Source organism: Mytilus edulis, chromosome 1 (genome assembly GCF_963676685.1).
Source record: "Mytilus edulis chromosome 1, xbMytEdul2.2, whole genome shotgun sequence".
NCBI lineage: Eukaryota > Metazoa > Mollusca > Bivalvia > Mytilida > Mytilidae > Mytilus > Mytilus edulis.
In genome coordinates, this window is record NC_092344.1 from 50,983,719 (window position 1) to 51,055,807 (window position 72,089).

Below are 72,089 nucleotides of genomic sequence, written 5' to 3' on the forward strand. Positions count from 1 at the left end.
AAACAATTTCTGTTGGTTTTATTTATATAGTAAGTCGAATTTTCTGCTTCAAACTGTTTGTTTGCTGTAAAAGCTTTCACGAAGACCTTCATGATGTCTTTATATCGATTTTTCTTTGCCCCTTATTCAAAATTGTATGTCCTTGTCATTTTCTTTTTTGGCCAACCATGACTCGGTCAATGCCTCTGACTATCTTAAATGTTGCTAAATAACTTTTAACCGTGTGTCAATCAGTAAAGTTAAGCTGTTTAGCAGTTTGGTCAAATTTGTATTGCACTTTTAACTTCGACTTTGATTATATCAATTTTAAGTCATGTATGTACAAAGTAACACTTGAAAGTGACAAACAAGTGAAAAACAAAAATGCCTATACATATGGTTGCATAGTATGATCTACATAAACTCCTCTGATTACACCATACCCAAATTATCCGTGTTGTCAACACAATATTTTCCTTCTATACGTTCGAGCCAAGATTAAGTATAATCAACCTTTTTGTAAAGCATAACGACCTCGTGGTCTTAGCAGAGTTATATCGGCCGTGAGCAGTAAAAATTATTGATATTTGTTAGAGATATCATAATTTGTTTGGCTATACCTTGCCATGTTTAAATCTACATAAGTATCTTTACCTTTTTCAGCGTTTACATCTACACATTCCTCTTAACCTTTTTCAGCGTTTACATGTACAAAAGTCTCTAAAACCTTTTCAACGTTTTGTATTTTTTGATAATCGTATTAGCAGTAACAGTCTGGTACTTTGCACTCATTGGGTTGATAACCCTGCTAAAACAAGCATGGGTTGTAGTTATTCACCCATACGCAAACAAGATCGGAGTAGCATACTGATGTCACCCATAAATAATATCTAACATAAGTGTAAGTTTAAATAGTGTTGGTATATGTGTGAAAAGAAAAATAACAATAACTCCAATAAAAACTGTTACATTCTTAACTTAGGACTGGTAATTTCTTATATAGAAATGGTGGTTATAACCTGGTTTTGAGCTACATTGTTTTGTGTAGCTAAACCTCTCGCTTATATTGAAAATAATGTGTGAACAAAACAAACAGTCATAAAAGGTAAATAAAGACAACAATAATATACTGCTTTTCTGAATATCAAAAGATAGGGATACAGCAGTCAAATCTTTGTGGAAATCTATAAAACTAAATAATTATGTCAAAAGAGAAAAATAAAATGGCATATAGACAAAACACATCAACAAACATGGAGTTGTAGTGATACACCCATATGAAGACAATATCGGAGTAACAAACTGATGTCACCCGTAAATAATATCGAACATCAGTGTAAGTTTAAATAGTGTTGATATATGGGTGAAAAGCAAAACAAAAATAACTCCTATAAAATTGTCACATTCTAGACTTGTCACTGGCAATTTCTTATAAAGAAAATGGTGGATATAACCTGGTTTTGAGCTACACTGTTTTGTGTAAATTAACCTCTCACTAATATTGAAAATAATTTGTGAACAAAACAAACAGACATAACAGGTAAATAAAGACAACAGTAATATACTGCTTTTGTGTATATCAAAAGATAAGGATACAGCAGTCAAATCTTTGTAAAAATCTTAATTGCTATAAAATTTATTAAATATATCAAGAGAGGAAAACAAAATGGCATGTAGACAAAACACATTAAAAACAAATGGAAGACTAGAGTACAAAAATTGACTATAGCACAAGGACACAATGACCAGATAAACAGGAACCGAGCCTTGTGAAAAGTGAATAATCAAAAATGAACTTAACGGTAAAGGTAATATTTTGCGCAGAAAAAACTTAAGCACATTAAGAAAACCAACAACGTCAGTCCCTAGAATAAATTCTCAAGACCGTCTATTATTTGTAAAGCTGATACGGAATATTTATCAACGAGGTCTTGGTATCTTCTGATGAATCTTTTAGAAAATGGTCTTAACATTATTTGCCATGACACTAGTTCATCAACTTTCTTCTCATACACTTTAGTTTTATAAAGTCTGGGTAGTAGCAGTGCGCTTTTTAAAAAGATGAGTTTGTAAATATTTATTTCTTATGCTGAATAAAAAATATTGTATTGCAACAAAAGTGAGGGAAATAGATAATGTCAAAACTAAAATCATCTCGTTTGTATTGGTATTGGTATTGAAAAGATCGTGTATGCCAAATTCGAGAAATAAAGTCTAAAAACAATAGTCGGAGTAAGCCGTGTCTGTTGCTTCTTGTATTTCTAGTTCTGGAGAATATATTGATGGAACCTAACCAGAGAAGTTTGGATTGCTAACACCTTCAATATATCTGAGAATGAAATTAATGATCTGGCTTTTTATGTCTTCTTGATTTTGACAAGTTTCTGAACGAACTCGAACTCCTTTGGAAAAGAATCGACAAGAAGAGGAGCACATGCTTTTTTCTTTAAAAGAAAGGCATCTATTCGTGAACATTTATTTTGTAAAAACAAATACAGGAAACAGATATAAACTCTATTGCAAAAATTTCAAAACATTTACACAAAAACACATCCGTCATCATTTAATTTGGAATATCGATTTACAATGTCCCTATAATGCATTTTGTAAGCTTAACGTAAGCTTACAAAGCTGTATTCTGATCTGAAAATGCATGTAAAGACTGTAAAAAAAATCAAAAATAGCATCCGGGAATACTGATGATGTTTTCACGAAGCTAGTCATGGTTTTTATATAATAATAAATATTTTCCCAATTTCTTTTCGTTGTTGAATATTATTTTCGAAGAAGGACTGACGGAGAAGAACACTTTTGTTAATATGAGATGTACAGTGAAGGAGAACAATGTAGTTTATGTTTTCATGATGTATTGCTTTATATGATGAATTCGTTTTTGTTCTGTTTTTATTTTGTTATTGTTTTTGGTAGATCCTAGAGGTTTGTTTAGACATGTATTTGCTGCTATAGTATACACGGAAGTATTAAAAGCTTGCAACTTGTATTGGTACTTGTTGGTTGTTGATGATTTCTATTCATTTTACAATATTTTTCTATATAACACCACAAAATAAATTTTAATCAAAAAGTATCAACACTTATGCAAAAAAAGAGTTAGTATACGAGCAATTATTTGTCCCCGAAAAAAGTTCTGAAATATTCAAATAAAACCTGACAAAAATCAAACACTCGACTATATAAAACAACAGACAGAATGGAAAATGATTTTTCATAATCCTGACATGGTACAGTCCTTGGATGGTGTAAACTTCCCGTTAACACCATACTCGATTACACCATTCACAATATAGCTTTACACAATACACATTGAAACCATACATTATGTGCCTTTACATCATACACGTTACACATTTGCACCATACACCTTACACATCAAACCAAAATGAAATTTAATTTCAAAGAAAGCGTGCGACTACAAAATTATTAATTTATTTTAAAAAAAGATTGATCACAATAGTTTTAATTTGAAAATGTGTAAAATTTTTTAAAAAAAAAAGAGAACACTTCTTACCAATATTTTGCATAGTTACACCATACACCAAAGCACCATACACGTTCTATCATTGCTTCATATGCTGTACATCATTACAGTGTTGGGAAAAGTTACACAATCCAAGGGCTGTACAGTCATTTCACGGACGTAAATTGTTGTTGAACCTAATTATTATACTTGCTTGGTAGTTTTTCTTTTATAGTTTGTTTTATTGTTTATTTGTACGAATACTATACTAAAATAATTGGTTAACGTGTCACTTATTGGGATCTAGCTGCCAAAAATGTTAATAAACACTCACAGAATAACAAAAATTATTTAAAAAAAAACATACAGTAAATATGAAAAAGATTACAACAAAAAGTTATACCCAACGCCAACACTTATAATCTATAACGCAATAACATACTGCTGTAATTCTTCTTTGCTTTATCCGTAATGTCTTTTATTACCTCTCAGACAATATCCAGGAGAGGATTTTTCAATTCCATTGAACTATGCGTGCATGCTACTTTGTGTTCGTTGTATAACTGTTCTAGGAAAATATACCTAATATGCCCCAAATCGGGGAGCCTTCTTGTTATATAATCTCTTATACACTAGGTTAGAATATCTTCTCCTATTGAACTCTGGACATTTACATAGTAGCTTCTCTGTTTTGTCTGCTCAATGAATATAAAACGATTGCTAGGTCAAAGCAAAATGTTATCCGTCACTGGTCAAGTCAATGTTAAACAACAGGGACAGACACTTCACTGTAAAGCATATTTTGATATGTAGTATTTGTTGCTGCTGCAATATGTTAAACATAAAGACGATCAAACCTCTCAAAGTGACATTTTGTCCATATAATTAAAAACAAAAAAATGGTACAATTGGGTCCTAAAAGAACGTAGTAACGAACCATCTTGTCAAAATGTCAGCGCTTTTCAGTTTTACCTAAAAAAAATGATAAATTCGAGCACAAAAGGCTAAGTTTATGATGTTTGTATGCATTGGTTCAAAAATTGGAAGAACATTATTTTTCACCGGTCACTCGTTTCATATGACTTTAAAGTAATACGAACAGTTTATACATAATTATGACGATATAAATGATAATGTCAACCAGAGTTGGGGTAATTGTAATTGTAATCGTTAATCAGCTGTAATTGATTACAATTTTTCAAGTAATCATTGTAATCATTAATCAGCCAAAAATATGATTACATGTAATTTAATTTAATCAATTACTTTTCAAAATACCCTGTAATCCTGAATACTTTATGATTACATTCTGATTACAATGAAAAAAATCTTAAACTGTGTTTATGGTCAATAAAGGAAACTTTTTGTTATTCTTATTCAATTTATATTGAACATGTTAAGATAGTTTGGTTTCTTTTTTTTTTTATAAAACATGACAATTGGTTTGTATACTTCAGTAAAAAATAAACTGTTACAGTATTGAAAAGTCATCAATAGCTTAAGAAGAGTCATATAATACAATTATAGGTTTCTGGTCTTAGTAAAAGATATTGTACATATATTCACAATTTAAAGATGTACATATATATATATTTGATAATAACTGTTATATTCAAGTTATACTTTTCTTTAACCCTTTAATTATAATCTTTTGTTAATGTTGTGATTTTTGTCAACTTTGAATTGACAGGTAGGAAACCAATTAAGGTTTGTTTTTATTGCAATTACCAACTGAGTATAGCTGTAGGACAACATATATGGTAAAAGATAAATCAGACATGTGATAATTTATCCAATTAGCACAAAATTAATTAAAAGTTTGACAAATATCTTGTTTAAAATAAGCAAATTTTTGTATGTATTTGGACTGGACATGTAAAATGCAATGATTTTTAGCACTTGTATTTTGTTTACAATTTGATTAAACTGGTAACTTTATTTCATCCATATTTTATCTCCCATAAACTGCACCTTGAAACAAATATAAATTAAAGTCTATAATATGTCAGAAGACAAACAGCAACCGCTTTTTATAAAGCTATATTCAATTGAAGTCAAAATAATTCAGAGATTAATGATGATAATGTGCAATGGGTCATAACCAGTGACACAATGTTCATGTATGTATGAAGTGAACTTTTGAGGTTTATTAAATAGATGAAGTTTGAAGTTATCATTTTATAATATAGCAAACACAATACTTTCTAAAAAATGATATAGTTAAATATTAAACGTTTATTCATTCACATCATGCAAAATGGTTGTTTTTTTCAATTCATTGTAATCAGATGTAATCATGATTACTTTGCCAATGTAATCATTAATTTAATCAGACACTTTCAGAAATGATGTAATCATTAATTTAATTTAATCGTACAAATGACAAAGTAATTGTAATTTAATCAATTACATTGAAAGTAATCGGACCCATCTCTGATGTCAACACATGAATGCTGACTTCGTAAACATAGAAAGAAAATTAGACACAAGATAGAAAACTTAAGATCGATTAACCCGAAAGAATACTGGAAGATTTTGAACGGTGGTAAAAGGGGAAACAATCCATGTGTACCTATTAATATTTTGTTTGATTATTTTAAGAACTTAAATTTAGGAAATTCTGAAGATGAAGAGATTGTTTTAGAAAATCAGAACAATGTAAATGATTTAAATGTTATATTAAATTCACCTATTACAGAAGAGGAAATTGAAAAATCTTTGAGAAAGTTAAAAATAATAAATCCTCTGGTGATGATATGATTGTAAATGAATATTTAAAACACTCTTTTAGTGTTATGTCACAGGTGTTTGTGAAACTTTTTAATATTATATTTGACAGTGGAACTATCCCTGAAAATTGGCTTTCTGGAAATATTATACCTTTATTTAAGAATAAAGGTAACAAACATGATCCTAGCAATTTTAGACCTATAACAGTTATAAGCTGCTTTGGGAAATTATTTACTTCTATTTTGAATTCACGTTTGAATAAATTTTCTGATGATTTTTGTTTACTATGTCAGAATCAAGCTGGTTTCAGAGAAGGTTATTCTACTACAGATAATTTATTTGTTATCTACATGCTTATTAGTATCATGAAAAATAAGAAAAAGAAACTATTCTGTGCATTCGTAGATTTTGCTAAAGCCTTTGATACTGTTTGGAGAAAGGGTCTCTGGCATAAATTACTTGTGAATGATATTAACGGTAAAATGTATAATGTAATTTTTAATATGTACACTGGTATTAAATCTCGTATTATGTATAATGGTGAAATGTCAGAATACTTTTCATGCAATATCGGTGTAAGACAGGGTGAAAATATGTCTCCTTTTTTATTTTCATTGTATTTGAACGACCTTCAACAGTTTATTGAAGAAAAAAATGTATGTGGTTTAAATTGTATTACTGATGAAATAGAGAATGAGTTTGATATCTACTTAAAACTGTTTGTGTTATTATACGCAGATGATACAGTGTTATTTTCGGATAATGCATCCGATCTGCAGTTGCAATTAGATATATTCTTTGAATATTGCAGTACCTGGAAATTAAAAGTTAACACAAGTAAAACTAAGATTATAATTTTTTCTGGTGGTAGATTACCCCAAAATATTAACTTTATATATGACGGAAATGCATTGGAGATAGTCAATGAATTGACATATCTTGGGTTGAATTTTTCAAGAACAGGTAGCTTTATGAGTGCTAAGAAGATTTTAGTTAGAAAAGCAAATAAAGCAATGTATGAAGTATTGAAAAAGGGGAGGTTGCCCAACTTGTCAGTGAAATCACAATATGATCTTTTTGATAAAATTGTGAAGCCAATTCTCCTGTATGGGTGTGAGATTTGGGGTTTCAGTAATACTGATATTATAGAAAAAGTGCACCTAAAATTTTGTAAATTATTATTAAACCTTAAGAAGTCGACACCCAATTTTATGATTTATGGTGAACTTGGTATTTATCCCATGTCTTTATATATACAGCTGCGTATGGTTAATTTTTGGTCAAAAATGGTTAATGGGGATGATAACAGGATTGCTAAAATACTATACAAATACGTGTTCTTGAAAAATTCGGACAACCAATTTAGGTCAGATTGGTTGAAATGCATTAAAGATATATTAGATAAATGTGGATACAGCAATATATGGTTGTCACAAGGAAATTTTAATTCTAAGTGGTTGGGTATTAGTTTAAAACAAAAGTTATTTGATCAGTTTCAACAGAAATGGAGAGCTGATATTGACTGTTCGCCAAAAGGTTTGGCCTACAAATTGTATAAACAAAATTTTGAATTTGAGGAATATCTGAATATTTTAAATGATAAAGATAGAATAACATATTGTAGATTTCGTACGGGTAACCATAAGTTACCCATCGAAACTGGTAGATGGAATAAGATTGAGCGAAACCTTAGATATTGTAACTTATGTCATTGTAACGAGATTGGTGATGAATTTCATTACACTTTGCAGTGTAGTTCTTTGGCAAATTTTCGAGCACAATATTTGGATACTTTTTTCTTGCACAGATGTAACATACTAAAATTTGAAAAACTATTTCAGTTAAAAATTAAAAATAAGTTGAAAAAGCTGTGCAAATTTATCAGGGTTATAACTTTTCAAGTGAGTCTTCCTGGTTAATCACCACTCTTCTTTACTATACTGTTTATCATGTATTATTTGATATTTTCATCTCATCTTGTCATGTGTGTTTGTGTTATGTTATATGACTTTTGATGAACTTCTTTGTACCATTGTATCTTAATGGTGTTTAAGAAATAAAGAATCTTGAATCTTGACTTCGAGGCTGATGCAATATACTGTTCCCTAATTCGTATTATGTGATATCTACAGTGATTTCCAAAAAAAATCGCTATTCCTTTTCTAGTATTATAGTGTGTATTCAGTTAAACTGGTATTCAAATTGAAAACATATATTGCTGGAAAAAAAGTAGTTGAAGTAAACATATTCATGACTATACATTTAAAACATTTTTTCATAAATCTCAAATTAAAAATTGTAGTCAAACTAGTTAAACAGAAGTCAACTTAAAAGTATGTTTGCTAAAAAATATTTGTTGGAAAAAAAATAAAAACAAAATGCCGATAGTGCCAATTAGTGTTCTTACAGTTCAACGGTTGCGCCATTAGAAATAACTACTTATATGCATTTTTAAAACTCCATTTACCAGATTTAGTTTATAGCATAAGTAATTAAAGTCATGATTCTATTTCGTCCAAATTATCTCCCCATTACGCCGATCAATTTTTACAATCTGGATGACGCGCTTTTAAAACCCATTAATGTATCCACATAGCACCATTACGATTCTTATATGTCAGTTTTTATTTTAAAGACAAATGAATATGCTAGCTATTAAGGATCAATTCATATTATTTTGTGCATTCAGTCAACTAAGTCGAAAGTTTAAAAATATCTCAAACAATTCTAATTTAATATTTCGTTGAAAGGCAGACTAGAAATTTTCAGAGGTTGAAGACTAATAACTTTATAAAAACACGCTTAAAAATGGTTCTTTCTTTTTAGTAATACATTTTTAAGATCCAGTGGGAAATTCCGTCGTCATGTACTTGTAAATAATATTTTGTTATTCTCGTTTTTTATGACTCATCAGAAAGGAATCGAACTTAACCCATACATTTCATTTTTTATTACTGTGATTTTTATAATGTAAATATATAAACCTGTAGTCTAAATATATAAAGATGAAAGAATTTGAAGCAAGATGATGTATCAAATATTTGTGTTTTCTTCGTTTTCAAGAAAGGAAAGTCAACACAAACATGCCCTAAGATGAAACGGTGCACTTCACTTTCTCTTTTCGATGCAATAAAAGTTCATTTTGAGGAATTTTTATTTACCAAAAAAAATGTCGCAGGGGAAGCGACTAGAAATTCACTTCGATTTGAACCTGCCACAATTAACCTTTTTATGACAATTTGTCTATAATTATATTTTAACTTAACAAATATATCAAAGCTCCATAATCAATTCCAATATGAGACATGATTAAAATATTTATTGTTTAATATCTGTTTCTATGGATTTAAAAGTTTTACAAAAATGCATAATTTCGAATTCTATGCTTGTATAGATGCATAAAATCCGAAATTATGCAGCTTTGTTAAACATTAGAACAGCCCATAGAAACAGATGTAAAAGAATAAATATTTTATTTAAATCTAGAGCAAAAACATATTTCTTCCTGTAGTATAATACATTTGAATTTTTTGAAGGAAGTGACTGGAAATCCCGTTAATTTAAATTCAAATGGACTGTATGAAATTGTATAGGTTAATTTGAAACGACAAACAACGAGATTATAATTTTCAACTACAAGATAGACGGTTATAAAGCTCGAAAATGGTTACAACTACCTTCAAAATATTGTTATGGGTAATTTGTTCTGTATCTTAAAGGTATGTAAACAGAAATATAACAACATGAAATTATGTTACGTCTGCTTTTAAAATGAGCATGTGTGTATCTTTTCTTTCAGCAATGCTATCCCTGATCGAATATCAGATTATTCATCTCAAAATGAGATAAACCTTGTTTTTAAAAGAGGTATGTAGGATCCGTGTCTTTACAAAAAGTGATCATTATCCATAACAATTATTAATAATGTTGGTTAATTGTTATAACTGACATACTCTAACACTATTTTATGATTTGTTTATTCTGATCTGAAATTATGGTTTGGGGGTAACCGGGTTGTCATTTATTTGATTGAATTTTAATAATATTTTTATGAAAACACTTCGTTGCTTTATTTATTGCTACAAAATCAAAAAAATCAAAGAGAGGGCAAGCAGAGAAATTAAATTATTTTATGATGCTTTAATGACAGTAAGACCAGTGGCTTTTTTCATTGCTGTATAGCTAATTCTTAGCTAAAAGAAAACCAAACACAAAATGCATTTAAGTTAAACTTTCAGGGTCGATTTGAACTTCAGTCAAAAGTATGTCCAAAGTGTTTCATTTTTGTAAGAAGATTCAAATAGTAGTTTCGGGGCCCTTTATAGCTTGTTGTTCGGTGTGAGCCAAGGCTCCGTGTTGAAGGCCGTACTTTAACCTATAATGGTTTACTTTTTAATTGTTATTTGGATGGAGAGTTGTCTCATTGGCACCAACACCACATCTTCCTATATCTAAAGACTAATGTTATGTTCCTTTATAATTGCTCTTTTAATAGAATTAGTAAAATGTTATAAATTTTATATTGGTAACACTGGTTTTTTTCGTATGGTTCTGTCCCAAATCAACATGAGCCTGAAAGTTATAAGTTATCGCTGATAACGTGTTCTTCATAATCAAATATGTGGTTTAGGTAATGCAAATTGCTATTTAACGACGAAATATATTTAGAAAGATATGCTTTTAGAAAGGAATATCAAGATAAACGTAAAAAGTTACGTCATTGCATTCATTAAATTAGTCTGACATATATTTGTGCGTTTTTTCCTGAAAACAGACACCTTTCAGTTTTCTCTTTAAATCTTCATAAAATTCAGGACTGAAGACAATAACAATTAAAACCAATAAGTAAACAAAGACTCATAAAACCAAAAAAAATTCACATCAACAGTTACAAATAGTAGGTAAGAAACAACACGAACTCCACTAAAAACCGGGAGTGAAACCAGGTGTTCCGGAATGGTAAGCATTTCCTGCACCGTATATGGCACCCGTTGTATTATTTCTTTGTTCAGTTCGGTAATGATTGGAGGTGAATATGACTGAGGAAGAATATCAGATATTTTTTGAGTGATGACCTTAATTTGATTGATTCATAGCTCTGTCTTAGCAACTTTTGAAAAAGAAGTAGTTCTCGTTCAACAAAATCATCGTACTTTTAGCTTACTCGAGTCAGATCGAGTATCGTATCAATTGAGATACATATGCTCCATCTGCTGGTGCCGCTTGGATGTTGCAACACAGAAATGAAAAGTCGACTATAGGAATATTATAATCATCACGTTTGTAATAAAATTTGGTATTTAACCTACAATCAGTAGTCAATTCAAAAAAGGTCTAAATATGAAGCCTGTAATTCAGAGGTTGTCGTTTGTTTATGTGTTACATATTTGTTTTTCGTTCATTTTTTTTACTTTTTTACATAAATAAGGCTGTTAGTTTTCTTGTTTGAAATGCTTTACATTGTCTTATCGGGGCCTTTTATAGCTGACTATGTGGTATGGGCTTTGTTCATTGTTGAAGGCCGTACGGCTACCTATAGTTGTTGATGTTTGTGTTATGTTGGTCTTTTGTGGATAGTTGACTCATTGGCAATCGTACCATATCTTCTTTTTTATATTATCTGTTTCGGCAGTATCTTTAATTTCAAGTTCACATGGATATATTAAATGTAATTGATCACTTAATCTTATGTTTTTAAGAGAGAGTACATCATCAATATACCGAAAGGTGAAATTAAATTTCCAGCACTGAAATAATGTACATCAGACGGGCATTTAGTTAAGCGAGTGTCACATATCCGTGAAATGCTCTCAGAAAACCTTGCTAAATGGAACAGAAAAGATTTCATAATATCAAAACTATATTATGTGCAATTTCTAAAAATGGAAGAATAATACAGCGCGCTTTTCAAAGATCATCAGGGGTCTGTTGTTCAACTTGTCGTTATTTTAACGATTGATTAAATTTAACGAGTCATTAAATCTTTTAACCAGTCGTTACATAACGAGTCGTTTATTTTCTGTTGTTCAACAATATTTAACGTGTCGATTAAATAATCAATGAATTAAAATTTAATCAACTGATTAATCAATGCGTTAAAATTTAATCAACTGATTAATCAAGTGATTAAATAAAACCAACCCATCATGCATTGTTCTGGAGCATCCTGTCTGTACAACAATGGCTGAATCTACTGAACAAAACCCAAGTAAACTTAAAAGACTGAAGAAGACCAACTTCACTGTGGCAGAGGAAGACCTGATCCAGCAACTAGTAGAGAAACACTCTGGTGTAATTAATGGAAAACTTACTAATACAGTGACCAACCAGTTGAAGAAGAAGGTATGGGATGACATAGCCATAAAAGTTAATTCTCTTGGAGTTGCCATCCGTACAGCCACAGAAGTTAGGAACAAGTGGAGGAATACCACAAGAGTGGCCAAGGCTGTGTACACAACTCACAGGAGTGAGTTGTTCAAAACTGGGGGAGGACCAGCTCCAAAACAACCTAGCTCTGCAGTAGGAAAAGTTATCGATCTTATGAAGGACACCACCAGCTTCAGGGGGATTCAGGGTGGACTTGAAACTGAATCATTCCAGACAAGTAAGTAAATATTTTTTAACACTTTGAAATAAATCCCCAAATGTGTTTTCCCCTTAATTAGAACTTCTCAAGGCTCTACCCTTCTTATTGAACTTTGTAAAAAGTAACTTGATCAGTTTCACTTAACATGTTTTTATTTATCATATAAAAACAAACATTTTTTGGCTAAATTTTGTTTTGAAGGTTCTTTTTATTGTTATTGTTAATTTTCAATGAAATTAACACAAATATTTGTATCCTTTTTAATACCGGGATACATAGTTTCCTTTCTTAAATTTTGGTAAAAGTTTCGTCTGCTCCGCCGTCACAACAAGTAGGGGAATTCCCAACTGATATCACGTGACTGATAACAATTTATTTTAACCAATATTTTCGATCATTAAATGATTGCCAACGTGTTTCTTGTTGGTTTGAAGGTTTTCCACTTGATATACTATTGAAAGATTGCATTTGCTTAAACTGATAACAGTTTTAAAGTATTATTTTCAACATTAGTTCACAAGTGGCTGCAGGTGCCCGCCAAGTCGTCTTTAAACTGGTATCTGTTGATTGATTAAAGGGAACCGCAATAGCTAATTTCGACCGAAAACCAGTCATGATTTATAATATTAAAACAGATACGGACTGGTTCTCATAAATCCGGAATAAAGTTGATCAATTTGTTGTTGCAGACTGAACCTAGACAGGAACACATATTAGTTTATAGCTGAGACCCTTGATAATCTGAAAAGGGTTGAAATAGGGTCTTAATTAGTCTTGTGCAATATTTTTATCTTGAAATTTAAAGTAATTGTATCTGAATTTAATTGAATGATGATAGTATGCCTTTTCAATTGCCCCCCCCCCCTTTTAGAATTAATAAAATATACCCAAACACAGTATCAACGAATAATTTTGTTCTCATTTATTACAGATCAACCATCTATCAATGCCACTTTGCCGGAAGAAGATGCCAGCCAGGATTTGTATGAATCTGCAGCATCTCTGATAAGGGACAGTCCACCCCCCTCCAGTCCACCAAGTCCGTCTCTGCTTTCAGGATATGACCCCATCCTGACACAAACAGTCGTTCCACATATTCAAGAACAAACAGATAGGACAGATAAGCAGAAGTAAGTTGTAAATGTAAAAAAAGAAGATGTGGTATAATTGCCAATGAGACAGCTCCCCACAAGAGACCAGAAATTAACAACTGAAGGTCACCGTAAGCCACCTTCAACAAAAACGATTTTTAGTTCATAAGTAGAATGAATATTTTCCCGAAATTTTAGATTTAAAAAAAATTATTTTTCTACCGTACTATGGGGATGTATACAAGAACTCTTTGAAAATGTGTTGTGGAAACAGGTTCCGCTAGATTATTTGGTCAATACTTCAAGTTTTCTTTTTTTACATTTTCATATATTTTTCTGACAGTTTCCCCCCACCTATTCACATATTTCAAGCCGGAAAACGTGACATATTCTGACTGGTTATTCGATGGAACTATGACGTTGAATCGATCAATAAAAAGAGATGTAAAATTAATCGATCTTTTACAGAATTCATTATGTTTTTATTATTTGTAGGACAGTGAGAACACCTTTGAAAAAGGTAACAGTGCAGGATATTCACGACATGCAGTATCGTGCACTGCAAGGTAAACTAGAAATCCAAGAGAAGCAGAAAGTGCATATGGACTTGGAGAGGAACAAACTGGAACTACAAATTGAGCTGTTGCAGAAGTTAGTGGGTGGCAATTCTGAACCAGTTACACTCTCTCAGGCACTTGCCTCTATGTATTAAATGTATTAAATTCATTGTTATATTGTTGATTTGTATTTCAGAAATTACTATGAGGCCAACACATTCATTTAATTTTGTGTGCACACTCCTATGTAAAAGAAAATAGACCAGTAATTACAATTAAGCCACATATTGCACCTCCATCATTCAAAAAATAATAAGTGATACATGAATCAAAAAAATTTTAAATGACCTTGCTTGGCTATACAGTCCTTGCACTGTCGGCCATGGCTTTGTGCCTTTTTTGGGCATTTAAATAATAATTTTTTTTCCATATGGTAATTGATATAATCAATTGGCAATCATACCACATATTCTTATTCTTGTACTGAAAAACAGTTTCCTGGCTACTGGGTTTTTGATTTCATAGGCGACTAACTGCTCACCATTTACTATACCAGTATTGAAGTCGCGAAAATGCACACTTCCTCTCTCAACACATTGTCAAAGAGGGACGAAAGATACCAAAGGGACAGTCAAACTCATAAATCTAAAACAAACTGACAACGCCATGGCTAAAAATAAAAAAGACAAACAGAAAAACAATAGTACACACGACACAACATAGAAAACTAAAGAATAAACAACACGAACCCCACCAAAAACTAGGGGTGATCTCAGGTGCTCCGGAAGGGTAAGCAGATCCTGCTCCACATGTGGCACCCGTTGCTTAAGTGATTACAAATCCGGTAAATAGTCTAATTCGGTAGGTCATATTCAAACTGATCATACAAAGATTTGTTACTATTTTCAAATTTCCTCATTTTTTTAATGAAAGACAATTTATGAAAATATGGAAAAATAAAAACATGCAATTTATTAGGCAAAAAAAGTGGTAGCAAAATGGTCCCGTATGCCTTTTCCGTCCTGTGGACCATTATAGGGTGGCATCTGAGGTTGATTGTCAATCAATTGTTCTTCTGCAACTTCAGGTTCATTCCTCATGATGGCAATATTGTGCAGAATACCACAAGCAATGATGATTCTGCAAGCTTTATCAGGTTTCATTCGGATCTGGAATACAATTTAAAAACGTTTATTTTAAAGTGTGACAGAATTACTATTTGTATGTAGCATGAATTAACATTGCTCATGAATAAGTAAATTTATTACAAAAACACTATAATTTAATTAAAAAAAGGACCAAATCAGACATAAAGCTGAACAAACTGTCCAACTGATGATGTACTGTAGCATTCACGATTTAATAAAGTTACAGTAATGACTAACTTGGAGCAGTTACCCCAAACAGGACTACATGAAGTAACCGAACTAACATTACAATTTTCCAACTGGATCCCTGTTATCCGTATAATTTTAGGGTTTTGATCTGTGTGATAAATTGTCGATCATTGTGTTCTTGTCCTGGCTTGATATTTAACTGAGGTCAGTTTTATCAGCCCTTTAATATACAACTGATTTTTCATTTTTTATTTTCGGGTTTTATTACGTAATAAAAATAAGGAGATTTGGAGTGATTGTTAATTTTATAACTTAAATGTATGTATCCTGCAAAGTTAAAATGAAGTGGATGTAAGCAATTATAGGCAACCAAACTGTGGTCAGCAAAAAAAAACATACAGTAGCTATAACCAAAAGACAGAGAAGGGGACCATTATGAAGACCTTAACTGAAAAGAGAAATCGAAAAATGTACTAATGAGAGATTTAGTAGACAGCAGTCTCACAAGAAGAAAAAAACATGACTTTTAAAATATAAGGGCATACACCATGTCAAATATTCATATTACTACTATATTTATTTGTAAAGAATTGAATTGTACCTCTGATCCTAGAATGTGAAAACGCTTCTTCCATATTCCAAATGTCCTTTCTATTGTTGACCTTGTTGAGCAATGTCTTCTGTTAAACCTTGCTTGACCTCTACCAGCAGCTGGTTGTCTGTATGGTGTCAGCAAAAACTGTCTGCAGGGATAGCCACTGTCTCCTAACAATACACCTTGTCCAATTCCTCGATATCCATTCTCAAGATGTTGTCCTATGGCTGAGGTTCTGAAAACATGAGAATCATGTGCTGATCCTGGCCACCTAGCACTGATGTTGGTGAATCTACCTTTAAACAAAAATATGATAATTAAAAAAGTGGAAAAAAGTAGTTCCATAATTCATTTGTCAAGGCAAACGGCGAGTCAGTGATTGTGCATAAGTATGGTGACCCAAAGCTGTTTATTTCTGTGTCATTTAATCTCTTGTGGAGATATGTCCCATTAGCAATCATTACCACATCTTCTTTAATGTGCATGCATGTAGTTTGTTCATTATAGTTCGAGTCATTAAAATATTAGCCGAATTTGCAATGTGATGAAAGCAAAATATGTATAGTATAAACAATTCAGATAAACAATACATCGAGGATCGAAGTAATATGCTCCCTTAACATTTAAAAAAAATATATTGAACAATGACTGGCTTATTTTTAAAGGACTGGTCACTATTTCCCAACCGAAAAGAATGGGTAGGCGAACTTGATATTTGGATGACAGATTGGACACTTATTTTTTTGTTTTGTGTTTTTCAGTTTTGTATGTTTTTTTTTTTAGTTGTTTTTTTTTTTTTTGGGGGGGGGGGGGGGGGGCTTCTCACAGAAACATTTTGAGGTAGATCTAGAATTTCTTCAAACTACATGGGGCACACTATTTGTTGACGTTTCACAAGTTTATAAGCCTGACTGTGACAAATTCTACCTAAAGCAGATAAGGGGTGGGTGGGCAAATCTTTATAACTATTTTGATCAATAAATTTATGTTCATAAACTCTTAGCAGTTCATTCGATTCAGCATATTTAAAAGTGAAACGGTAAAAACTGAGACAAATTATGTGTATATATCATGTATATCATGTATATGTCTCTGGTAAAAAGCAACTCATGATCGAGTCTACAAATCCAATAGAAAGTATATGTCAAGATTGAGTTGTCTTTCTTTATCCATCGATTTTCATATAAGCTGAAAACCAGTTCAACAGAAAACCAGCCATGTATATATGGTCAAGGACGAATGAAGATGTCAAGAAAAAGGACGCACACAAAGCATGTTATAAACATAAAATAGGTATAATACAGTGTTTTAAATTACCTTCATGGTCACAAATAGCTTGTACGTTGATGCTATGGAACCCCTTTCGGTTAACAAATGCTGGTTCATCAATGCTAGGCCCAGTAATCCGTATGTGAGTCCCGTCAATGCATCCAACCACGTTTGGAAAACCAGCCTTTTCATAAAAACCAGCCCTTATCACATTCTTCCTCTGATTATCTGGCCACGATATGAAGTCATCCTTCATGGCAACTAATGAATCTGTCACACGGTCAATCACCCGAGACACAGTTGACTTGTCAAATCCCATCGTGTCCCCAACTACTTGCAAGTGTGATCCACTTCCATAAAACCTCAAGGCAATCATAACCTGTTGTTCCACTGAAAGGGCTGTCTCCTTGTTTGTCCCACGCTCCAGATCCCCTCTCATTAAATCTGACAGGTACCCAATGGTCTCTCTGCCAAATCTATATCTCTGCCTTAGCTCCTCATCAGAAAATTCCCTTTCTAGAGGGTCAAAACCACGAAAATGTCGCTCTCTTCTTACAACAGGTGGTTGAAACAAAACATTGACAGCCATCTTAGATTGAGGTTAATCAACTGATTAAAATTTAATCATCCTCAATGAGGTCGATTAAATATAACGACACTTTGACAATTTTAAACGACTCGTTAAATTTAACGACAAGTTGAACAACATGATAATGGACTGATTAAATTTAACGCAGTGATTAGTAAAATTTAACGACTCGTTTAATTTAACGACAAGTTGAACAACAGACCCCAGAAGTATTGTTTAATCTACAGATAACTCTGATGTAACAGCATGCTGTGAACATTGCACTGTCATTGAAATATTGTAAAACACATTTTGTCTGTAATTGAGTTATTAGTTTCTGGGATTAAAATTTCACTTATTCATTTTCAATCTTTTTATGTTCTTTTCCTGGATTCAAGATAATATTTACAAAGTGTAACTTTGAAATAAATAAAAACAATAAAACATATAACATATAACATATCTATTTCATTTACTCTAAAATATGAATATAAGATTTCAGGGTTATGTTTTAATCAACTGCTAGGAATTAAAGGTTGTGATGACGATTGATAAAATCCAAATAAAGACAAGGGCCACCATGAGGTCTTCAACAAAGACAAGGTTCCCAATCTTGTATAACTAAACGAGACTATTTAGTAATAGTAAAAGTTCAGTGATAAGTTAATATTGATATTAAAAGACCTCCGAACAAAAAGGGGTGTTTAGATCCCCGAGCCCGAAGGTCGAGGGGATTTGAACAGCCTTTTTGTGAGGAGGTCTTTTAATGTCAATATTAACTTAATCATTGAACTTTTACTGACTTACAAACCGTCAAAAATATAAGAAAAGTACATTAAAAGAATTTGCAGAAACCTAATTCCCCTGAATTGGACGAGTCTAAATATGTTCAACTTAAATGATAGTTAAACAGTACTCAGACTGATATATACAATTAACAGTTACCAAATTGCAATGAAAACGGACCGATTAAATGGCATTACATCATATAATTATTTATTTATCATAAAATTTTTTAGCATTGAAATAACACCAAATAATAGTTTTACAAAATTCGGGGGTAAATTTATATATTTAGCCAACTTTTCAAAATAACGATTTCTTATTTAATAAATGAGGCAATCAAAACCCCATACAGACCTCATTTATAACTTACCAATGAATATTCTGCCCAACAACTTCTTGCTATATTTACTTGATGTTTTTGATCTGTCAGTAATCATGAAATAGATTCGTAAATATCAGACCTTAGAAAACAGTAAGTAAACTCTTCAAACAATTAGGTTTTTAAACAGCTTGTTTTAGAACGTCTAATCGAACAGACCTAAATGCATAAGGTCCTTCACAGTATTCATCCGGTAAATGTTCATTTTGTTTCTGATTCGGTAATGTTCCTACATTACGTTACATGCGAATGCAAAATAATTAGTTTTGTCTATTCAGTCCAATTTATTAATAGATCTTGCCTTATTTGGTTTTTTTTTTTTTAGATAAAAACTATGCATGCAAACTTCAATTAATAAAAAAACCCGTATTAAACTAGGTTTCACTGGCCCGATCAAAACGTGTTAGGTGAGATATATTCGCAAGTTCAATGTATTATATGAAAACAAACTCTTTAATTTAGTCGTCCCTTATTCCCTTTTCATGTCTAAATGAAGCAAAAACACCTGAAAAAACCTTTTATCTTTCTTAGTTTTATCATTGTCTGACAAAAAAAATCATATGTTATAAATCGTATTAAAACAGTAGATAAGAACCATAGTAAAAAAAATATTTAAAACTTTTTAGTAAGCAGTCAGTTATGTAATATATTGAAGAGAAAAAAAAATCCAAAAAACCATAACAATTTAATGGAAATTGTACATTATAGCATTTTACAAGATCTTGTCTTTGTGTACTAAGTACTAGTACAGGGGAATTAATTAAGTTGATTGGTTGATGTTTGTTTTACGTCCAGTAGCAAATATTTCATGCATGTTCATGACTATAACACATAAATTTTAAATACAATAGGTAGGTCGTGCAATAAATAGGAGGTCGACAGTGAGGTTGGACGTGAAACTTTAAAACACCACTGGAAAATGAGGGTATATTGAATAAGGACAGAAAAGACTTGCAACAAGTGGCAACATTCGTACCACTCAAATAATAGATGCAATACTTTTTAATTTGTCGAGAGCGTTGATCCATAAAATCTACCCTGAAGTCGATCATCGATGTTTACATGTAGTTTACAATATCATTTCACGCATCTAATTTAGGTTAGATACTTTTAGCTCGCTTTAGTAACTGTAATAATTCTGTGAAACTGTATTGTGTATTGTACTTTAGTTTTTGGTATGATATTCTGTACTACCGATCACTACCGCTCTCCTGGTTGGTCTCGTGTGGGGGTGTTCGCCTCGAGACCGGGAGGTAATTTGTTTGAATCCCGAACGGGTCAAACAAATACATGTACGTTAATTAAATTGGTATTCTATTTCAACGCTAAACACGTGGCATCATAGAGTAAGAGCACAGAGTCGGAAATGTATCCGGGTCGGGTGACTTTTCTTCCTGAGAACTAAATTGAATATCTTGTGAACTTACACGATAAAAAAAAAACGACTCATCGGGTCAGTATAGTAAAAAACGGGGTTAATACTCTTATTATATTTACATGTTATCGTCTTGAATATTAATTTTATTTGCCGCTGGTCGTCATCCATTATCATCATTTATTTTACCGTTATATTTTACAGTGAAGTGTTTTTCTTTTACTGGTTTATATTACAGCTTCTTAAATTTTTACCGATCAAAATTAAAATAGGGCAGGTGAAATTTTTCAACCAAACACTTATGATTTTTGGATTATCTTTGACGGTAAATAATATTAAATCAAATGTGCCTTTTCGGATACATAATATTTGACTGTAAATATTATTGAATTAACTCCGTATAACTATTATTTAGTCATGGGTCGGTTTTGAGCTAATTATTCTGTATTTATACGCATCTTTCGATATAAAAAAGACTGAATATAAAAAAGGAGATGTGGTATAATTGCCAATGAGACAACTCTCCACAAGAGATCAAACTTCCAGAGTCACCGTACGGCCTTCAACAATGAGCAAAGACCATACCGCATAGTCAGCTATAAAAGGCTCCGAAATGACAATGTAAAACAATTCAAACGAGAAAACTAACGCCTTATTTATATATAAAAAAAAAATGAACGATGACTCTAAATATTTTGATTTATCTGTGTCTTTGGGTTGCTGTCGCATTAATGTATTTCTTTATCTCTTTTTATTCAAAACCGAATGATTGATCACTTGGGTATAGAAATATTGACATCTCTGGTCCTCCCCCATCCCTCAGTATACACTTGCTAATTGGGTGCGTTCGTTTGGCTTATCGGATATATAAAAACGAAGCTTTGTCCGATCGAAATATAACAGGAATGTATATCCGATGCCTGGTGTAGTGAGAATTTTACGCTATCTATAACTTAAAAAAACATTAGAGGGGAAGAAGATCTACGCACGAGCTGAATGATTTAAATGTGTAAACAACAAGAAAGGTCAGCTAAATCTTTTCAAATAAGTCGCATGGCTGATTTTAACAACATTTTTGTGACTTTTGCTAAGACAATAGTAGATGAAAAATATAACGAAACCGATCAGCAAGACACTATCAAAAAATTAAACGCCCAAAATAAGTTGAATCCTTTTATAAATTGTTGTCAACATTTTTTTATCATTTTTTTTTGCTGTTATTACAACTATTATACCATTCTGAGATATAAATAAACTTGAAACAGCAAATATTGTCACCTAGACGAGACAGCCGTCATTGTACGCTTCAATATATGAATTATTGCCACTCAATGAAGATTGTTTTTCAGTTCTAATCCCCACTCCTATTAGTTTTGCTGGAAAGGATACAATGTAACCCCCGTGTACTATGACAATGTTTTTAATGTTTAAAAAAAAGATTAGATGCAAAGAGAAAAATAATTGAAGAAATGCTAAAGTTTACGCTTAAAAATTTAAATGTAAATAAAAATGAAATATATAAAGAATGGAAAACTGACTGAGACAAATATCAACTGAAGACAAATGATTACACATCACTAAATGGCGCTGATTAATTTATTGCTCCTTTGTGTCCAGTGGCAAATATGTCATGCATATTCACGACTAGATGCAAAGTGGATCAATCTGAAGCAAATGCTTACAATTTTAGAGTGGCACTTTTTTCTATAAGGCAGAGCGTTCGCTAGAGGTAAAATGTATGCCGTAATAGAATAGATTAGAACCATGATGATCGACATTCGTAAGTTTAGCTATTAGCCCTCTTTCCCTCTTTTTCTCCACGATACACGAATGCCATAAACAAAATGCCATGAATTTTAAATCAATAACGGCCACTCTAAGTAAATAATGAGATATGGACTTTTTTTATAAATAAATTCCTATTGCAGCCAACATCTCCCGGTTCGGGACAGGTTATTATTTTCACAACATACCGTTTGATTATTGATCGGAGATATTTAAGCAACCAAAAGCACTTTGAATCAAAAAAATTCTTAAATTTTAAATTATGGTATTTTGCTTGGTGTTTTTTCCCGATCCTATTTCGGACCCCCTGATTTTTAGAGGGCGTATCTAATTAGTCACGCCTGATTAACTTTAAGTAAATTGAACCTCATATCTTTACAGATGCTTGTCGGGAATACGTGAATTAAGGTGGTACCTAACACTACAGGGAGATAACTCTGTAAAATCAGCTAAACGTTTTAATTACGTTGGTTTGTTAACGGAATATTAAGCTTCTCAATGATCAAAATTAGTGTTTGTCGAACTGCTATATAACCAGTGTAATTTTTCTGATAAACCGTTTGGTTCAAATTTTTAGAAATTTTTATATTTCTGTCAAATGGTCAAAGTAAATACTTTGTCAAAATTTTATAAAAATTAAACAAGCCAAATTAATTTTAGTGAAGGTGTTGGGTATCACCTTAAGTAAGACAACGTTGAATGTTCTAATATGTGTAATCGATCTATAGAAGCCCAAGTATACAAGTGACACGTCCCAAAGTCTTGACGTAACAATAAAAGACATAAGTGACGTTCCCGCATTGTCTTCGCGCCGTATTTACAACAATGCTATCTCTAAAACCGCAGTTGTTTTCAGCACGTAAAACTTGGTATAAAGTTTCAATTATTTGCCCATTTATCTTTTGAACGAGTTTTTACGTGAGAATATATGAGACGGAAACTTTTAGAGCATACAGTGTCAAATAAACCAAAATAACTAAGGTTGCACTTTGTAAAAACATCTGTTTCACAGACCACACCTTTTGAGGGGAGATTTATATAGTATTCATTGCTATTTTGTTTTGTTTACCAACTAGTTCCATGATATCATCTCTTTGTTTCATCTCGTAGAGACATAACTTAAGTATATTACAAAAATATATAAATGAGTAGCATCTCAACTGAAAATTCTGCGAAAGATCCAAAGTGAAGAGATGGTACAAGTTTTGACTCTTATAAATTAGTGGCATTTACATGTTAGAAATATGCCGTTCAGCCCTATATTAGACTGAAAGCATAGTAGATCTATCCAATCTAGGATATATTTTTAACGAAATTTCTTAGCAAAATTGAATAAGATTTAGTCGCAAAAGGAGTTCATTGTCTATATTTACAGGATTGCATTCTGTAGATAAGTCAATTTCTATGGACCTTGTTTACAATTTGAATTAGGATACCGTATCATGCAAATGTATTCTGACTTTAGAAATCTCTAATTTTAGCTTTACCATGTGTATCACAGAGTAGTTTTCGAGGAACGTACTATTCCGGCAAATATGTTTCCGAAAGTAACGGGGCTTATTACAATGAAGAAGCATCTAATTATGTACATGGTCCAGATCACACAGTAAGGTAATGAAAATAATAAGCAAATTATTAGTTCAATGATTTGTGTTTTATCTTTTTTTATCAACACATAGTACTACCTTTAATATACTCTTAAAAATTGTGGCCACCAAAACGATGCCTATCTGGTAGGCAATATGTTCCTCCTTATTCCGTTATTAGTTTTTCGGGTACTCTAATTCAACTACAGTATTTATGTTTGAGTGCACTCAATTTCGTTCTCGTACATCACCACCACGTATAAACAAGTGGGTTTTTTTTACAAAAAAAATAGAAATTTTGAAATTCTAAGGGTTTTCTAGCTCAAAAATAGATTACCATAGCTGTATTTTTATCATCAATGCTCTTCAGCTTCGTACTTTTTGTGGACTTTTTAATAGCGTAAATTCAAATTAAATCCTGATATCTATAATGAGTTTATTGTAATAGGAATGGAAGACAAATGTAACCCCAATCTTGCATCATATTGTGTACCAGCCAGACGTCCCGTTCCTATCGGAATTTTAGATTGCTTTTTATTAGTTTGCAAATATAGTTTCTATTAACCGGATTAAACACCAAAACGTTATCTTCAAATTTAACTCTTTCTTAAATTTCGAATAATATCACTCTAAAAAGTTTGTTACATCTTAAACGCTGATCTCTGTCTGATAACTTTTTTTCAAAAAATCAGTATTAAGCTATTCCTCATTGTATTAAATACATTTTAGTAATTTGTCAAATTATCAGCATTTCAAACTATTTTAGTCCAGAAAAAACAGCATTTTGAATTTTATCTATATATACACGAATGTATCAACGCCACAAAAAGAGACATCACATGTAAATTTCTAAAAATGGAATATGAGATTGGATTTAAGTTTGTTATGGTGTTATTTTCTAATCATTACAACAATATTAACATAGAACTGCGTTAGTCAAAAATAAATCACAAAAATACTGAGCTAGGAAAATTCAAAACGAAAAGTCTCTAATCAAATGGCAAAATCAAAAGCTCAAGTACATCAAACGAATGGATATTAAACAACTGTCATATTCCGAATTTGGTACAGGCATTTTCTTATGTAGAAAAGAGAGGATTACCTGGTTGTACAGCTAGCTAAATCTCTAATTTGTATAAGTAAAGGCAATAGTTGTATACCGCTGTTCGAAATTCATAAATCAATTGAAAAAAATACAAACTAAAACTGAGGAAAACACATCAAATATAAGAGGAACATACGACACAACAGAAACACAACACTAAAATGTAAAACACAGAGAAACGAACTATACTATAACACTGACCATTTTTCTAACGCAGTACACGAAATGTTATGAAAAAAATGGCGGGTTGAAGCTGGTTTTGCGGCTAGCCAAACCTCGCGCTTTATGGCAATTTCAATTATAACATTAAAATGACAACAGTACATGACAGGACTACAGTACAAATAAATGCTAGAAAATTCAAGGCAGGGAAATACACAAATAAACGTTTCAATTAGACATTTCGACATGCTAATAGTTATCAAACGTACCAGGCTTATAGTATAATATACCATTTGTGTGTTTCTTCTACATAAGACTCACTAGTGACGATTAGATCTTAATAGTAAAGATAGCCAAAAACGTAAAAAGTTGAAGATCATTGCATTGGTGACCCAACATTCTAAAAAGTGGTCCCAAATACGATTATCTATGCCTAAGATAAGAAAACACTAGTATATAGAATAATTCTTACTTTTTCAAGCAGCAAATTTATAAAAATGACCATATCTGTACGGATTGATAGTTTTGTCTTAGATGCATGCTTTTTTATTAGTTGTTTGTGGCTTTGAACTAGCTGTCAAATAACTGCGAGTACTCTCGGATCTGTTCCTAGTGTCTTTTTGTTGTCGGGATGTACAAGTACCAGACCACGTCCACTTATATTTCTGTCCGTATGATGAGTGAAGCCTTTTTCCACTGATTTTTATAGTTCATTCTGATGTTGTACTGTTATACCACTGTCCCAGGTTAGGTGAAGGGTCTGGATCCCGCTAACCTGTTTAACCCCGCCACATTATTTATGTATTTGCCTGACCCAAGTCAGGAGCCTGTAATTCAGTGATTGTCGTTTGTTTATGTGTTACATATTTGTTTTTCGTTCATTTTTTATATAAATAAGGCTTTTAGTTTTCTCGCTTGAATTGTTTTACATTGTCATATCGGGACCTTGTAAAGCTGACAATGCGGTATGGGCTTTGCTCATTGTTGAAGACCGTACGGTGACCCAAAGTTGTTAATGTCTGTGTTATTTTGGTCTCTTGTAGACAGTTGTCTCATTGGCAATTATACCACGTCTTCTTTTTGACCACACAATAAAAATAAAAACAAAAACGTGAACAAAAACAAAAGCACATAAAACAGTACAAAATAAACTAACATTGTCAACTGAAAAATAACGCTACGCTACAAATTGACGTCACAGGTAAAAGTGACGTCACGATAACTTTCGAAAAGTTTGATATAGTTTCAAAATCAGGTTTATAATTATGGCATTTAATGTATGATACAACAATTACAATTGAATTAATATAGAATAAAAACCACAAACGATTAGACATAACATAATATCCAGTTGGACTTACAAAAGACACATTGCAACTAAATATATGAATGTTGGATGTACGTAAAAAGACGGAGAAACGTCTATTAACAATGCATATTTAAGTCCGTTTTCATAATTTCAGACAAAAATCTTCTATATCGTTTAAATAAAAAGTAAAAAGAAATAAATATAAATTATTGTTGGCTTACATGAATATCAAATATGAAAATATCAAAGTATCTTTCACCATCTTTAACATAAGATATTTTGGCCACGAGCATCACTGAAGAGACATGTATAGTCATAATGCGCATCTGGTGCAAGAAAATTGGTACCGTTAATTTTATAAATATTACTATATAATGAAAAATTACTTTGAACATGTTCCATTGAATGTTACTTTTAATCAATAACTTCCACAACTCATCCCTCCAAATCGTATCAAATCATATTTTTTTATTTATATCTATAAATGTGCAGAATATTTGTTTTTCGTTGTTAACAATAGATCAAGTAAATAAAACAAACAAAAACATAATATCATTCTGAGTTGAATTTGACGCTCGAAAACCTACATAATTTATGTCTTCGATATAAGACCCGTTTCATTTGAATTTTGTTTTAAATGTTGTGTTTAAGATTGAAGAAAACAGTTTACCTAGATTAAAGAACTCGCCCAATCCTTGTGAGGGTCCTTCGGATCACCTCTATTTTTGTAAATAGCTTCAACACGTTTGATTGCCATGATTCAAAACTATCACAATTATCAATACTTTCTATACTAGTAACGTCCGAAAATCTTCATGAAAACAATTCTATTCAACAAAAGTTTCTAAAATATACTTTAGCAATTCATTGTTAACAAAATCATCGAAATCGTCTTAAAAGTAATTACTAGGTAAACGGTACCAATTTTTCTGCACTAGATGCGCATTTTGACGTCCAATGTCTATTCAGCGGTGCTAGAGACCAAAGTATTTGAAAAGCAATGAGCTTTTTGAACATATGCTAAAAACCTTAAAAAAAACTTTAAAACGATAGCCGAAGCCGGGCAGGGAATTGGAGCTTAGCACGAGCGAGATACATTCCTTGATTTTAAATGATTCTTATCTATTGTAACAGCAAGTTTGAATAACATAAAATCCGTATTTTCATGCCAGGACATAAGTAGATTTTCTATCAAAACCGATTTTATTTACAAAACTAGTCGTAATCATTGAGAACATTCAATATATCTTGTGTATATGTTTTTGTCTCTACAAATAGAGAAATATCAAGTTTGATAAGACCGTGAAATGTTTAAAAATAATTTTAAACATTGCTAGTTATTAACACGCCAGTGTGTGGCTCTCTATGATATTGTCATTTTCGGATGCGGCCGCGATGATGGAAATGATCGAAGAAATCGAAAGTTGTGTTAAATTCTAAGTAAACAGCAATCGACAAACCTCGGCAGATTCCGTCAGACTCCATCTTTATTTGTGTGACGATTTATAGATGGATAGATGTGTGCGACACATAAATAATGCTATAGAAAAACAACTTGAAGAAAGAAATTTGTACAATATTAATTGAATAAATGCAGTCGCACATATTTCATGCATATTTAAGACGATTGTAAATTGTTTGTTCTGATATTGACCGGTCAAGGGCCGTATAGCAAGTCAAGGTCGTTGAAAACTTTTATCATCATCGTCATTGTTCTGATAAAAATAAAAAATAAAAAAGATTTTAAATAAATGTAGGAATTATTAAGCTGCGTTCTAAATATAGTGTAAGATCGTTGGTTGGTATGCGAATATTTCAGCTGAGCCGGATGTTTTGAACTTTTTTAAGTACTGCAACTGTTCAATAATATTTACCTGCATCATTTGGACAGATAGTGATAAAAAATTGTATGACTTTGTACTTTGTACTCGTTTGGCATTATAACTATTTAGATCTGAACGTCACTGATGAGTCTTATGAAGACGAAACGCGCATCTGGCGCATTAAATTATAATCCTGGTACCTTTGATAACTATTTACATCATTGGTCGATAAATAAACTCATCATAGATGCCAGGACTAAATTTAATATATACGCCAGACGCGCGTTTCGTCTACAAAAGACTCATCAGTGACGCTCGAATCCAAAAAAAGTAAAAAAGGCCAAATAAAGTACGAAGTTGATGCCACTGCAGGTGTTGACATGACTATCAATAATATGGCCATTTTAGTAAATTGCCTGTTGACAAAACTTTAAATATTTAGTAAAACTAAGAGTTTTCACATCCCAGGAATAGATTACCTTAGCCGTATTTGGCACAACGTTTTGAAATTTTGGGTCCTCAATGCTCTTCAATTTTGTACTCGTTTGGCATTATAACTATTTAGATCTGAGTTTCACTGATGAGTCATATGAAGACGAAACGCGCGTCTGGTGTATTAAATTATAATCCTGGAAGCTTTTATATAATTAATAGGAGACAGTGATTATATAGCTATTCCATAGCATTTTATAAGTCTCGGGTTTTTTTTCAAATTGATAAATACGGTCAAATCATGACATTAGTCATAACAAATAGAAATACTAACACCGGCTGTACATTATTGCACACAATGCGTTCGTTCAAATACAATTATTCAATTTTAGGAGTTGTTTTATTCCACAAATGTCAAAAAATGTAAACCCACTTTCATATATATATATATATATATATATATATATCAATAACGAAATGTGTTATGATCATTATTTTTGTATTATATTACTCTTGTGAAATGTAGTCCTTGATCGATATATTTTCGCATTTAACTCTGAAATTGTACTGTCAATATAGACCTTTACAAATTTTCTTTTGTTTTTGCAGGCGATGGATATATAGAGTAATAGCAATAGTTTGTTGCTTATTTTTCTCTGGATTAATATACTTCTTAATTAAAATGTGCGGTTGTACATGTGATAATGAATTAAAAAGAAGAGCAAATCGCAGGAACATAATGATGTCACCTCTAAATGATATCGAGGAACAGTGTAAGTTTCAGTAATGGGGACATATTTGTGAAAGGCATCTTTTTGAGTACATTTATACGTAAACTTCAGACAAGAACACTGGTCAACTCTATGTACATATGTCAATACAGTACGAGATTAGTTAAACAGAAAATAAGACAACAATGCAGCCAAAAACAAAATCAACATTGGTAGATAAATTATTAATACAGAAGTAGACCAATTCAGATTATTGGTTTGATATATTAAAATTTACCTCTTGTAATTTGAATTTTAAAATACTATGGATATATTTATTAAAAACATTTTTATATAAATGATTGATATCAAGTTCATGATCCACTTATAAATGTATAGTTTTGATTAATTCTTCCTTTTAAAATACTCCGGATTGTCAAAGCTGCTAACTGATAACTCTAGACAAATATCATATTGATTAAAAGTTAAAAAAACCTGAAGATGTTCCACTAAGATAGCAAATGTTTGTATATGCTCATTAACTCTGCTTCAATTCATTGTCTTTGTAGAACAAAACTGGCGAAGGAGGAATGACAGAGAGGTTCTAGATAGCAGTTCTTTTAAAACCTAATTTAAAACTTTGGAAGACTCGGAAGGATTTAAATCTTGTCAAATTGTATTGAGACTTGTTTATTGTTCATATTTTTATTCATTTTAAAATTTGATCATATATATATATAAAATTTGATCACTTTAAAATTTGATATAGACTCGTTTACGCAAAAAATAATTATAAACCTACAACATAAACGCTTATGCAAAAGATGAATGCATCATTCATCACATTAACAAATTTTCCCCTTACTCATGTTATGTAACCTCTTAGTTTTCAAAATTTGCAACAAAAAATAAGGTGTGTTCATTGTAGCACTTTATTGTTACATGAAGAAAAAAATCTTCCTGTAGTTGATGAATGGGAAAATTTTAAAGGAAATGAATGGAAATCCCATTGATTTAAATATCAATTAGCCGCATTTTAAAAATTATTCAGGTCAACCTTTAACGACAAACAACCAGAATATAATAGTCCAATACATGATCGAGGTTAACAAGTAGTGAAAATGAAATTTTCCAAAATAATGTTGTGGATAATTATTCTTTATTTCGAAGGTATGTTAGAAAAAAACAATAAAAAAACTCAGGAATAACTTACCTTTAGTTAGCAAAAATTTATGACTTTTGTATTCTCAATGCTCTTTGTACTTTATTTGTACTTTTTTTTTAATTATAAGTGTGTCACTGATGAGTCTTTAAGGCTCAAATACAAAAAAAAAACATTTGTGTATCTACTTCATAAGGAGGATTGTATTATTTTTTTTACAAAAATTATGACTGCCCATAATTGAAAGCTGAAATAATGGTTTAGGGGTTGTCATTAATTTGATTGAATTTTGATAAGATGTTTATAATTACATTTCGTTGCTTCATTAAATGCTACCAATTCAAAGAAAAGGGACGCATAGAAATGAAATTATTTTAAGATGTTTTAATGTCAGTAAGGCCAGTGATGTTTCGTTGCTGTACTGATAGGTCTGAGCTAAAAGAAAACCGATACACAAAATTATTTCAATTAAACTTTCGGTATTCATTCGTCAAATGTATATCTCTTTTTTTCTTTTTCTTTGGATATAAGATTAGATTAAAAAAGGAAATTGTTGATTGGTTTCTTAAAATAATTATTTTACAAACGTTACATAGGTGTTAAAAATGAAATTAATCATTACTAACATCGGCATACTTTGTATGTTTCTGTCCTTTTTCGAAATGACCCTGAAAGTTATTGGATGCCCCTTTGTTACCTTTTGCGTCTCTTTTACCGGCCACTCAAATTTAATTACGCAGTATAGGCATAACTCATTATTAAAAACCATATGATGACCACTTTAGAAGACCTCTTTACAAAGAGTTAATTCTAGAAAAGGACACAAAGGCAAACGAATAGGGTTGTTTAGTAAGTGTGACATGTTATGTGTGCGTTTTACCATTTCAATATGCAATAGTTAAATATCAATAAAGACACATACAAATTGTTTTACAGTTGTACATAATAGATTTTATAATAGCTACAATAAATTAAGAAGATGTGGTAAAATTTCCAATGTGACGAATCTCGACCAGAAACAAATTGAAATCAATATTTACAATTATGGCACCGTAGGCATTTAATAATTAGAAAAACCATTACCGCATAGTCAGCTATAAAAGCTCCCAAAAGACCAATTTAAAACTAATCAAACGAACAAACGGAGCGTCCAGATTAATAGAAAAACACAATGTACACAATACAACTATGGCACATGCAGAATGTTGCGGGTTGATACATGTAAGCGGGAGCCCCCCACCCTCACTTTACCTTAGACAGTTGTGTATCACAATAAAACATAAGAAAAAAACTATAAATATCAATTAAAAATAGCTAGGCTCATTAGATTGACACAAGCAGAAAAACAAGTAACAATAAGAAAAAAACATACCAGATGGAGCAAGGTTTACATACACCCTATATCAAAAAGACATTAATTACAGATCTTAAAGTACCCTCAATTTCTAAAAACTAATAAAAAAATATGTATCTAAGCCTAAAGTTCTTTGTGTACTTCTGTCAATGCAAAGGTAAACAAAACTTATATGAAAAATGTAAAACTTAATATGAAGTAGAAATTATTTGTCCTATTCTGTGTGCTTTATGCACGAGTTCTGTTTTGGAGAAAGAATATATCATATGAAAATTTTAAGAGCATACCGTATGATAACTCATTTCTTTAATGGGGCACTTGCTTCGAGGTATATACAACAATATACAACATGATTTTAGGTGTTAAATCGTTAATGAAAATGAAATAGTGAAATAATAATTCACTTTTAGAACCATTATGATTCAATTTTGTCAAAATAAGCTTCAGTTTAACTCTAAGCCAGAGATGGATATACGTGGCACATTGTTCGTGTTTACTTATTCAAGGGGAAAGAATATGCAAAAAATGTAAATCACTTGATTGACTGAATAGCATTCTAATACAGGTAAACACGATGTGTCCTTAAAATTGTCATCAAAGGTACCGGGTTTATAATTTGATACGCTCGACGCGCGTTTCGTCTACATCAGACTCAGTGTCGCTCAAATCAAAATAGTAAAAAAGCCAAACATGTATAAAGTTGAAGAGCATTGAGCATTTAAAATGTTTTCACTTCCCTTGAAGAGATAACAGGAGTTTTACTGGATGGTGTGCACTTCGTAATACATTGATGAGAAGAAACAAAGTTTAGCGCTGTTCAACCAAATTCCACGCGTTATAAGTTGTATGGTTGACTCGTCGTAGTCCAAAATACATTGTAGTTTATTGTTTCAATAGCCTGATTTTTACGGAATATGTTTACTTTTGAATTTGGTAAATTATCATGCTGACGTATTCTGACGTTCAACATCTAGTTGTCTTTACCTGCTAAATGTGTGTTCTTAATTTAAGCTTTACCATGTGTATCAAGAAGTAGAGTTAGAGTCCGAACAGGAAGAAGATCATATAATTCCGGCAAGGATGACTCCGAACGTGATTGGAGTTCTCACAATGGAGGCGGATATGTTTCTAAAACTACAGACAAGTAAAAATAATACGTAGCAATTAAACATTAAAAAAAAATTAATTAAAATTGCTTGGTGTAAACTACAGCAAAATCAACTAAATTATTCAAGGAAATCATTTATGAAATGAAATTATTTTGGCTGTTAACTAACAGAAATTACCCAAAATAAAGATGTATTTGAGAAAACATTTTTTTTTTTTAAGTTTTGGTAGTTTTTCGTTTTATTTAGCATTTTTGGTTGAAATTTCTCAAGTTTTTGTGATATATATTCAAGTATATTATGAATGTAGGACAGAATGTTATTGAACAAAAAGTATGGTACATGTACCAACTCTATCCCACTGGTTGTTAATTTTAAAAATAAAAGTTTCTTCGGTGATGCTACTGATACAAGTCTATTTTGAGATTTGAAAAACAAAAACATACAAAAATGTATTTTCCTGAATAATAGTACACTGTACGACTTTTTATACATTATTTATTGTAAACTTGATAATGATCATGATATGTTTAGAAAAACAGGCTTCATAGTGCATATACAATATAATTTCCATGATTACAAGTTGAAAATATTTCTTTTTTTATGCAAATGAACAATTTTCTGATTTGTTTTTAAATGGAAGTCAATAACGTATGTATGTTTTTCTGTCTGATCCACTTTTTGGCTCTGTCCACATGTTACCATGAATCCTAGTCAAAAAAAACTTTCAATGAGCCATATGGACAGATAGATTTAATATATTATTTAATCATTATTAAGATTTTACATGAATGTTTGTGTACAAAGTTGTTCAATATTTTAAAGGTAAAAAGGATATTATAAATCACAGAAAAAATAACAATATCCTAAACTGAATTATAGCTCTTTTCTGTGATTTTTCCCTAGGTAGTCCTTCATGAAAAGGAAATGGTAAATACTCGTTCTTGGCAATGCGTTTTATTTTACTCAAATAAAACTTTTGTTGCCAATCCAGTTTGCAATATATTGAAAACATAAAACTCATTTCTCAATTCGAAACCTGGGTTATGTTTAGTAGCAGCAGAATGCTAAATTCTAATATAATGGTATTTATTTTTTAAATGATACGAAAAATGTTATCATCTCTATTACATATATCATGTATATGTCTTGCTGTAACAACGTCTTCGGTTTTTTTGTGACGAAATTTAAACATATGTAGTCTAGATTTATATTTGTCGGTTAATAACAGTAATGAGTTTTGACCCATTATTTTCTACTGAAGGTTTACAACATGTGGTTATCGTTTAATCTGCTTATGCACCCTTTTTTCTTGATGTCACGTGTCGATTTGTTATTTTCAAAACTATACTCTTATAATTAGTTTGAAAAAGCAATTACATACCCGTTTTGCATTACATTAAGGACGAGTGTGTAAGAAACCTATATTTTCCCAATTATTGACACAGAAGAAGTACCCGAGTGGATGCGAAACTTATTGATCGTAGTATTCCTTTTGATTGCAGTGATGCGTAACGTTTTTGTTTTATCCAAAGGCGTGCGCAAACTTCTACTAACGATATTTAAACATGTTTTATGTTCTACAGAACATGTGGATACTCTTTCTCTAAATGTTTTACAAATGAAACATTATTCTTTATGAAACAACTTGCTCGTATTTTTTCATTCAGGCTATGATGGATTGTTTGCTGTAAACCATTAATTGTGTGCCAGTAGTGAAGTTATGTAGCTTTTCTCAGATACTTTAAGGTCGACTTGGATTATTTCTCTGTTACTGATGTTTGTTTTAAGTCAGTCCTGTACAAACGGCGGCGGCTTAAAAGTGAAAAACACATCGAAACTGCCAAATCTAAATCAACAACTCTGAACGAAGCTTATGCAAATTACCCATTGAATGAAAAAAAATGTCCCCGCATTACTTGTAAACCACGAGTAAATATAATTAAACCTTCTTGTCAAGCATAACAAACTCGTTTAAGCACTAGAACTTCGTTAACAAGTCTATGGTTTTACGTCATATGACCGTGTTTTGAATTTTTCAAAAGAGCTGGGTGAAGTGATATAGGCAGTGGCAGACGGATAATAGCACATGATTTTTTAAAAAGACAATGATTGTTTGACTGAATTCTTTTTATACTTACATTGGTTAATTTTTCATTATTTTTTTTGGCAGCAATTGGATGCTTGTAATTCTAATAGGAATAGTCGGCTTTGCCGCCATCTTCGGTTTAATATTCTTCTTTTGCTGTTGTAATGATAAATCACAGAGAACTGAAAATCACAGGGACATAATGACAGATAATATCGACGGATGGTGTAAGTTGAAATATTGTTGACAAATATATCAAATGCATCTATTTTTGTACATTTATTTGTGAAATCATAGCCAAAGTACAGACAAGAACAAATGTTAATATGGAGACAGTAAAACGGACAATATGCCAGCAAAACAACAAAATAATCAACATTGGTTGATACATTTATTATGAATGTACAATAAATTCATCAGAAGTACCAGTAATGAAATTTTGAATTAACTTCTAGACGCCCGTTCCGTCTACTTAACACTCATCAATGACTCTCGATTCTAAAAACAATTCCTTTATCAATTCTCCTGATTTATCAAAGCTGCTAACTAATATCTAAAGAACATCTGTATATACCTCCATATAGGAAGAGATACCCCAACCCGTGTCAGTAGTCTTATAATCATAACTGTTTATTCAAATATAGACTGGGCAACTTATTAGAAATAGCATCAGGGTAAATTAATGATTGAAGATTTTCCCTGAGATAGCAAATGTTTTTGTATATGATCATCAATTCTTAATGAACTTATTGTCGTTGTAGAACAAAACTAGGAGGAGGAATGATAGAGAGGTTCTTGATAACAGTTCTCTGTATTTACAACTTTGGAAGACTCGGCAGTATCAAAACCTTGTCAAATGGTATTGACACTTGTGTATTGCTCATGTTTTTATTCATTTTACAATGTATATGCAAAAAATATATGTATGCAAAAAAACATTATTAACCTCAAATATCACTGCTAATTCAAAAGAAGAATGTATGATACGAGTTATCATCTGTCCCCCCAAAAAAGTCCGTTTAGCCTAACAAAATATATCAACCAGCATATATGAATTCCTAACGGAAAAAACCTTTCATATTTCTAACATTGTACTGGAATTTTTCGAGACATTTTTTAAATAAAATCTTATAGTAAAATACACAAGATTCAATTATCTATTCTAAATGAACGACGCATTAATTTTGATAGTAGTTACCTTGTTTTCTCTGAACAGGATTGATATACCAAAACATACTGCAATCCACCAGCGTGTAAATTAAAAGTAACATCGTGTATTTAAAGAAAAAGTATTTGTTGCGGTTATTCAATACGCTAATATCAAAATGTAGTGATAGTGACACACTAGTAGATAAAAACTATCAATTTATAATATTATACATCAAATGAAAAATACATAAGTGGTAACAGTGGGGTCGTTAGGGATCAAAAGACATGATAGCGAACCATTGTTACAAATGTCAGCGCTTATTGTTGAACCTACTCAAAGTTGTTGCGTACAAAAGGAATCATTGTTGCGAGATATTAAAAAAATGAATATTGTCAGCTATGATCAGTCCAATATGCGGTTGAAATAGAACAAAAGAATTCGAGCTCTTGTGTTAAGAAGGTAGAAAGGTGAAATGAACATTGTATACGGTTGTCAAGATGTCACAAAAGTTACTTTCCGTAAAGCCATTGTGAATATTTGCATTCACGTTGATTTATTTTCATATTGTACAACTGTTAACAATGCAACTTGCAAAAAATCTTTTTTAAAACGACCACAAGTCAAGTTGTTACGTCATTTGGGGGTCTTCTTATAAACTGGTTCTTTATTTTGCCCGACATAGAAAAAATCTGGGAAAAATTACCAACATTGAGAAATGAATTGTCAATAGATTTAGACCATTCCCAAATTGGCACACCTACATTTGACATGTGCAATTTCAAAGCTGGATGTTATATGGCGGGGTTTTGTTAATTAATTTACGGATCGAACACACCCCGTCCTATATATGTCACATCACATGACTTTTCAGTGATTAAAACTATTTTTTTTTAAATAATATTTGCGTGTTTGACATGATTTTTTCTTAAACAATTACAATTACACCGACAGTCATAATTCTGTATTATTTAAAACGTTTTGTTACACATTTTGTTACATTTTGTAATGCAGTAACCCGGATTGGTTGACCATTGTGAAGTTTATGAGTTTGTGAGTTTTGTAGCATAGATTTGTATATCGTTGTATTTCCTTTTGTTTGTGTTAACCAATTGTACGTTAGGAATTTTTTTACACATCATTTATTGATCTTGTAATTTCTAGTAATTTAGTTTGCGTCTTATTTCTTTTTGGTGTCACATTTTGGCTATGTTTGTGTTCAATCATACAGTTTTGACAAGACGGTAGTTGCCCGCCAAAGGCATTTATTTTTTTTATATGTTGTGACTAACTTGCGTCTTATTTGTTGATTGCAGTTGGGTTTTTTTTTTTTTGTCATATGGTGACATGGTGTGATTTTGGTTTTTTTCTTTAGATGTGTGTGCATCTTAAATTGGGATTGCAGTTGTTTCATTGATTTTTTTTTGGTGTTATATTCTCCATACATTTTTATTCTATCTTATAGCATCTTACAATTGTCCGTCGACATAATGTAATACTTTTTTGTTCTCCAATATTAATCATGAGATTTGATTTTATTATTAATATCTTTTTTTTCCCTTAATATATACATTCACTGGGGGTAAAGCTGATGACCGTAACTGCATTCACGGTCATCCAAAGATGTCGGATGAAAAATTAGGTCAGTTTCTGTATTGTCTGTTTAAGTGTTTCTATATCATTTTCTTAACAAATCATACATTGAAACGATGTAAATTTATAAAATCATCACTCGCAAATCAGAAATTACTACCGAGAAATGTGCAAGAAACGTGAATTTCGATTTCAAAAAATCGTTAAATTGACCGTAAATCATAATCAAAATATTTTTAAGATGACCGTGACATATAACAAGGATGACCGTGATTGGTAAAAAGATGACCGTAACTTGTAAAGGATGACTGTAATTTGTAAAGGCTGACTAATTTATATAAGACGACCGTAACGTTTCTAAGAAATATCCGTATTTGTATTCACAGCTTTTTGTTGACTTTGTCGATCTCAATAGGGGCTCGGTTAGCGGATATAAATATGTTTTATAAATTTCTTTTAATTGGCCGTATTTTGGGTTTTTGACAATGATAGTAAATTGCCTATCTCTCGTAAAGAATGAAATATTTATTAATAACGAAGTTAAAATTTTAATATAAATTGACAGCGATACGACGAAAATTTGAAGAAACATAAGTGTGTCCCTAGTACACAGATGCCTCATATATATACAATATCATTTTCTATGTTTAGTGGACTGTGAAAATGAGATAAAACTGTTATTTTACATTAGAATTAAAAAGATCATACCATACGGTAAATTTGTACTAAGTTTCAAGTTGATTTATACTGAAGCTGGTCAAACGGACAAAAGAACAGACGAACGGGCGCACATACCAGAAAAAAAAACCATAATGCCCATGATTGGAGCATAAAAAACATTAATAATACATATGAATATTCGGTAATCGAGCCGATGTGTATGGTTTCAGAGGAAGCATATTAAAATCTTTATTTGTCTTGATATATGCAGGCGGAACCCCGGTTGAAATAGAACAAAAGAATCGAAGCTCTTTGTTAGGGAAGGCGATTATTGTTTACTGTAATGTTTGATATAGTAACAAAAAAATTTAAAATTAATAGAAACAAATAGAAAAAAGTGTTTAATTTTAAAAACACCATTTGCACAAGTTTTCAATTTATTTATTACATAGTAAGGTAGAACAACAAGATATCAAGTCGCCGACATGGGTATCCATAAGTTGGATGTAGAAAATGCATAACCGCCGATTTTTATTTTTTTCTACCACGAACGGAGAACATCATTAACATACTTATCAATATTTTAGTGCAGAAATTTTCGTGTATGCCCTTCCATTATGTTAATAAAAAAAAAAATCGCAAAAATAGGTAGCGATTGTATCGAAAAGAGAAAATCGAGTGCACCTTTTTATATTAGGGCGTGTTTGAGGTGTATATTTTGCTTTAAGGTTTATGTACCCTTCTGTAGCCATTTTTGTAGGAATTTTTAATGAATAATAGAGACAGACCATTTTGAACATATACTAGGGGGAAACTTGATGCAAAGCATTATTATTTACTGTTGCATTGCATTTAATAGAAAAAGAGTACTTTGTGGCAAATAAATCAAGATTTTTATAGAAAATCCACAACCTTTAATACAGAGTTTTTTTGTTATGTTAATGATGTTCTCCGTTCCTGGTAGAAAAAAATAAAAATCGGCGGTTATGCATTTTCTACATCCAACTTATAGATACCCATGTCGGCGACTTGATATCTTGTTGTTCTACCTTACTATGTAATAAATAAATTGAAAACTTGTGCAAATGGTGTTTTTAAAATTAAACACTTTTTTCTATTTGTTTCTATTAATTTTAAATTTTTTTGTTACTATATCAAACATTACAGTAAACAATAATCGCCTTCTCTAACAAAGAGCTTCGATTCTTTTGTTCTATTTCAACCGGGGTTCCGCCTGCATATATCAAGACAAATAAAGATTTTAATATGCTTCCTCTGAAACCATACACATCGGCTCGATTACCGAATATTCATATGTATTATTAATGTTTTTTATGCTCCAATCATGGGCATTATGGGGTTTTTTTTCTGGTATGTGCGCCCGTTCGTCTGTTCTTTTGTCCGTTTGACCAGCTTCAGGTTAAATCAACTTGAAACGTAGTACAAATTTACCGTATGGTATGATCTTTTTAATTCTAATGTAAAATAACAGTTTTATCTCATTTTCACAGTCCACTAAACATAGAAAATGATATTGTATATATATGAGGCATCTGTGTACTAGGGACACACTTATGTTTCTTCAAATTTTCGTCGTATCGCTGTCAATTTATATTAAAATTTTAACTTCGTTATTAATAAATATTTCATTCTTTACGAGAGATAGGCAATTTACTATCATTGTCAAAAACCCAAAATACGGCCAATTAAAAGAAATTTATAAAACATATTTATATCCGCTAACCGAGCCCCTATTGAGATCGACAAAGTCAACAAAAAGCTGTGAATACAAATACGGATATTTCTTAGAAACGTTACGGTCGTCTTATATAAATTAGTCAGCCTTTACAAATTACGGTCATCCTTTACAAGTTACGGTCATCTGTTTACCAATCACGGTCATCCTTGTTATATGTCACGGTCATCTTAAAAATATTTTGATTATGATTTACGGTCAATTTAACGATTTTTTCAAATCGAAATTCACGTTTCTTGCACATTTCTCGGTAGTAATTTCTGATTTCCGAGTGATAATTTTATAAATTTACATCGTTTCAATGTATGATTTGTTAAGAAAATGATATAGAAACACTTAAACAGACAATACAGAAACTGACCTAATTTTTCATCCGACATCTTTGGATGACCGTGAATGCAGTTACGGTCATCAGCTTTACCCCCAGTGAATGTATATATTAAGGAAAAAAAAGATATTTATAATAAAATCAAATCTCATGATTAAGATTGGCGAACAAAAAAGTATTACATTATGTCGACGGACAATTGTAAGATGCTATAAGATAGAATAAAAATGTATGGAGAATATAACACAAAAAAAAAAAAATGAAACAACTGCAATCCCAATTTAAGATGCACACACATCTAAAGAAAAAAACCAAAATCACACCATGTCACCATATGACCAAAAAAAAACTGCAATCAACAAATAAGACGCAAGTTAGTCACAACATATAAAAAAAATAAATGCCTTTGGCGGGCAATTACCGTCTTGTCAAAACTGTATGATTGAACACAAACATAGCCAAAATGTGACACCAAAAAGAAATAAGACGCAAACTAAATTACTAGAAATTACAAGATCAATAAATGATGTGTAAAAAATAAGTCCTAACGTACAATTGGTTAACACAAACAAAAGGAAATACAACGATATACAAATCTATGCTACAAAACTCATAAACTCATAAACTTCACAATGGTCAACCAATCCGGGTTACTGCATTACAAAATGTAACAAAATGTGTAACAAAACGTTTTAAATAATACAGAATTATGACTGTCGGTGTAATTGTAATTGTTTAAGAAAAAATCATGTCAAACACGCAAATATTATTTAAAAAAAAATAGTTTTAATCACTGAAAAGTCATGTGATGTGACATATATAGGACGGGGTGTGTTCGATCCGTAAATTAATTAACAAAACCCCGCCATATAACATCCAGCTTTGAAATTGCACATGTCAAATGTAGGTGTGCCAATTTGGGAATGGTCTTAATCTATTGACAATTCATTTCTCAATGTTGGTAATTTTTCCCAGATTTTTTCTATGTCGGGCAAAATAAAGAACCAGTTTATAAGAAGACCCCCAAATGACGTAACAACTTGACTTGTGGTCGTTTTAAAAAAGATTTTTTGCAAGTTGCATTGTTAACAGTTGTACAATATGAAAATAAATCAACGTGAATGCAAATATTCACAATGGCTTTACGGAAAGTAACTTTTGTGACATCTTGACAACCGTATACAATGTTCATTTCACCTTTCTACCTTCTTTATAACACAAGAGCTCGAATTCTTTTGTTCTATTTCAACCGCATATTGGACTGATCATAGCTGACAATATTCATTTTTTTATTATCTCGCAACAATGATTCCTTTTGTACGCAACAACTTTGAGTAGGTTCAACAATAAGCGCTGACATTTGTAACAATGGTTCGCTATCATGTCTTTTGATCCCTAACGACCCCACTGGTACAACTTATGTATTTTTCATTTGATGTATAATATTATAAATTGATAGTTTTTATCTACTAGTGTGTCACTATCACTACATTTTGATATTAGCGTATTGAATAACCGCAACAAATACTTTTTCTTTAAATACACGATGTTACTTTTAATTTACACGCTGGTGGATTGCAGTATGTTTTGGTATATCAATCCTGTTCAGAGAAAACAAGGTAACTACTATCAAAATTAATGCGTCGTTCATTTAGAATAGATAATTGAATCTTGTGTATTTTACTATAAGATTTTCAACCAATCAAACAATAAAACACAAACGTTACGCATCACTGCAATCAAAAGGAATACTACGATCAATAAGTTTCGCATCCACTCGGGTACTTCTTCTGTGTCAATAATTGGGCAAATATAGGTTTCTTACACACTCGTCCTTAATGTAATGCAAAACGGGTATGTAATTACTTTTTCAAACTAATTATAAGAGTATAGTTTTGAAAATAACAAATCGACACGTGACATCAAGAAAAAAGGGTGCATAAGCAGATTAAACGATAACCACATGTTGTAAACCTTCAGTAGAAAATAATGGGTCAAAACTCATTACTGTTATTAACCGACAAATATAAATCTACATATGTTTAAATTTCGTCACAAAAAAACCGAAGACGTTGTTACAGCAAGACATATACATGATATATGTAATAGAGATGATAACATTTTTCGTATCATTTAAAAAATAAATACCATTATATTAGAATTTAGCATTCTGCTACTACTAAACATAACCCAGGTTTCGAATTGAGAAATGAGTTTTATGTTTTCAATATATTGCAAACTGGATTGGCAACAAAAGTTTTATTTGAGTAAAATAAAACGCATTGCCAAGAACGAGTATTTACCATTTCCTTTTCATGAAGGACTACCTAGGGAAAAAATCACAGAAAAGAGCTATAATTCAGTTTAGGATATTGTTATTTTTTCTGTGATTTATAATATCCTTTTTACCTTTAAAATATTGAACAACTTTGTACACAAACATTCATGTAAAATCTTAATAATGATTAAATAATATATTAAATCTATCTGTCCATATGGCTCATTGAAAGTTTTTTTTTACTAGGATTCATGGTAACATGTGGACAGAGCCATAAAGTGGATCAGACAGAAAAACATACATACGTTATTGACTTCCATTTAAAAACAAATCAGAAAATTGTTCATTTGCATAAAAAAAGAAATATTTTCAACTTGTAATCATGGAAATTATATTGTATATGCACTATGAAGCCTGTTTTTCTAAACATATCATGATCATTATCAAGTTTACAATAAATAATGTATAAAAAGTCGTACAGTGTACTATTATTCAGGAAAATACATTTTTGTATGTTTTTGTTTTTCAAATCTCAAAATAGACTTGTATCAGTAGCATCACCGAAGAAACTTTTATTTTTAAAATTAACAACCAGTGGGATAGAGTTGGTACATGTACAAAATGTACCATACTTTTTGTTCAATAACATTCTGTCCTACATTCATAATATACTTGAATATATATCACAAAAACTTGAGAAATTTCAACCAAAAATGCTAAATAAAACGAAAAACTACCAAAACTTTAAAAAAAATAATGTTTTCTCAAATACATCTTTATTTTGGGTAATTTCTGTTAGTTAACAGCCAAAATAATTTCATTTCATAAATGATTTCTTTGAATAATTTAGTTGATTTTGCTGTAGTTTACACCAAGCAATTTTAATTAATTTTTTTTTAATGTTTAATTGCTAAGTATTATTTTTACTTGTCTGTAGTTTTAGAAACATATCCGCCTCCATTGTGAGAACTCCAATCACGTTCGGAGTCATCCTTGCCGGAATTATATGATCTTCTACCTGTTCGGACTCTAACTCTACTTCTTGATACACATGGTAAAGCTTAAATTAAGAACACACATTAAGCAGGTAAAGACAACTAGATGTTGAACGTCAGAATACGTCAGCATGATAATTTACCAAAATCAAAAGTAAACATATTCCGTAAAAATCAGGCTATTGAAACAATAAACTACAATGTATTTTGGGCTACGACGAGTCAACCATACAACTTATAACGCGTGGAATTTGGTTGAACAGCGCTAAACTTTGTTTCTTCTCATCAATGTATTACGAAATGCACACCATCCAGTAAAACTCCTGTTATCTCTTCAAGGGAAGTGAAAACATTTTAAATGCTCAATGCTCTTTAACTTTATACATGTTTGGCTTTTTTACTATTTTGATTTGAGCGACACTGAGTCTGATGTAGACGAAACGCGCGTCGAGCGTATCAAATTATAAACCCGGTACCTTTGATGACAATTTTAAGGACACATCGTGTTTACCTGTATTAGAATGCTATTCAGTCAATCAAGTGATTTACATTTTTTGCATATTCTTTCCCCTTGAATAAGTAAACACGAACAATGCGCCACGTATATCCATCTCTGGCTTAGAGTTAAACTTGAAGCTTATTTTGACAAAATTGAATCATAATGGTTCTAAAAGTGAATTATCATTTCACTATTTCATTTTCATTAACGATTTAACACCTAAAATCATGTTGTATATTGTTGTTTTTTGTCACGTTAACTTTATATTTTTATGATACAAAATAGAATGTGTAAAAAGAGAAGATGGCTTCTGATACAAGGTAAGATAATTAACATAATAAGAAATTAATCGCTTTTGACCCGTCAATGTTTATGCAAAATGCCATGAAAAAATATTAAAAAAGAGAGCAAAAAGATACCAAAGGGACAGTCAATCTCATAGATGGAAAATAAACTGCCAACGCCATGGCTAGAAAAAAAAGACAAATAGGCAAATAAAAGTACACAAGACACAACATAGAAAAATAAAGACTAAGCAACAAAAACCTCTACAAACACTAGGGGTGATCGCAGGTTCTCCGGAAGGGTAAACAGATCCTGCTCCGTATGTGGTACCCGTCGTGTTGATCATGTTATTTATAAACCATTCTGACTACTTTTTTAAAAACATTCTGAAACTTGCACTATTCCCATGTTCCTTTCGCATTTCGTCTATGAATAAAGGCAACAGTAGTATACCGCTGTTCAAAACTCGTAAATCTATGGACAAAAACAATTGGGGTAACAAACTAAAACTGAGGGGAAACGCATTAAATATAAGAGAAGAACAACGACACAACATTAAAATGTAACACACACAGAAACGGACTAAGCATTAGACAGAATCCGATGAGAATAACAAATATAACATCAAAACCAAACACATGAATTTGGGATAGAAAAGTACCGTGACACATCTTATAGTAATGTGAATTCACACTCAAATATAAAAGAAAACAAACGACACAACGAAAACACAACGTTAAAATGTTACACACACAGAAACGAACTATGATATAACAATGGCCATTTTCGTGACTTGGTACAGGACATTTTTAAAGATAAAAATGGTGGGTTAAACCTGATTTGTGGCATGCCAAACCTCGCACTTTAATGGCAATGTTAAATATAACATTGAAATGACAACATAATATTACAGGACTACAATATTAATAAATTGGAGAACGTATTAGACAAAGAAACACATGATTAATAGATAACAAAAGACATCAGGTTTAAAATTCAATTCGCCAAAAAACGCGCCTCGTCCACACAAGACTCACCAGTGACGCCCCGCCCAGATATAAAAGATCGAAAGTGAAAAAAAGTACAAAGTTGTACAGCACTGAAGATCAAAAGTTGAAAAAGGTTGTGTCAAATACGGCTATGTTTTTATGCTTGGGGATAAGAACATCCTTATTATTTGGAACAATTAATACTATTGCAAACAGTAAAGTTTATCAAATGAATATAAAAGATATACATAATGAAACTGCAGTATTAACTAAAACAAAACCCGAATACATAATGCAAAGACCAACACAGAAAAATAGACTATCTTTTTCTAAAACAACTGCACGAACACTTTGACACAGTGGTTGATGGAATAATGTTGTTTAGTTCTAAAATATGTTTCCTATAATAGTTACCGGATAAAAGATAAAATACGAGAAAATAAGATTGAAATTAAGGTGGCATCCCGTTAGTTCAACAACCATTATTCCGATTGCCCAATACTCCGACAGTGCAGTATTTCCACAAACCATTATTCCGACAGCCCATAATTCCGACAGCTAATTATTCCGACATTGCATCTGTCTTCAGTGTATGGGTTAATTTTCTCTAAAAAGACCAATCATCATTCCGTATATTTTTTACGGGTTTCGAAGTCTGAAATATATTGGTTTATGCGGGGTTTTTTTGTTGGTTTTTTTCTTCTCTTAATTCTGTAAAAACATATTAAACGATTACTGTATATGCGAAAATTATAACTCTATACACAAATTGTGATTACGTATAATTTTATAGCTGTGATGTCAGAACTTGGTAGATTTCTTCGTTTTGCGGTTAACTTATATTTTGTATTAATGTTGATATTAGGACTAGTAGGTTTGAAAGATGGAATATCATATGATGCCTATAAGTGTAATAAACAGTTATATTTTTTAATGGTCAATACATGTATTCCAGTAAAGAATGTCTACAAAAAGAGATTAAGTAAACTAATTCTAATAAAACAAACTTAGCACATTATGTGTCTTAATTAAATATAAATATTGGAATCATCTTTAAAAAATTTAAAACAATCAACATGGAAAAAGGCAAATTCTTGACACTTATTTTTCATTTAACAACTGTTTTCAAGAAGAAAATACTTATTTTTGCGCCTGTCCCAAGTCAGTAGCCTCTGGCCTTTGTTAGTCTTGTATTATTTCAATTTTAGTTTCTTGTGTACAATTTGGAAATTAGTATGGCGTTCATTATCACTGAACTAGTATATATTTGTTTAGGGGCCAGCTGAAGGACGCCTCCTGGTGCGGGAATTTATCGCTACATTGAAGACCTGTTGGTGACCTTCTGCTGTTGTTTTTTTTATTTGGTCGGGTTGTTGTCTCTTTGACCCATTCCCCATTTCCTGTCTCAATTTTATTAGATGCCATTGATTTTAAGAAAGGCAATTTATATATTGATAAAGAATCAGTGATAGATAACCCATTACATTGGGACTTGAAAATGCCTGATAAAAAAATCTTTCTCTTAAACTACATTTCTGAAATTTGGTTTTAGGGTTTTTCCTGTCTACCGAACACTTTTCTTAGGATATCCAAGTTGACAATTTTCGACACATTTTTGTCAGGACCTACAATTCAAGGAGTTCTAAAATTTGGTTACAAGGTTTATGAAAGTCAGCTGTACCTTGTTATGATTCAGATTGATAACTCAACAACTTCTTTTTACCGAAATATTTCAGCGGGGAATCATCAGTAGGCAGTAGCTCACACTTTCACTTGTTGTTCTTGATTTATATGCTCTTTATAGACCCTGTAATTTCAAAAATGAAATAGTCTATTCTGTTCTATTCTAAGTACACAGATTTCGAATTGAGTATATAGAAAGTTTTCGAAATACCTATGTAATATATATACGGAGTTATTTCTTAAAATATGTTGTAACAAATACCTAATAATAAAGACAGCCTGACTAGTTCTATTTAATCCTGATACCCTGATGCTTGATAAATGTCGGACTAGTGGGTTGTCGGATTATTTGGATGTCGTAAAAATGGGTTGTCGGAATATTAGGTTTTCGGACCAATGGGCTGTCGGGATAATTGCGAAAAACGGATAATAACCGAAACAGAATTTAACAAAAAAACAAGCCTGAGTGGCATATCAACAGGATGAAATGTGCAATTACTCGATATTAATAAATTGCATATATTAAAAAGCATTATTTGTAGTTTTGAAAACAGTACTTTCCAGCTGTACATTTTAGGTTAATATTATAAGACCTATTTGTCAAGCATTTCACACCTGTTTAATCATTAGAACTTCGACAATAAGTCTATGATAATAAAATTTACGTCACTTGACCTTGGCCTTGAATTTTCAGAGGAGCCGAATAAGGTGATACATGCAGTGGGCAGACGGACAATATTACAATATTTTTTTATAGAGATCATAATGTGTTTGACAAAATCATTTCATGTTTACGTTTGTAAAATTTACCTTTTTTACGTTTGGCAGACGTGCGCTATTTGCAATAGCAGCACTCGTCTTCATTGTCATCGTTTGGATAACACTCTTATGCGGCCGTAAGGATAAATCACAAAGAAGAAAAAATCACAGAAACGTAATGATGACACCTATAAATATGGTCGAAGAACGGGGTAAGTTTAAATACTACTGATATATAGGTCGAAGGCGTTTTTTTTAATACATTTATACGTAAAAAAAATAGTAAATAGTTATCAAAAGTACCAGGATTATAATTTTATACGCCAGACGCGCGTTTCGTCTACATAAGACTCATCAGTGACGCTCAGATCAAAATAGTTAAAAAGCCAAACAAATACAAAGTTGAAGAGCATTGAGGACCCAAAATTCCAAAAAGTAAAGACTAGAACGCAGATGAACTCTATTGTACAAATGTCAATATCTTGACCGTTAAACAGACAATAAGCCACCAATACAGCAAATACATCAACATTGGTTTTTAATTTAAGTGTAGTTGCTTTTGTATTTTATATTAATAACCTGTGGATATATTTACTAAAAAAAAATAAACTATATAGTTCAACATCAAAATGTTATTCAGTGTTTTTGTTGATGTCGACAATTTGGAAAGTTTTAAATATTTGTAGAATTTTACATCAAAACACAATCGTTTATCTGCTAAATTTGTCTGATTGTTTGATTGATTAAATTTTCCTTTTGAAATACTCCTGATTTGCAACTGCAGCTGACACCTCTAGCCAAATGTATACGTACTTTTGTTATATATTTAAAAATTTGTCACAGTATTTTTAGGAACTCTACGTCCGCACAATAAGCAGTTATCTTTCTGTAAATTCAGAAAGAGACTGAAAAAAAACATCCGTGTTAATTAAAGATACCACTTAGATACCAAAAGTATTTAAATGCTTATTAATTATTTTAATTAATTGTCTTTGCAGATCTAAACTAACGAAGGAGGAATTATGGAACTTGAAAGCAGTTCTCTTAAAAGTTTAATTTCAATTTTGGAAGACTCGGAAGGATTAAAACCTGTCAAATTGTATATTGTATCTGTTTAATTGTAATACTCATATAAGAAGACCCTATATCAATACTGAACGAATAACAATGAGGCGAAGAAAAACGATCAAGAGTTGTTGACGTATTTTCTAAACTATGTTAAAATTAATCTATAGTTGTCTCTCTTTGTCTGTTGTTAATTGTAATTTACAAATACCTAAATTAAAATACTACAGATTTTCTGTATATAATACTCATTTGTGTAGAGGTTCCATCCTCTGTATTTCATTTACAACTTATACAAAAACAATCCTTTGAATTAAACATACATTTTATTACACCAACTTGTATTTTCATTTTCATGACTAGAATATACATTTTTAGTTTGTGGCATTACTATGGCTACAGAGTATTCTATAATATTTTGTTGAGGCGCCAGGGTGACTACCGATTACCTATACACAATGGCTATCAGCTGACCTATGTTGACATAGTGTCATAAAACCTCTGGTAGTTAAACACGGTTACACCACCACCTACCATAGGGAGTGACCGGGGAAAACACTCGTATTACCAATGCTCGAGTTATTAATGCCCCACCTGTTGGCACGTGTAGGCCTCCCCTCCATAAGATGAGGTGGAGGAGGTCTCAGAGTCACCCATCTGTAGATCCCACCGTTACCACTAACCACATTTTCCAAACCTGCAAATTAAAGAACTTGTCAGGCCCAGAGCAAGGCCCGAGGGAAATAATCCCCCAATCACTACCAGTCTCCCTGGACCTCCCCATTCAAAATTGACTCTGCGCCAAAGGATAGTAGAAGATGATGAATTTCTTAAAAATGTCTTGTTTTCTTTCCAATTATTCAAATTGTTAACTACTAAAAACTAAAATTAATTCTGGATGTTTAAATCACAATAGTCCATAATATGTTAATTTTAAAGTGCTGAATAACGGAAATGTCCATTTCATAGAAACGCAAGTTTATTCGAGATTATCCTGTATTGGTCCAATACTATGAAGGTCCGCTTGGATACTGTTACCATAATATTCCAATCAAATACATCAAACAAATGCCTGAAAATATAAAACAAAACAGCAGCAACTATTCTCATAGGGGGGCGGGTTTTAAATAGTTTAACCAATTTGTGTAAAACCTGCTTTCTAGTCGACAGCTAATTAACAAGTGCCCGATACGGCTATTCCAAAATTCTAGTTCAAGCTGATACGGGAATTCCAAATATATGATTCAAGCTGCGAGCGCCATCTGTGGCCATGCTGAATATGGCAATGAGCTACAGAACTTTTGAATTATGAAAAATGTCGCTTTTGTCTTTCGCAATATCTCCAACTCATCGACACATTACAAAGTTAGGTAGATTTTATTTTATACAATGAAAAATACAAACATTTCCTCACACAATTTGGGAGTTTTGAAGGAACTGACAGGAATTCCCAATAATTTAGATATAAATTGTCTATTTTTTTGTGATTTTAGTAATACCCGCGTCACACTGTCCAGATTTTTACGCCGATGGCAACACGACTATTGAAATTTTCAAAATCGGGACTGATCGTATCCAGATCGGACTATTCGTAGTGCCATCTTTAACCATCTTTAACCATCGGCCACTTTTTCTAGCCTTCGGGGACAACTTCGGGAAGGGTTCTAAATTTTTTAACATGTTAAAAAATCCCCGAAGGTGCGTCCGATGTTGAGGGTTCGTATTGAGTTCGTATCACCATCCTCACCATCGTAATGTCACCGGGAATGCATCTTTGAACATCGTATTGCATTCGTGTTTCCATCGTTTCCATCGGGCAGTTTTGACATTACGATGTCTACACCAGACAATCACGAAGCTACCAGAAGGTCTTGCGATGGCAACACGACTTCGTGAAGACCTCGTAATCCCGTCGTGTTGCCATCGAATAAAAGTACGAAGGCGACACGATGGAACTACGACGGCAATAAATCCAGCTAAATGTAAGTTGATTTTCGCACTAAAATTCATTTAAAGTGCCATGCGTGATATGCACTGGTCTGTCTAATACGATAGTTAAGAAAGACGTTCAAAAAACATGGAGCTCATATCATATGATTCTATGAGAACAAGAAAGGCGACAGCGTTGTTTCTATTAATTCAAATGGAACAAGAAGAGCAGATATTACAGGCTCAGGATTTACTTTTACAAGTAAAACATTATTTTTGTCAATTTTTCATATCAAGTAACATAATGAAAATCCTAAACGCGCCTCGTACACCAACACTGCAGGTACATGTATATAGGGAAACCAACTTTTTCATTATTCTGATTTTTTATGTATTGTCTGAGTTGTTGTCACACGAATGTTATCTCCAAAACCATTTTGTTTTCTATTTGTCATATTTTGCCGCATTTGTTGCTTTCCCCACATCCTTCCCTTTGTCTATATTATTATGACATTCTCCTGGAAAGAGCTCTTTTTGAATAAACGGGATCAACGAACCTATTACCCTACCTTTAAGATAAATCAGTAAACATGGGCATAATTATTGGTGATTATTCAGACTAGTGCACACATTTTACAGTTTAAACAAGGCAATGCCGAGCGTGGTATCCACTCGTATGTAACATATTGGGGACAAATATGGACACTATATTTGTATATGACACATGCAGAAAATGGCAAATTGAATATATAAAAAGAAGATGTGGTATGATTGGTATGAGACAACTATCCACAAAAGACCAAAATGACACAGACATAAACAATTATTATAGGTCACCGTACGGCCTTCAACAAGACACAAAAGCCCATACCGCATAGTGAGCAATAAAAGGCCCCGATAAGACAATGTAAAACAATTCAAACGAGAAAACAAACGGCCTTATTTATGTTATAAAAATGAACAAAAAACAAATATGTAACACATAAACAAACGACAACCACTGAATTACAGGCTCCTGACTTGGGACAGGCACATACATAAATAATGTGGCGGGGTTAAACATGTTAGCGGGATCCCAACCCTCCCCTAACCCGGGACAGTGGTATAACAGTACAACATAAGAACGAAGTATAAAAATTAGTTGAAAAAGGCTTAACTCATTAGATGGACAAAAATACAAGTGGACGTGGCCGGGTACTTATACATCCCAACACAAAAAGACATATGCATATTTGATACATACACTGTTTTTTTAGAAATCAACCAAAACATTCAGTAACTGGAAATACCTTTAATATTGTCTTTAGAACCAGCAGGTAAAACAAAGAGCAATCAATTTTCTGTGTATTATGCTATTTCAAGGAGAAAAATCAAGTCCATCTGCATGACCTTGACCTTTGGCCTTGAACGTAAAAAATGTCAGATCATTACAAGGAGGAACAATTTACCAAATGTTGTTAAAATCTTTTGAAGCATATTGGTTTTAGAGTGTCCGCAAGCTGTACACGACGTCTTTTAGACATCGTATGGCCATCGCGCCATCATCGTAATCCATCTTGTAGCCTTCGTAATCCACCTTGTAGCCTTCGTGATCCATCGTGTAGGCTTTGGCTGAGATATGAAGCTTAAATACCCGTCTTCGGTTAACCTTCGTATGTCCATCTTTTGCTATCGTATATAATTTCGGCACCATCGTATAGACTTCGTTATTTATCGTACTTGCTTCGGTAACTTTTTTGTATTTTAACGAGATCGGGACCAACTTCGTACGAACTTACAATTTTCGCGTTCGAGTGTCCATCGTATATAAAAATCGGGACAGTGTGACGCGGGCATAATGAAAACCTTTTCAAATTAACAAAAATTGTGTTCTTATACATAAGGAAGTATATGAAGTTTTAAACAAAGAGGTAACTCTTTACAAACGAATACTGTATATTAGTGTTCTCAAATAAGACGGTATGTACAAAAAGTAATGGAATAAAACAATCATTGGTTTGGTAAAAATTAATCCTGTAAATTTCACAAAAAATAATCACTCTTTTTAAATTCCTTCTTTTTTGGGGGGTATTTAAAAATACCATACCATAACAACTTCAGAAAGTAAATGTAAAGATAATGGTTGTCGCGCACTTTATATACCCCATTACGTATTACCAATCGTTTATTAAAAGTTCTATCAAAGTTTTCTTGTTAAAAATATCATCCGTTTTAAAGACGAACAAGCCTCTGGCGTAACATAAATTGATATCGTTGGTGAGTGCGTTTACCTCGTCTATCACACAGAATAACCTACCCAGCTGTCAGCACTTATGTGTTTGTAATCATGAGAATTATGTTCTCAGTAATTGAAGATGTTAAATTCGGTTTGTTATACAGAATATGTCTAATGAGAGTTATCGAAAATTTTGTGACGGTTTCTTTTTCATGTATAGTAATAACAGTAAAAGTGTACTTTGGTCTTCATCATATCATTTTGAAAAACGAAAGGATTTATTAAAATTTCTTTTTTCTAAATTATATACTTTTTTATGAAACACGCATTTTTGTACATTAGGAAAGGTATTGGTAGGTGATGTTTCATGCTTCAATTGGTTTGTCAAATTTTCAACAAATGAATTAGGTCTATAAACATTTTCAAAATCTATTTAACCGTTTTATTAAAATGTTTCAACTTTTGCTCTGATTCCTTTCTTAGATTTGGCGATACTTTTTGGACCTTTTGGTTTATAGCTCTTCATCTTTTATATAAGCTTTGGATTTCAAATATTTGGCCACGAGCATCACTGAAGAGACATTTATTGTCAAAATGCGCATCTGGTGCAAAAAAATTGGTACCGTTAATTTTATTTGATGACGATTAATGTCATTTGTATCTAAGATCTTTTAGGGGTTATTTTTCAAATCACCAGAGGGCACTCTTATAAAGAGTATTTCTTTTGGTATTATTGTTTAGAATTATTCTAATCCTAAGTTTTAATGAACATATTTTGCTAATTGAAGTGTCCAAATATCAATAATAATTTTCAGACCAATAGGGAAAACTCTTAGAATATGTAAAATTCACTATAAATAGGCATAAATAATTAAACTCATCATAAATACCAGTACTAAATTTTGTATATACGCCAAACGCGCGTTTCGTCTACAAAAGACTCATCAAAAATTATACTACTAAGTAATAACATTAACGGTACCAATTTTTCTGCACCAGATGCGCATTTCGACGATAAAGGTCTCTTCAGTGATGCTCGTAGCCAAATATTTGAAATCCAAAGCTTATATAAAAGATGGAGAGCTATAAACCAAAAGGACCAAAAAGTATCGCCAAATCTACGAAAGGAATCAGAGAAAAAGTTGAAACATTTCAATTAAAAGGTTAAATAGATTTTTTAAATGTTTAAGTAAGATTCATCTGAACATTTTGTACATGTTGAATTATTTTTAAATTTTATCTTGCTGAACAGTTTTCTATAAAACAAATCAATCTATAAAAGTTGTCAAGATAACAGACAACAAGGAAAAATCTATTAATTCGTCATTAAAGGGCAATGTATACATCTGAACATTTTGTACATGTTGAATTAATTTTAAATCTTATCTTGCTGAACAGTTTGCTATAAAACAAAATCAATCTATAAAAGTTGTCAAGATAACAGACAACAACGAAAAAAATTATTAATTCGTCATTTAAGGGCAATGATTCCCATTATAAGTCGTCTTACAACTTTGACGTAATTGGACAATAATTCATTTAAATTCAAAACCTTTTTAGCTCTCCTGGCCCAAAGGGCCAAGTGAGATTTTCTCATCACTTGGCGTCCGTCGTCCGTCGTCGTCCGTCGTCTGAAAACTTTTACAAAAATCTTCTCCTCTGAAACTACTGAGCCAAATTTAACCAAACTAAGCCACAATCATCATTGGGGAATGTAGTTTAATGTGTCCGGTGACCTGGCATACCAATCAAGATGGCCGCCACGGTTAAAAATAGAACATAGGGGTAAAATGCAGTTTTTGGCTTATAACTCAACAACCAAAGCATTTAGAGCAAATCTAACCAAGTTGAAGTGTTTATCAGGTCAAGATCTATCTTCCCTGACATTTTCAAATGAATCAGACAACTCGTTGTGAGGTTACTGCCCCTGAATTGGTAATTTTAAGGAAACTTTGCTGTTTTTGTTTATTATCTTGAATATTACTATAGATAAAGATAAACTGTAAACAGCAATAATGTACAGCAAAGTAATACCTAAAAATAAGTCAACATGACCAAAATGGTCAATTAACCTCCTAGGGAGTTATTGCCCTTCATAGTAAATTTTTAACAATTTTCGTAAAATTTGTAAATTTTCACTAACGTTTTTCACTGAATCTATTGGGCCAAGTTCATTACAGTTAGAGATAATTGCAAGCAGCTAGAATGTTTAGAAAAGTAAGATCTACAAACACATCCCCATCACCAAAACACATGTTTTTCATAAATCCATCTGTGTCCTTTGTTAAATATTCACATATACCAAGGTGAGCGACACAGGCTCTTTGGAGCCTCTAGTTATTCTTGTTAGATTTTATCCATCTATAGCGATTTCAAAAATAATTGACAAAACTTGCATTTTACACTAAAGCTCTATTCTAAACCATGTTGGTAATCTTTGTTTTATTGGAATGGTAGAACTTTTGAATTATGAAAAATGTCGCTTTTGTCTTTCGTAATATCTCCAACTCATCGACATATTACAAAACTAGTTAAATTTTATTTTATACAATAAAGAGTACAAACATTTTCTCACAAAATTTAGGATTTTTGAAGGAACTGACAGGAATTTCCAATACTTCAGATATAAATTGTCTACTTTTTTGTGATATTAGGTAATTGAAACCTTTACAAAAACTGTTTTCTTATATATAAGGAAGTATATGAAGTTTTAAACAAAGAGATAACTCTTTATAAAAGAATACTGTGGATAAGTGTTCTCAAAAAAGAAGGTATGTACAAAAAGTAATTGAATAAAACAATCATTGGTTTGGTAAAAATTAATCCTGTAAATTCCACAAAAAATAATCGCTCTTTTTAAATTTCGTTGGTTTTTTTTTTGGGGGGGGGGGGGGGTATTTAAAAATACCATAACATAAACTCTTCAGAAAGTAAATATAAAGATGATGGTTGTCGTGCACTTTATATAACCCATTACGTATTACCAATCGTTTATTGAAAGTTCTATCAAAGTTTTCTTGTTAAAAATATCATCCGTTTTAAAGACAAACACGCCTCTGGCGTAAAACAAATTGATGTATTTTATGAGTGCCTTTACCTCGTCTATCACAGAGTATAACCTGCCCAGTTGTCAGCACTTATGTGTTTGGGTCAATGTTATTTCCATGGTTGTTATTGTAAATCAACTATTATCAACTGTTTAAAGTTTTTGAAATACTAAGGATCTTCTTCGATAATTTTGGCAAGTTTCACTTCTAAGAATAAATCGCTTGCTTCATTGAAATAATGCATGGCTTTCTATTGAATAAATAAAAAAAAACACTTTATACATTTCATGCATCTTAAACGTTTCATCTTCATAGAAATCGTTTGTGTATACGACTTACTTAGTGAACAATGCAGAAAACCAATCAGCCTAACTGAAAAAAAAACACCTGAATGTAAACTTATTGGTAATCGGATGAATTAAAGAACCTATGTGAGAGCGCTTACATACCCCACGCCCCCAACTTTGTCACTGGACAAAGAAAATTAAAAAAAAAGTTGAATCATAATTTCCTGTCGATATGCACATCTACATAGTATGTCATTATTATCTAAAATGGTTTCATGAAATTCTGTTGTGTGTTTTAGAGGACTTCCGTGGGGTTTAATTGACTAACCATTGATTATTTCAAAATGTGAGGAGATGAGCTGTGGTTGTTACTTCTATGATGATAAAATCAAGATAACAGATTATACTTACACTGCCTGAATTTTAAAAAAGGGGAGGTAGATTAAAACATTGGATTCAAATTGATATTCATATTCGATAATCATGAAAATTATGTTCTCAGTAATTATAAATGTTAAATTCGGTTTGTTATACAGAATATGTCTATTGAAAGATGTCGAAAATTTTGTGACGGTTTCTTTTTCATGTATAGTAATAACAGTAAAAGTGTACTTTGGTCGAAAGGAATTTATTAAAATTATTTTTCCTAAATTATATATTTTTTTATGAAACACGCATTTTTGTACATTAGGAAAGGTATTGGTGAGTGATGTTTCATGGTTCAATTGGTTTGTCAAATCTTCAACAAATGAATTAGGTCTATATACATTAACAAAATCTATTTAACCTTTTAATCGTAATGGTTCAACTTATGATTACGATAAATGTCATTTGTATCTAAGATCTCTAAATCACCGACGCTCAACTAAGTCATTTAGATGTATTTTATTATGCTTAAAATAATACAAAAATGTCCTCACAAAATTCGAGATTTTTGAAAGAACTGATTGGAATTCCCAATAATTCACAAATGAATTATCTACCTGTTATGATTTAGAAACAACCTTTTAACAATAATCAACATTTCTCAAGGGTGAGTAAATACAGCAGTTTAGAATATTTTGTAAATAGCCTGCTGTTTAATCCGTATCGCACAACTTTAATGTGCACCCTTTATCATACCCTTTGGCATACCCTTTATCACACTCTACCCTTTATTGCACCCTTTATCACACCCGTATCTTTTTTTTCTTCATAAACTCCGTTTTAATTTATACAAACTTTTTCAGAATTTTTTCCTTCAAAATGGGTCCTAAATATACAGCTATTAGGGCGTGACGCAATTTTTTAAATGACGTCATTGTTTAGAATGTGACGTCGCAAACGTCGAGTTTTCATATTTTTGACGCACGAAATGCACCTATAAAAAATTACTCCATGAAATGCAATTCAAAAACACAAAAATACAATAAACAAAATATTTAAAAAAAAAAAAAAAGAAAACACACAAATTTTTAGGTAACCCAGCTGCTTCGGATGAGTAATTGAGGCAGTACTTTTAATGTTTTAAAACAAGACAAAGGTAGAACTAAAAGAAAACCAAAACTAGGGATCAGAAAACAGTTCATGTATACTCTCCTGTTTAAATTTATCAAAAAACGTATAAAACATGGCACAATCCGTATCATTTGCCGTATCATCCTTGACCAATATTATCCCTCGGACCTAAAGGCCCTCTGGTTGATATTGGTATCTCGGGATGATATGGTATATGAAACGGAGTTTGTCATGTATTATTTTCTATATATTAAATGATGGTGTAAACATTAGCAGTAATAAAAAAATGATAAATCTTCCTTGAAACATGTTTCAAACGGACGCCATCACGAGTTGGTTGACCGTTATGGAATAACCGTTTCACAAATGATATCGGATATGTTCCTTACGTCGTACCTACAATCCCCTTCCCTTTCATGAATTTGATCTACCGAATTAGACTATTTACCGGATTTGTAATCACATTAGCAACACGACGGGTGCCGCATGTGGAGCAGGATCTGCTTACCCTTCCGGAGCACCTGTGATCACCCCTAGTTTTTGGTGGGGTTCGTGTTGATTATTCTTTAGTTTTCTATGTTGTGTCATGTGTACTATTGTTTTTCTGTTTGTCTTTTTCATTTTTAGCCATGGCGTTGTCAGTTAGTTTTAGATTTATGAGTTTGACTGTCCCTTAGGTATCTTTCGTCCCTCTTTTATGTGACTGTTCTCTGCAAGAAAAATATGTACAAACATTTATGGAATAAACCAATGTCACGTTTGGTACCAAACCATGTGTGGAGATTTCAAAAGTATTTATTACTTTTTTAGTTGACCTTTAAGCTTATTTGTTTTCACACCCATCCCTTTACCCCATCCAACACCATAGAAATATATGGTGAAATTTTACAAACTGGTAAATGCACAGTTAAAGTTCTTAACTTTTTTACAAGACAGCAGTTATTCACTATCAATTCAATATAAATAAGAATACAAATCTTGTAATTTGAATGCCTAAGAATGGCTTTAAAACTTCTTATACTAACAACTTCTTAGAAATATTTTATTTTTAAGCCATTGATTTCCGTGCGCAACATATTTCATTTCCTGGGAGCAATACTTCCACAAAAATCATTTCTCGACTCTAATATCATTATAGGGGCATCATGCTTGGATATCATTTACATCGTATCTTTATTTGACATATGATTTCATAATTCATTTAGATATGGACCTTGAATAATACAATTCAAATCAGAGCACAAATGGGAACCATCAACGAACGATATGCAATAAAATGGTTGGTTAATAACACATGAACTCCTTAGTTACGGAGTTCAAGGTAAAGCATGCTACACAGAGGAACAAGTGATCAGTATGCATGAGTTTCATATTGACAACTTTGTTGTTTTATTTGGAGGTAAACTATTTCAATAAACTGTGCGCATTTCCTTGCCGACCTCTTCTTATTTTCATATGTATTTCAGTTCAGTCAGACACTGAGAAGATCAAAAAAGTCAGGTCTTTTAATTTCACATTCAGATATATTGCATTCTTTCCACTAACGGTCCGAACTTTTCTGATTGGGTTCCATTAACATATCACCCAGAAATAAGAATTAAAGAAACAACATACACTGCTTCTTCTGTCTCATATTTTGGATATACCTCGAATCTGACATACATGATCTTAGCCGTAACGGAATCTATGACAAACGAGACGATTTTAATTTTGAAATTATTAATTTCTCCCACGTTAATATCAATATATCAACTTCACCTGCATATGGGATATATATTTGCCAACCTTTACGGTATTCAAGATCATGCAGCAAGTACCCAGACTTTCTATAAGGTCACATGTGTTTGAGAAGAAAGATGACGAACCAGGGGTATGTCAAAGAACGTACCGTCCTTTTTCTATAATTAAAAAAAGTTCATCGGAAGGTACCAGGACCATGTTGACGAATATGAGGTACAACTTCACAATGAATACAAGATGGTCTAGAAGTATAGATTCTGGCGTTGTTTGTCATCTTAACAACGTTTTATAGTATATTTTTATTTGTCTTGATAAGTATTAAATTTAGTGTTTAGTCTTTTTTTGGTGGTATTCATTTGACGTGGCTCTTTATATTCTGTTATTATATTATTGTTCTATGATAATTTATGTTTTCTAGTCTTTCATGTTTGCTTATACGTTTTGTCTACATGCCTTCTTTTAGTCGTCCGTCGTCTGTCGTCCGTCGTCCGGCGTTAACTTTTACAAAAATCTTCTCCTCTGAAACTACTGAACCAATTCAAACCAAACTTCATCTGATTGATTCCTAGGGTATCTAGAATAAAGTTTGTGTTTTAATTCCCCTTTCATAAAAAAAAAAACATGGCCGCCATGGCTAAAAATAAAACATAGGGGTAAAATGCAGTTTTTGGCTTATAACTCAAAAACCAAAGCATTTAGAGCAATTCAGACAGGGTTTAATTGTTTATCAGGTGAAGATCTATCTGCCCTGAAATTTTCAGATGAATCAGACAACCCGTTGTTGGGTTGCTGCCCCTGAATTGGTAATTTTAAGGAAATTTTGCTGTTTTTGGATGTTATCTTGAATATTATTATGGATAGAGATAAACTGTAAACAGCAATAATGTTCAGCAAAGTAAGATTTACAAATAAGTCAACAGGACCAAAATGGTCAGTTGACCCCTTTAGGAGTTATTGCCCTTTATAGGTGTAATACCACCAAATCATGGTACGTCACATCCGGTTGCATACGAAAGTAGGTCTAAAAAAAATATTCCCTTGAATTTGACCGTTGTAGGTAATTAATCCTAAATTTTATTGCAGTAAAACTATTTCTGTGTCATAAACATATGTCTTGGGTATTTCAAAACACCACAATTTTTTATTTGTGATTTCTATAGAAAATTTTGTAATCTTGAGGTTACATGGTGACTAAACCTTGTACACAGATAGAATAAGGGGAGAAATTTGATTGGTTAACTTCCAATGATGGTTATTTTCTTATATGCAATGAAATGTCATGTGAAACTTTTTCTATAGAACTGGACAGGATAAAACTTTACTCATGCCAAGTATATTTTTTATTTGAGACAAAGATAAATTCTGCACAATTTTTTGAAAAGTGCAAATTTAACAAAGACTAATAGGGGAAAATCAATGGTGGTATTACACCTATAGCAAATTTTTAACCATTTTTCGTAGATCTCCATCTCTTACAAAAATCTTCTCCTCTGAACCTACCGGGCCAAATTAATCCAAACTTGGCCACAATCATCATTAATGTATCTAGTTTAAAATTTGTGTTTTGTGACCGGGCAAACCAACCAAATTGGCCGCTACGGCTAATAATAGAACATAGGGGTAAAATGCAGTTTTTGGCTTATAACTCAAAAACCAAAGCATTTAGAGCAAATCTAACGAGAGGTAAAATTCTTTATCTGGTCAAGATCTATCTGCCCTGAAATTTTGAGATGAATCGGACAACTCGTTGTTAGCTTGCTGCCCCTAAATTGGTAATTTTAAGGAAATTTTACTGTGTTTGGTTATTATCTTGAATATTATTATAGATGGAGATAAACTGTAAACAGCAATAATGTTCAGCAAAGTAAGATTTACACATAAGTCAACAGGACCAAAATGGTCAGATGACTCCTTTAGGAGTTATTGTCCTTTATAGTCAATTTTTAACCATTTTTCGTAAATCTCCATGATCTTTTACAAAAATCTTCTCCTCTGAAGCTACTGGGCTAAATTAATCCAAACTTGGCCACAATCATCATTGATGTATCTTGTTTAAAAATTGTGTTTTTTTTACCTAGCCAACCAACCAAGATGGCCGCCACGGCTAAAAATAGAACATGGAGGTTAAATGCAGTTTTTTGTTATTACTCAAAAACCAAAGCATTAAGAGCAAATCTGACAATGGGTAAAATTGTTTATCTGGCCAAGATCTATCTGCCCTGAAATGTTAAGATGAATCAGACAACCCGTTGTTGGGTTGCTGCCCCTGAATTGGTAATTTTAAGGAAATTTTGCTGTTTTTGGATATTATCTTGAATATTATTATGGATAGAGATAAACTGTAAACAGCAATAATGTTCAGCAAAGTAAGATTTACAAATAAGTCAACAGGACCAAAATGGTCAGTTGACCCCTTTAGGAGTTATTGCCCTTTATAGGTGTAATACCACCAAATCATGGTACGTCACATCCGGTTGCATACGAAAGTAGGTCTAAAAAAATATTCCCTTGAATTTGACCGTTGTAGGTAATTAATCCTACATTTTATTGCAGTAAAACTATTTCTGTGTCATAAACATATGTCTTGGGTATTTCAAAACACCACAATTTTTTATTTGTGATTTCTATAGAAAATTTTGTAATCTTGAGGTTACATGGTGACTAAACCTTGTACACAGATAGAATATGGGGAGAAATTTGATTGGTTAACTTCCAATGATGGTTATTTCCTTATATGCAATGAAATGTTATGTGAAACTTTTTCTATAGAACTGGACAAGATAAAACTTTACTCATGCCAAGTATTTTTTTTATTTGAGACAAAGATAAATTCTGCACAATTTTTTGAAAAGTGCAAATTTAACAAAGACTAATAGGGGAAAATCAATGGTGGTATTACACCTATAGCAAATTTTTAACCATTTTTCGTAAATCTCCATGATCTTTTACAAAAATCTTCTCCTCTGAAACTACCGGGCCAAATTAATCCAAACTTGGCCACAATCATCTTTGATGTATCTAGTTTAAAAATTGTGTTTTGTGACCGGGCAAACCAACCAAATTGGCCGCTACAGCTAAAATAGAACATAGGGGTAAAATGCAGTTTTTGGCTTATAACTCAAAAACCAAAGCATTTAGAGCAAATCTGACAAGGGGGTAAAATTCTTTATCTGGTGAAGATCTATCTGCCCTGAAATTTTTAGATGAATCAGACAACTCGTTGTTAGGTTGCTGCCCCTAAATTGGTAATTTTAAGGAAATTTTGCAGTTTTGTTTTGGGTTGTTATCTTGAATATTATTATAGATAGAGATAAACTGTAAACAGCAATAATGTACAGCAATTTAAGACTCAAAAATAAGTCAACATGACCAAAATGGTCAATTGACCCCCTAAGAAGTTATTGTCCTTTATAATCAATTTTTAACAATTTTCATAAAATTTGTAAATTTTTACTAACATTTTCCACTGAAACTACACGGACAAGTTCATTATAGATAGAGATAATTGTAAGCAGCAAGAATGTTCAGTAAAGTAAGATGTACAAACACATCACAATCACCTAAACACAATTTTGTCATGAACTGTCTGCTTCCTTTGTTTAATTCACATATACCAAGGTGAGCGACACCGGCTCTTTAGAGCCTCTAGTTTCTTATATATGACGTGGCTCTGTACTAATGAATCCCGTCTTTGTGTTATTGTTCTATAATAATTTCTGTATTCTTGTCTTTCATTTTTGCAAATATGCTTTGTCTATATGACTTTTTGTGTTCTCTTTTAAGTATGACGTAGCTCTGTCCTGACATTGTGTTATTTTGCCATGGTTTATGTTTGTTACGATTTTTTACAGTAATTAAGATAACACAATGTTGACTATTGTACCCCTATTACTGACATGTTTACCTATTATGTCTGACAGTATTTGGGGTTTTTTTCACACATTGTTGTCAATATAATGGAAGTTTATGCGACTATCATACAAGTGAGAGGTTTACCTAGTTATAAAATCAGCTTTATATGACAGTTGTTGTCTATTCGTTTGATGTGTTTGATCTTTTGATTCTGACATTTGATCAGGGACTTTCCTTTTTGAATTTTCTCGGAGTTCATTTTTTTCTAGATTTTACTTTTAAATTGTTAAAAATTGGCCTTGACGTATATACAACATATACACTTTTGTTATTTTAAGTATCATATGATTTTAAATAAATTTGACATAATCAAACATATCATTTGTTACCTTTATCATTTGGATCAAATCATTTCTTTACTTTAAAATGCATCACTCATTTTTTACATTTTATTTATTTATAATATTTATAAAGAAATCATTCTGGAAGATAAATGAAAAAAATTGCAAGTAACACACTGTCTACGCTAGGAACTACCGGGCATGCTTTGCTATTTTCTACACCTTATGGTTTGGAATGTAATGCGACAGCAAGCTCGGTTTGGGGTTAAAATGTTCCCTTTGTTTTAATTTTTCAATAAAAGATCGATCAACTTACAAAAACGATGCTATAGTTATACCTGTGCACAAATTATCATTTCATTTGCGCTAACAAATATTTTCTTAGCCCGACAAACCCTAGTGCATCTGCCCCTAAGTAAAATCTTTCATTTGCACCAATAATACAGGTGAATAGTATTGATAAAGATATTTGTTGATATTACGTGTTAACCCTCTTGAACACATGGAGGTTGAAATATGAGAATACCGATCGGGTAGGACAGATTTATTTCAATTTATGATAACTAGGATTAACACAAAATATATTTTATGTTTTGTTCAGAAAACTATGTCAAAGAAAAATTGTTCCCATCTATTAACGTATTCAAAGTGCATCTTAAAACTTAGCCTTTTTCAATGGCAGTTGTTATATTATAATTATTTTCTGTGTGTTGCATTGTCGTTTGTTTTTTGTTCACTTCAATGTTTCTGTTGTTTCGTTGTTTTCCTCTAAGATTTGATATGTTTTCCTCGGTTTCAGTTTATAAGATTTGATTTCTCTCAAACGAGTGATGACTTTCGAACAGCGGTATACTACTGTTGGCTTTATTTTTCAACACACTGGATAAAGCTGTATGTATTGTCATAAAAAAAAGGTGGACAAATTATCTGTTTTAGATTAAATTATAACTAGAACACACCCGCGAAATTTCGCGGGAATTTAGACCTTGGTTGAAAGTATGTAAACTGTTGTAGGGAAAATTTTTGTAAAAAATTTCATGTTTGGAGAATTTCAGAAAAGGTATCAAAATTCATAGGTACTTGAAAACAATTTAAGCCCTCTCCCTTGTTTTCAAAGTCTATTATATAGAGAGAATATATCAACGCGACTGATGATATTTCTTGTCCTGTCCCCGATCACTCTAATGAAGTTTAGAATCCTGAATTCCTGTTTGACTTAAGAGCGAAATCGCGGGCTTTAAGCTTGGTTGAAAGTATGTTAACTATTTAAGGAAGAATTTTTGTAAAAGATTTTATGTCTAGAGAATTTAAGGAATGATATCAAAAAATCATATATAGGTACATGGAGACGGGACAATATTTTTAAGCCCTCTCTCATTTTTTCAAAGTCCGTTATTATTTTGTTTTCTGTTATATTCCATTATTTGTGCGTTTCTGTATACTATGAACATATGTATATATATTATAAACATTTAATAAACTATTAATTTTAAGTTTCTTCTCCTTATATCTATATAAAATAGTAGTATATTAATCATAATATACATGCAGATAAACGCGAATATAATGTCCTGTCCCCGTCCGAGTACCTATGAAAATTATGTGCAAGTTTAAACCGAGGTGTAAAAGTAGTAGTTCTTACGATCTAAAAACCACGATATGGACAACGCCCTGATTGACCTATAATGAAAATAAAATTGAGAATGGAAATGGGGAATGTGTCAAAGAGACAACAACCCGACCAAATAAAAAAAAACAACAGCAGAAGGACACAAACAGGTCTTCAATGTAGCGAGAAATTCTCGCACCCGGAGGCGTCCTTCAGCTGGCCCCTAAACAGATATATACTAGTTCAGTGATAATGAACGCCATACTAATTTCCAAATTGTACACAAGAAACTTAAATTAAAATAATACAAAACTAACAAAGGCCAGAGGCTCCTGACTTGGGACAGGCGCAAAAATGCGGCGGGGTTAAACATGTTTGTGAGATCTCAACCCTCCCCCTATACCTCTAATCAATGTAGAAAAGTAAACGCATAACAATACGCACATTAAAATTCAGTTCAAGAGAAGTCCGAGTCTGATGTCAGAAGATGTAACCAAAGAAAATAAACAAAATGATTTACATTTACAAGTTTTGACTTGGATGAAGAGTTGTCTCAGCGGCACTCATACCACATCTTCTTATATCTATATACAACGTAAACTAGACGTTTCGCTAACTGTTTTCTTTTTTCTATCCTTTGCCGCGCGTTGTGTAGTGTTTGATATAATCTTAAATAATGAAATAATAATGTTTCCAATAATTGCAAATACTCTTATGTCGGTGCTTTGTGTCTATTGTATTAAAATTAGTTTGTTTGTGTGTGTCTCGTTCCGATCTGTTGAGTTAATCTAATTGCAACTGATTGTACAGGTTGTTATTTTACTGTACTGTTATACCATTGTCCGGTATTTTGGGGAGGGTTTGGGATCCCGCTAACATGTTTAACCCCGCCACATTCTGTATGTATGTGCTTGTCCCAAGTCAGGAGCATGTAATTCAGTGGTTGCCGTTTGTTGCTTTGTAATATTTGTGTTCGTTCATTTTTTTGTACATTAATTCGGCCGTTAGTTATTTTTTTTATCTTTTCTCGATTGAATTGTTTTACATTTGCGATTTCGGAGCCTTTTATAGCCGACTAGACGATGTATGCTTAGGTTATTGTCGAAGGCCGTACGGTGACTTATAGCTGTTGATTTCTGTGTCATTTGGTCTCTTTTCAAGTATGCCCTCCTACAACGTCTCTGAGGATCAAGAAAAGTAAAAAATAATATACATGTAGCACAAAAGAATGTCATGATAACATGTAACTGACTTAGAGGGGGAGGGGGCTAGCTATGTATATTTTTTTTTTATTTCAATGTGTAGATCGTAGGGGAGTTTCTTCAGAAAGGGTTTTTATTGGAGATGTTTTTGCAATGCACGCAGGCATCTGTTTCTATCCATGAACAAGTTGTGTGTCAAATCAATTACTTTTACTTGTCACTCGCATTTTTTACTCTACCTGGTCATTATTGGCATTAATTGCCAGTGCACGAACGCCAAATTTAGTTAGATGGGCGATATTCTGACGCGTTTTTTAATTCTTGGTCACTCAAGTTTAGAAAGAAAGGGGAGAAAATGCAAATAAATACCGACCAATCACAAACGTTGTTGCAAATTTGACCTTAAGGCGTCAAAGAATTTCCCATGATGCAATTATTGCATATAAATTAAAAAAAAATTATACCAATTGAATACAAAATATTGCATTCAAATGACATTGTATACCAATTGAATAAAAAATATTGCATATGAATGAAATTATACATTTGAATGAAAAATTATACCATTTGAATAAAAAATATTGCATTTAAAAGAAAAAATATACCATTTAAATGAAAAAATATACTATTTAAATGAAAAATTATACCATTTGAATAAAAAATATTGCATCTAAATGAAAAAATATACCATTCAAATGAAAAAATATTGCATTTAAATGAAGAAATATACCAATTAAATATAAAATATTGCATTTGAATGAAAAATATCGATTTTTTTCAACCAATACCATGCCATACTTGGGGAGCAAATGAAAACTGCATTTCAAAATTTGACACAATTGTAACACCCATTCAAAACATAAAATTTATTATATTCTGAGATTACTTTAGCATGTTAATTTCATAGTAACGTTATTTATATTGTAATTGATATAAATATATGGTATGTCCCGAACATCAGTATGTATAAATAGAATGTTTATTTTCGACACGTCTTGATGATTTATACAGGAAACTATATAAACAAAATGTAACAACTTGATAGTTTATTTTTACTTTATTCAGGAATACTTATAAACTGCAATCAAACAGTATGTCAACGGTGGTTGTGGACAACGGATCATATTTCTGTAGAGCTGGCTTTGCAGGCGAAGACAAACCAAGATCTGTGTTTCCTGCCGTAGTGGGTACACTGAAACAAATGGTGAGTATGGATATTTCGACATATTGGATTTCCCTTATTTTTACTTTTCTCATCACTTGGCGTTCGTCGTCTATCGTCCGTCGTCCTCGTCTGTTAACTATTACTATTTGCTTCTGAAACTGCTAGGCTTAATTTAACCAAACTTGGCCACAATCTTTATAAGATATCTAGTTTTAAAAAACGTGTCTATTGACCCCGCCTAGCAAACAAGATGATTGTTTTATAGGAGTTATTGCCCCTAATAAGATATCCAGTTTTAAAATTTAAAAAAAACTTGTCTATCCTGGTACCTTTGATAACTATATATTGACCCCGCCTAGCAAACAAGATGATTTTTGTATAGGATTTATTGACCTTTAATCACAAATTTTACCATTTAAAATGTTTTGCATTTTATCTCGAACATCATAATAAGGCTTTGTTACCTCAGGAATAGATTACCTTAGCTGTATTTGGCAAAACTTTTAGGAATTTTGATCCTCAGTGCTCTTCAACTTCGTACCTTATTTGTCCTTTTTAACGTTTTTGGATTCGAGCGTCACTGGTGAGTCTTTTGTAGACGAAACACGTGTCTAGTATAAATACGAAATTTAAAGAAAAGAAAGAATAATCACTAAAATACCGTTAACACATAAAAACAGAAAACAGGACACACATGCGCCTGTCTATACTATATCATTACTTACTTGAAGAAACACTATACGTACAAGTAATAAGTCAAATAGAACACGCCAAGCAAGTCATGTTTACATCGACAAATAAAAAATTTTAATTAAAAAAAAATGCGTTTCAGGGTTAAACTGGCTTTTATCAAATACTAATATTTGTTTTTAAAAATGTACGGCACGCAGGCGGAGAATCTCCCTTTATTTTTAAAATTAACCTTCTGATTACCAACTTACTAGATTTCTTTGATGATCTACTAAATTAAGTTTTTGCTTTTAAGATTATAAAATGTCGTGAATACAAAATTGAATGCTGGTTGGTACAAATAACATATTTTGATGCCCGTTATAATTAAATAGTTTCATAAACTTTTATTTTCTTTACTTAATTTGAATCATTGTTTGAAAATGAAAACCGAAATCAACAACTTTAACTCATGCTAAAATAAGTTTCAATTAAGTAATGTACAAACAAGATGTAGAACGATCGCTAATTTCATATAAAACTGTAAAATTCCCATTTATGTACATTTTATCTTCAATAGGGAACATTGAATTTTGTTTTCGACATTGTAATATCGTAAAAGACGGTCGAAAGATACCAGTAGGACATTCAACCTCATAGATAGAAAATAAACTGTAAACGCCATGCCTAAAAAAGAAAGAGAAAAACAGACAAATCATAGAAAACTAACGAATAAGCAACACGAACCCAAAAAGAAACCGGAGGTGATCTCGGGTGCTCCAGAATGGTAAACAGCTCCACATGTAGCACCCGTCGTGTTGCTTATGGTATTACAAACCCAGTTAATAGTATAATTTGGTATGTTTTACTGTAGGGCGTAGCAGCTGATATGTACTCGAATCCCGTTTACATTGGCAGTGAATTCGAATCTAAGAAAAAAGAAGGACTCCTTACAGTTAAATATCCAACTTATGAGGGCTATATTGTAAACTGGGATGATATGGAACATATATTAAACCACACATTCAATAACGAACTTGGTATTGCAACAGAAGAGCATTCCATCTTACTAACTGAGCCACCGCAAAACCCTAAACCTAACAGAGAAAAAATGACAATGCTGATATTCGAAACTTTTAATTTCCCTGCGATGTATGTTAAAGCAAAAGGCGTTCTTTCCCTTTATTCTTCTGGTTGTATTACTGGTGTGGCATTGGACATATGTGACGGTACTTCTTATTCTTTGCCTGCATATGAGGGTTATGCACTTCGTCATGCCGTAAAGAGATCGCCTGTATCTGGGGAGGACATAACTAATTGCTTACAACGATCTCTCGATGATAGAAGTTATTCTTTCACTTCTCTGGCTGACATTAAAATCATTCGTGATATCAAAGAAAATATGTGCTACGTTGCATCCGATTACAAAAAAGAAATGGAATGGTTTTCGACCGAAGCATACTCTTTAGAAAAGAATTTTGAGCTTCCAGATGGACAGATTGTAAATATAGGGAGTGAACAAATTCGATGCGTGGAAACCTTGTTTCAACCACTTATAATGGGAATGCAGTTTCAGGGTCTTCATGAAACGTTAAACGATAGTATTTTGAAATGTGATAAGGAGCTTCATAAAGATCTGTATGAAAATATTGTCTTATGCGGCGAGTCATCTCGGACTCCAGGGATAACTGAACGTATGCGAAGTGAGATTACTAAACTTGCACCCCTCATTAAGAAAATAAATGTAAAAACTCCACCAGATATAAAGAATTCGGCATGGGTTGGTGGTTCTATCCTTGCATCTTTACCAACTTTTCAAGGAATGTGCATCACTAAAGAGGAATATGATGAGATTGGTCCGCGAATTGTGATCAACAAGTGTTTTTAAACTCATTATTCAAAGAAGATAACTAAATGATCCAACTTTAAACTATCTTATGTTTATCAGTGGCACGAATCAGCTGTAGATTTTTAAATCATGATGGATTAATAAATAGAAATTTATGTTTTGTTAACATTGAATAATAAATTCAAATTACATTAACAGTTTTTATTCTCAAGTTTTCATTCGCCATTCAATACATTGGATGAAGTTGCTTGCTCATATATATATATATCATGAAGGCCAGTAAACCGAAATAAAGCAGATACAATTTTTATTGCATAGTTATTGTTCTCAGTCAATATACTTTTCAGTACGTTATATTATCATATCGACCTCATACTAAAGCTTTAATTGTACAGTATCGTCACAATTGGTCGACAGAAGTCTATAAACAACATCACAATACGTGGCAAAAAACACTTCCTTCTTAAATGTTCATTTCTTTGAAAATGAGAGAGTTTCAATTGTTTTAAATAAAGCTTATTGGTTATCAAATGTACCAGTATTATAATTTAGTACACCAGACGCGCGTTTCGTCTACATAAGACTCATCAGTGACGCTCATATCAAAATATTTAAAAAGCCAAACAATTACAAAGTTGAAGAGCATTGAGGATCCAAAATTCCAAAAAGTTGTTCCAAATACGGCTAAGGAAATATATGCCTGGAATCAGGAAATCCTTAGTTTTTCGAAAAATTTAAACTTTTGTTTACTGGAAATTTGTAAAAATAACCACATTATTGATATTCATGTCCACACAGAAGTGTTGACTACTGGGCTGGTGATACCCTCGGAGACGAAACTTTCACCAGCAGTGGCATCGACCCAATGATGTAAATAGTTATCAAAGGTACCAGGATTATAATCTTGTACGCCAGACGCGCGTTTCATCTACATAAGACTCATCAGTGACGCTCATAACAAATTATTTATATAGCCAAACAATTACAAAGTTGAAGAGCATATACGTTACCAAAATTTTCAAATTCATATAATAAATTACAAATGGTTTGGTCAATGTCCAATCCAGATTTGTAATCACATACTTAATCAAATGTGCTTTAAGTTATAATCTAAATATTATTAAAAAAAAACACATATTAGAAACTCAGTAAATTTATTAATTTTACTGTTATGAATATACATTTTTCTGTATGAATATGTATATATATATTCATTATTGAGCTATTTACAAATGAATTCGTAATCTTTTGCTTATGTCAGCCACAGGAAAACACGATACTTTAATCCAGATTTTAT

General features: G+C 32.0%; 3 protein-coding genes and 2 long non-coding RNA genes across 8 annotated transcripts; 4 read left to right on the top strand and 1 right to left on the bottom strand.

Annotated features, from left to right (window-relative positions):
• Positions 1-9,699: 9,699 nt before the first annotated feature.
• LOC139513545 (uncharacterized) lies at positions 9,700-38,803 on the top strand. 4 transcript variants are annotated; one of them, XR_011662461.1, is made up of 7 exons: positions 9,700-9,906; positions 23,997-24,126; positions 29,542-29,705; positions 30,212-30,812; positions 33,170-33,302; positions 35,438-35,580; positions 36,115-38,803. It is a non-coding gene; the product is annotated as an uncharacterized lncRNA (long non-coding RNA). The 4 variants fall into 4 exon arrangements; XR_011662463.1 differs by lacking the exon at positions 29,542-29,705 and having other exon boundaries at positions 9,744-9,906; XR_011662462.1 differs by lacking the exon at positions 23,997-24,126 and having other exon boundaries at positions 9,746-9,906.
• Positions 12,125-14,603, top strand: LOC139513490 (myb/SANT-like DNA-binding domain-containing protein 4). Its single transcript, XM_071302049.1, has 3 exons — positions 12,125-12,791; positions 13,705-13,903; positions 14,360-14,603. The coding sequence occupies exons 1-3, from the start codon at positions 12,368-12,370 to the stop codon at positions 14,574-14,576; spliced, it is 840 nt and encodes a 279-aa protein (XP_071158150.1). The 5' UTR covers positions 12,125-12,367; the 3' UTR covers positions 14,577-14,603.
• LOC139513480 (putative nuclease HARBI1) lies at positions 15,369-18,404 on the bottom strand. The gene is made up of 3 exons (XM_071302037.1): positions 17,671-18,404; positions 16,360-16,649; positions 15,369-15,590 (listed from the first exon to the last, which is right to left on the bottom strand). Exons 1-3 carry the CDS (start codon positions 18,209-18,211, stop codon positions 15,396-15,398), a joined length of 1,026 nt encoding a protein of 341 aa, XP_071158138.1. The 5' UTR covers positions 18,212-18,404; the 3' UTR covers positions 15,369-15,395.
• A 6,049-nt stretch (positions 38,804-44,852) lies between the features above and the next one.
• Positions 44,853-49,728, top strand: LOC139513569 (uncharacterized). Its single transcript, XR_011662472.1, has 3 exons — positions 44,853-44,929; positions 48,395-48,537; positions 49,324-49,728. It is a non-coding gene; the product is annotated as an uncharacterized lncRNA (long non-coding RNA).
• Positions 49,729-68,175: 18,447 nt separating this feature from the next.
• Positions 68,176-71,102, top strand: LOC139513472 (actin-like). The gene is made up of 2 exons (XM_071302026.1): positions 68,176-68,313; positions 69,818-71,102. The coding sequence occupies exons 1-2, from the start codon at positions 68,203-68,205 to the stop codon at positions 70,829-70,831; spliced, it is 1,125 nt and encodes a 374-aa protein (XP_071158127.1). The 5' UTR covers positions 68,176-68,202; the 3' UTR covers positions 70,832-71,102.
• The last annotated feature ends 987 nt before the right edge of the window (positions 71,103-72,089 follow it).

Bases quoted from the DNA above. Each gene is read 5' to 3' on its own strand.
- LOC139513480 (XM_071302037.1), bottom strand. From the start codon at position 18,211: ATGGCTGTCAATGTTTTGTTTCAACCACCTGTTGTAAGAAGAGAGCGA. The intron at 16,650-17,670 runs GTAATTTAAAAC...TTTTGTTTAAAG, and splicing joins AGCTATTTGTGACCATGAAG to GTAGATTCACCAACATCAGT. The intron at 15,591-16,359 runs GTACAATTCAAT...ATTGTATTCCAG, and splicing joins TTCACATTCTAGGATCAGAG to ATCCGAATGAAACCTGATAA.
- LOC139513472 (XM_071302026.1), top strand. From the start codon at position 68,203: ATGTCAACGGTGGTTGTGGACAACGGATCATATTTCTGTAGAGCTGGC. The intron at 68,314-69,817 runs GTGAGTATGGAT...GTTTTACTGTAG, and splicing joins TGGGTACACTGAAACAAATG to GGCGTAGCAGCTGATATGTA.
- LOC139513490 (XM_071302049.1), top strand. From the start codon at position 12,368: ATGGCTGAATCTACTGAACAAAACCCAAGTAAACTTAAAAGACTGAAG. The intron at 12,792-13,704 runs GTAAGTAAATAT...CATTTATTACAG, and splicing joins AACTGAATCATTCCAGACAA to ATCAACCATCTATCAATGCC. The intron at 13,904-14,359 runs GTAAGTTGTAAA...TATTATTTGTAG, and splicing joins GATAGGACAGATAAGCAGAA to GACAGTGAGAACACCTTTGA.